This window comes from Panthera uncia, assembly GCF_023721935.1.
Source record: "Panthera uncia isolate 11264 chromosome A1 unlocalized genomic scaffold, Puncia_PCG_1.0 HiC_scaffold_17, whole genome shotgun sequence".
In the NCBI taxonomy this organism is placed as follows: Eukaryota; Metazoa; Chordata; class Mammalia; order Carnivora; family Felidae; genus Panthera; species Panthera uncia.
Window position 1 is genome coordinate 119767580 of NW_026057577.1, and position 67928 is coordinate 119835507.

Below are 67928 nucleotides of genomic sequence, written 5' to 3' on the forward strand. Positions count from 1 at the left end.
GCTCAGGTAATTTGATATGTTTTCTGTCACTTGCAACTGAAGAGTTTGGTACCTAGAGGTTGGAGTCTTGTCTACAGTGATGCTGAGGCTCTCCCATTTTCTAGATGCTCTCTTCACTCCAGATCATGTGATTTCATCCTTTCAGGTGGCCTTTTTGCCATTCTGGCTCAAGAAATTTACATTCTCAGAATCTGGCTCCCATGGCAGGGAGAAAAGAAAACAGAATCAGATCAAGATGGGGAGAACATTGATTCTCTCTAAGATTATGGTCTCTAGACATGCTTAGATTGCTCAGCTCCTCTTTAGTCCTTGGGAACATACCCAGATAGTTAAGGGGCAAATGGCCTTAGTCAAAAAGAGCAATTTTGGTTTGAGAATACCAGAAGTAATGGACTAGAACATTATGTACTGCACTTGGGTTTTAAAATATGACATAAACTAGACATATTAATCTAAGCACTTTTTTCTGTGTTGCCATGTTTCTTAAATTGTTCCTCTTGCTGCCTTTTCCCACTGGATGCACAGTTTCATCAGGTTATGAATGGTTTCTGAAATAAAGTGCTAAGTACTCCATGTCACAAGGTGAGGGATAACTTTATTTCCTAAAGTAATTTTGGAGAAATCAAGTTTTCATTGCAAGGAATATTAAGAACTATTATAATATTACCTACCTCATTGTGTTCCCTGCATCTGATTTTATCTTGAGTGTTTAGCTCCTGAAATACCAGAAGGACCTAATTAGGAGACACATTTAGTTTTAGTCTCATATTATAGATTCCACAAGTCACTTAGGAGAAAAGTAGAATTGTGCATACTAGTTCACCTATGGTCTTGCTATGCATCACATAAATAGCTTTTCATTTCCTTGGGATGTCATATTCTATCATTTTCGTGTCTGTAGAAGAAATCACTGTAACAATTTCTGTACCTGGACAGAAAAATGACCAACATTTCATAGTATAAAGTCCAACTGTCTCATAAATTGAAATGTTAGTCAGTAGATAAAATTTGAAAATGCAGTCCAAAAGAGGGCTTGATATAATTAATGTCCTTTTATTTCTTTTGAAAATAGTATAATCTTATGATTCCTGGGGAAGGTCATGTTTAACTGCTTTGCTCAAATGTCACAATAATTTCAGAATACTGCATAAATACCATTTGGGTATCAGTTTTCTTCCATGAAACAATTTTCCCCAATAACCTGAAACTCCCTCTGAGCCACAATGTCTAACTTTCTTTAATATTAGCATAAAACTCAATTTTAGGGGAAAGAAATAGCAAAGAACAAATGGCACTCAAATCTGGAGAACTTGCGCTTGGTTACGTGCTCTTTTTTCTTCTACTTTGTTATCATTTGTAGCTTAAAAAATAAAAACAAAAAACACCCAAAAATCTTGCTAACATAGAAACATGGGAACACGTTACTTCCTTACTTTCTTAGGACTAAATGTGCCCCAGGTAGGATGGTGCACCATCCACTGGTATGTGGAGACCACCTTCATTTGTCACTGTCAACGGAGTCACACAGAATTCTAGAAAATTCTGAGTAGGTCTCAGCATGATTAAACCATCCTGACTTATCCTTTGTGAGCAACAAGACACTTTCAGCTGAAAGCTCAAGGTTATTTCTTGCATTTAAAAATATGGTTCAGGGCGCCTGGGTGGCTCAGTTGGTTATGCGTCTGACTCCGGCTCAGGTCATGATCTCATGGTCCATGAGTTTGAGCCCCGCGTCGGGCTCTGTGCTGACAGCTCAGAGCCTGGAGCCTGCTTTGGATTCTGTGTCTCCCTCTCTCTCTGACCCTCCCCCATTCATACTCTGTCTCTCTTCTGTCTCAAAAATAAATAAATGTTAAAAAATAATAAAAAATAAATAAAAATATGATTCAGGGAAAGAAATAAGCTGTAATGTGCTATATGAAATGCAAAACCCAGCCAATTAAGTAATATTTTAAAATCCAATCCTTTAACATTTAATAAATATAGAAATTATTCTAATACACACACACACACCGTGTACCTACTTTAGTTGGTGAAATTCAACAGAAATATATGTACACACCTAGATGCATATCATTGGGAAAGTAAATATCTTGTGTTGTTTAAACAAATAAATTAGAAGATAATTTCTTACATACCAGAGGCCCCACCTGGAGCTTTATTAGTGTTCTCTTTGGGTCTTAAGCATGTCTGACCTCATCCAGAGTTCTGTAGGAATGGGCTTGCCAGGTGTCCACTTGCATAGATGATGCTGGGGTCCCCTAGGACAGCATACATCTCAAGGAAACTGCCAGAGACTCAAAAGATCATAAAAAGAACAGTACTCTGAATTAGAGGGGAAAGAGTGATTTGAGTACAATATTGAATCTGTCATGAAAATTGCATCCCTACCTAAAAATGGTAAAAAAAATCTTCCTTGCCAAAGATTTGGATCTCAGTCTTAGAGTAAATGTGACTTTGAGATTTTTTTAAAAAGCTATGTATTTACCCAAAGAATACAAAAATACTAATTCAATGGGAAACATGCACCTCAGTGTTTATGGCAGCATTATCTACAATAGCCAAATTATCAAAAGAGCCCAAGTGTCCATCAACTGATGAATGGATAAAGAAGTGATATGTATATAATATTCTTTTTATGGCTGCATAATATTCCATTGTACTATATAATAATGGGATATTACTCAGCCATAAAAAAGAATGAAATCTTGCCATTTGCAATGACATGGATGGAGCTAGACAGTATTATACTAAGTGAAATAAGTCAGTCAGAGAAAGACAAATACCATGTGATTTCACTTATATGTGGAATTTAAGAAACAAAACAAATGAACAAAGGGGAAAAGAGAGAGAGAGAGAGAGAGGCAAACCAAACCAAGAAACAGATTACAGAGAACACACTGATGGTTACCAGAGGGGAGGTGGATGGAGGGATGGGTTAAATAGGTAATGAGGATTAAGGAGGGCACTTGGGATGAACACTGGGTGTTGTACAAAGTGTTGAATCGCTACATTGTGCACCTGAAACAAATATTACACTGTATGTTAACTAACTGGAATTTAAATAAAAACTTCTAAAAAATGAAAAAAATTCTAGACTCCATTTTAAGAAACACTTAAAAATATGTCAGCTTATGAAAAGGCTATGAAAATTTTCAATTGTGAGTTATGACTGTAAAACTTCATTTTTTACTATGGTAACAGATATTTAAAAGTAATTTTTAAAATAAAAATTATTAACAATTTCCTGAAAATAAAAAGCTATTTTATAATGATCTCAGTTAGTTGTGAAGAGGTCATCACCTGAAGGTAGTGTTGTTTTATAGCTTAAGTTAAATTTTAGCTCAGATGGGAGAAGAGGACATCCTTTATTAGGAAATACTACTGTTGAATATTCAAATATAGAATAGACACAGTAGCTTGGACTAGTGATTGAAACAACCTCCACCTGGAGTGAAGAAGCAGGACAAGGCTCACCCTTCAGAGGACATCAGTGATGTCTCAGTAGCATTGGTGACTTCAGCGGACTGAGGCTGTGCTTCGGCAGGATTCACTTTTGAGCCTTTAGCATCCAAAGGTGGCATGGTGCCAGTTGGTGGAAAGTTCTCACGCGAACATCTGGAGTCTGGGTCAGAAGTAAGAAGAGAAAAATGGGAGGTTCAATATGTGATTGTAAGAATCCGACAATCAAAAGTACAGAAACCACACAGAATCTTCATAAATAGACAGGGTGTTACTTTGGCACAACTGTGGGGAGAAGAATTACTGTCCTGTAACTGCACTTGGGCACCTGATTTCCCTCCAATGTCGAAGCAGTCTGGGAAATATATCTACCCTTTCATTTAAAAAAAAATTCATCACTTGAATAAAAGACTCATCTCAGTGTCATTTGGATGATGAGAATGTATGTGATTGTCTTTACCAAAATACTTGAATTAGGGAGAATTTTCCCAGAACATCTCACTTGTGAAGACTGAGAACTTTTCATGCCTTTGATTGCCACGGCAACCACCCATGGGAAAGGGGATTGGAAACTAGGGACTTTTACCTGAAGATTAGAAAGTTATCTCAAAGTAATTTTGTTAGAAACAGAGATGGACACACACGTGCTCCTTCTCTCTTCATATACCTAAGAGTATATGGGTAGTGCTTTCTGGACACTAGAGCATTAATGGAACATTATTCCATAATTTATATGAGGATATCAACAGCTTATGAAAGAAAATTTTGAAGATAATTCAGTATAAACAGTGTGTGAAAATAATTGCCTAATCTTTATAATGGTAACATTACAAAATATTAGACATTCCTTTAAGTATTTCTTTTCAAAGAGGCCCCAATTTCTGTTTGATATAATTTAGTGACTTTTTCACTATAAATTGAAGAGGTCTTAGTAGTTATTAAACTACAGACTATTAAATTCATTTGATTAGAGTTGTTTAAATTATCAGTATGATATTTCCTTCTTCAAAAGAATTTTTAAGAAACAAAACAGATGAACATAGGGAAAAAAATAGAGGCAAACTAGAAAACAGACTCTTAACTATCTATAGAGAACAAACTGAGGGTTACTGGAGGGGAGGCGGGTGGGGAGATGTGTTAAATGGGTGATGGGTATTAAGGAGGGCACTTGTGATGAGCACTGGGTGTGTATGTAAGTGATGAGTCACCAAATTCTGTACCTGAAATTAATATTACACTGTATGTTAACTAACTGGAATTTAAATAAAAACCTGAAAAAAAATAAAAGGATTTTTGTAATCCTGTTTAGTACTGACCATTTAATGAGAAAAATAAATCAAGATTTCAAATGGCTTAAAAGAATGAAAAAATACTGCAATAACATGGGAGTGCAGACATCTCGTGATTTCAGTTCTTTTGTATATATAACTTTGATTTGCAACAACGGGGATGAACGGAGAGGGCATTATGCTAAGCTAAATAAGCTAAACCGAGAAAGACAAACACTGTACGGTTATCACTTATATATGAAATCTTAAAAAAAAATGCAATTTCATAGAAACGAGAATAGAAAGGTGGTTGCCAGGGATTGTGGAGGAGTGGGACATGGAGAGATGTAGGTAGGTCAAAGGGTACAAACTTACAGTTATAAGCATAAGCACTGAGGATCTAATGTCTACAGAGTACTACAGTTAAAATGCAGTATTGTTTACTTGAAAGTTTCTGAGAGTAGATCTTAAGTGTCATCACATTTTTCTTTTAAGAGGATATGTTTTTTTCCATAGGAATAAAGGTATATGATCTCACTTATATATGGAATCTAAAAAAAACTGAACTCAGGAAAACAGCGGGTAGAAAATGGTTGTCAGGGGTGGAGGGCGGGGCAAATGAGGAGGTTTTGCTCAAAACACACAAAGTTTCAGTTTTGTAGGATGAATAAGTTCCGGAGAGCTATAGTTAATAGTAGTCATTTGCTAAAAGAGTAGATCTTATATGTTCTCATCACATACATATACAAATGGTAATTATGTGAGATAATGGGTATGTTAATTATCCTGATTATAATCTTTGTAAAGAAATTTCACAATTTGTATGTATATCAAAATGTTACCTTGAATATATACAATTTTTATTTGTCAATTATACCTCAGTAAAGATAGGAACAAAGTTTCAATTACATTTAAAAATGACATTGTTCATTGTTACTTGAATTCTGTTACTTGAATAACAGAAATATTAAGAAACAAGTAATAAGCCTCCCATAGAGTAACTAAAATTTCTGATATTTTAAACAAAGTTCATCTGTCACTTATGACTGCTTCAAACATTTTACTGGCAAGCAAGTCTTTTCAGCCAATAATGATGTGGAGATTCAGATATGAAAAGAGGGGATTTAAGTGACTTGCTTTTTAAAGAAAACAATGAAACTTGGCTTGCAATAATAAAAATCTGGGGTTTGAATTATGGGACTTGCTGGTCCCTCTTTCATCTGTACAGTTCATTCCAGGGCTTTCTGTATTCCATTTACTTCTCATAAGGAAATTAAAACAGGGTACGGGATTGAGCAAACATGTCTCAATAAAGCATTAGAGAGCCCAGGAAAATTTAACGTAGAGAAGCAAATGCATTTAATAAAAACGTACTAATTGCTTATCCCTTCTCCATCTTATTATTGTTCTTTGCCCTTCTTTCTTTTCCATCTATCCTAACTCCCTTGGTCATTGCCTCTGGTCCCATGGCTTCAAATACCACCTACATGCTGACTGACGACTAATATGTACATATGGCTTTGACCTCTCCCAGAAACATTTCCACGTGGATGCCTAAGAGATGTTTCAAGCATTAACATGGTAAAAATGAAACTCCTACTCTGACTGCCCTCATTCCCCTTCCTCCTGAAACCTGCTGCTTAGGCTTTCTTCCTCACTAAGTCAGTGATAATTTCATCCTTCATTTGCCTAGATCAAAACCATTGCACTTATGCTTCTCTCTGGTCATCGCGAAGGGGACGTGATGTCTAACGTGGGGGAGGAAGATGGAAGGCATACACAGATGGAGAAGGAGCCAATCTCATCTTAGGAAATTCACAGGAAGCCTCAGAGAGTATGTGTTCCAAGGAGACTTTTGACAGTGAAAACTCAGGGCTGGGTGTGACTTTTTTTTTTTTTTTTTTTTTTTTTTTTAACCAAACAGTGCCATATTGGCTTCAGGAGTAGAATTCTAAGAAGAGTCCTGTAGTTTTAGACATCTGCTGCTTTCATCAGGTGTGCGGATGAGGGAGACAAAGCCATGATGAAAGTTATATTCTAAATGAGTAGCCTCCTCCAGGAGGGGTTGTTTCACAATGTTTTGGAGAGTCTGACTCTGAACACACTCAAGTGTTGCCAACGGTGAGGCACACAGCAATGTCTGTTTTTGGTGACACTGAGAACAAAGCTTCTGATGATGGTCTCACCCACAGTGTGCCCTGCGAAACCCAACACCTGTGACTGTTCAGTCTTCTGTTATTGTGGAAATAATTATACTATTCATGGAACACAATAATCTGCAATATTTCTCAGAGGAAAAAGAACACATTCTGCCTCTCGGTTCAATTTCCAGAGCAAAATTCAACAGCTTCACTGTTCTACAGGAAAAACACACCAAAAGCAAAACACACTGACAACTCACATAAACAAAAAATGGCTATGGATCTCACTGAATATATTTATTTTTAATTTTCCCTCCCACATGTCTTTTGTATAGATACAGTGTATTTTAAAAGCTAGAATTCAACCTTCTATAATTATTCACTGTTCCACGCAGTCGATGATCATTCATTTTCCATGTACCGACAGTGCTTTTGTATGGATACGCTATGATCAATGGAACAAAATTGGAGTTTTCATTTGCCCAGAGATTTAGTAGTTAGGTGCCACTGGAATATAGGATGTGTAAGAGTTTACTTGTGTCTAATCTGATTGGGAATCTGGATAAATATCAAGCAAAGGAATACAGGAGCCAAATTTATTTATTTATTTATTTATTTTCGTTACTTATTATATTAAGAGGGCTTAGCACTTTAGGTCTATTTTTCACTGATCCTCAAAAACAACCCTAAGTAGATAGTACTGTTACTTTAGTACTACGACTACTGTTACTTTTTAGATAGTCCTGCTTTATAGGTGAGGACAATAGGTTCCATGGAAGTTTAAATGGTTTGCTTGAAGACATACAACTAATAATTGGCAGAGTCAGAATTTGAACCCAAGTCTCTTCTTTTACTTCAAAGCCTATGTGCTTATGTGCTTGGCTACTGCACTAAGGTGCTTCCCCACCACACACACACACACACACACACACACACACACGGGAAAGAATAAAACAAAGGAGTGACACGAAGAAATATAAAGAAAGATGAACTGCCTTCCTTTCTAGGGGGCTTGGAAAACACCCAAGGTGGAGACAGAGGAGGACTAGCGTGACAAAGAGTCAAGTCGGCTTTGACTTCTACTTGAATGTTTTGATGGCTTAAAGCCAGGCCTCAATGAAAGTGGTAAAGAGAATATGGGAAGAAATATAGCTATTTAAAAGAAAGTGATTCCTAGGCTATTTCCCAGGACAAAGAGAGCTTGCCATGGTCTTCATGTCTTCTACCATTCTGGCAGAATTATCGGTGGGGCTAGAAGAAGAACAAAGGAAATGATGCTTCAGCAATTTAACTCATAAAATGGGCTGGAAACCAGAGTCCGTGGATTTACAGTCAGAAAGAAGTGGTTTGGGAGTCTGACATCCTAATGGCCTCAGTATCCTGAGTGAAATATATTTTCATCCTGGTATAATTGAGGATCTGATTACAGTTACTGGCTGTTAGTTATTTCAAGTTTGGTTTGACCGAAATGGAAGAAAATTCCCAAAGTTTTGCCATTCATTAACAATGCAAAACTACTTTGGGAACACGTTTCTCTCTTTCAAGGTCAAAATTCTTCTTGCCTTTTTGTTGCCAAAAGGGCCTGTTAGGGGAGAATAACAAAGTTAACAGGATGTCTTTGGCTAATTAATTATAATTTTCTAATAACTCATTTAAAAAGAAGTAATTGGCAAAATCAAAAATGGCTAATTTGTGTCTGCCTGCCTGTATAAGTAAAACGTTGCATTGTCCTTGTAGGTTGTGAATAAAGAAATAGTTAAGTGCATGTTTAGTACTGATGCTTAAGGAATTACATAAGAGCCTGATGCCAGGATGTATAATGTTTAGGCCAAAAAGGTCTATTTTAAGTGTTATGATTAGGAATCACTCTTTCAGAACCAGGATACAAGCAGGAATTAATATTAGTTTCATTGTCATTTTTGTGAAAGTGAAAATTGTTTCCTAAATTAAAGAGCTTATTTGCATAGATATGTTGAATCACACACATAAGAAACAAATGCTTTTTTGTAAAAAAAAAAATATATATATTAATTTTCTAGAGCTGATAACAAATTACTACAGACCTGGTAACTTAAAACAACAGAAATAGGGGCACCTGGATGCCTCAGTTGGTTGAGCATCTGGACCTTGGTTTCTGCTCAGGTCCTGATTTCAGGGTCATGGTATCGAGTCCCACATCAGGCTCCACACTGAGTGTGGAGCCTGCTTGAGATTTTCTCTCTCCTTCTGCCCCCTGCCCCACTTGCTCTCATGCATGTGCTCTCTCAAAAAACAAAGAAAAAGAAAAAAAGAGGAAAGAAAGAAAGAAAGAAGAAGAAAATAACAGAAATATATTCTGTCTCAGTTCTGGAGGCTGAAAGTCTGAAATCAAGAGGTCAGCAAGGCTATGCTGTCTCTGAAGGCTTTAAGCAAGAATTCTCCTTGCCTCTCTCAGCTTATGGTGGTTATCAGCAATCTTTGACATTCCTTGGCTTGCAAATACATCATTCCAGTCTCTGTTATGGCCATTTCTGCACATGTCTCTCTCTGTGTCCCAATTTCCTTCTTGTTACAAGGACCTGTCATTAGATTATAGCCTGTCCTAATCCAGTATGACCTTGATGACATCTGAAAAAGACCTATTTCTAAATGATATCACATTCGCAGGTGCTAGGGGTTGGGACTTAGGCATGATTCTGTGGTCAGTGTCTCAAAGCATGATTCTGTTCCTTTTTTGTGCATTTCCCTTCTCGTCAGCTTTCTTTCTCAGGCACTCTGAAGGCCAATAACCCATCTTCTCTGAGTTTTTACAAAACAAAAACAAGGAATCAGAAGAACTCATAGAACTCATGGACCAAAAAGCAAGGGATTAATATTCAGACACCAGAGTCTAGTCAGGAAAACATAAATCACACCAGTAGTTTTAATAGAGAGAATTTAATATAAGGAATCGGAAGATGGGAAAGGCAAAAAAACAGCAGTGAGGTGACACAGAGGTAGTAGCTGCGGGAAGATCAAAGGGGAATGGTTGGAACTTGTGCTTGGAAAAGGGGCTCACAGAGCTGAGACCAAAACCACTGTGGAGATGGTGTTGGGCCATCTGCTGGTATCTTAAGGGTACACTGAGGTTCGTTATGAGTGTGGAAAATATTGGAAACCAGAATCACCTGCCACTGCCTAGGTGACAAGATGTCGCTGAAATGACACTGATAGCAACAGCAAACATTCAGGAAGGAGCATGTCCCTTCTCCTTCTGCCTGTCACTAGCATCCCCTTAGTTAGTACATCTGATTATGCCAGAACCAGACTGGGAGCCATCAAGCACAGGTGAGACACGGTCCAGAGTCCTGGCTGCAGCATCGCAAAGCAGAGTGTGGAAAGATGGGTTTGGAGCTGAGAGATGTAGGTCCAAGTTTGCAGAGCCATTTTTTTTTCAGATTTGAAAGATTAGTCAACACTGGAAGCTGGTAGAAAGGGGGTAAAGAGGAAGTCTTAATGGAACTCAGAAAGAAGCAGAGGAAGTGGGGAAGAAAGACTTCTTTCAAGACCAGGAAGTAGAGTAGAATGAATGAAGTTGGTGGATTCCTTACTAACACTGGATATTTTTAGCCCTTGAACTGAAGGTTTTGAACTTAAACACTTTGGTTGGAGATAAAGGCATGTGGGGGAAAACCTTACCTTCTAATCAAGGAGGAGCTAAAAAGACCCAGGTGGGAATTTCCTCACAACCCGGGGCAGCTGTTGGGACTACATCGCTGTTTAAATTCTACTAATAGGGAACAAGTGCTATTTATTATATGCTCCTGTTGTATGCACTGAAGGGAATAGAAAAATAAATATGAACACATGTATAACTAATTATGTAGCAATCAGTGGATAGGAGTTTAGGGAACAAGTAATTTATACTCTGTACTGCAGTGTTTCTCAACATATTTATTTCTCATTGTATGTCTGCCCCTTGAAAGTGCCCCTTTCAGACACTTTCCTAATTGTTCTCTTCCCATAAAATTTTCATACCATAGATACACTTAACTATACATCTGTCTATATAGTGTGGCTGGAGAGACACAAACCATTGTAATGCCGAAGGTTTCCCCTTCCCACACCCTGCAAGAACTAATTTACCCCCTTGAGGGAACACTGCCCCACTGAGAATTTACGCCACAGCGGAAGTCGTAGATGCTCCACCCGGAAGTCGTAGATGCTCCACCCAGAACTCCGTCAATGGTGGTGAACCTCTCCACCCAGCCGCTTTGGGCGTTGCCCTAGGAGAACTCTCCAGAGGATTGCCCTAGACCCAGTGGAGGTTTTATCCGTCTCAAAATCCCATCAAATCCTCCCCACCTAAAAAAGCTGTACCTACTTACAGTGAGGTACAGAAGGCTGACCTTCTGTTCCCTGCACGGGCTCCTGTAGGCCTCTAGTTGTGCCAAACTGGAAGCTGGCCCCTCAGCCTTAGGCTCCAGAGCAAGCAAGTAAGCTTTTTTCACAATAAGACGGGGGGTGTGTTTCAGTCCATTGTCTGCGCAGTGCCCTGGGGGTCCGCCGAGAACTCTCAGATGATTATAGTCCCATAGGACCCAGAGCCAGGCAATCACTTAGTGACCCCTGGGAAGCAGCCGTTAAAAACCAGGGCACCAGGTGTGTCTAAAAGCTCCCCTCAGAGGATATTAGTGTTCTGGAGTGTGGCAGAAGGAAAGCATGAAGTTGGAGTCCACCAGCTGAAATGAGGCAGAGGGAGAGTATATAGATGTTTCCTGGGGGGAAAAGTAGGAGGGGGGGCGAAGCCCAGGGATAAAAACAAGAAATATTTTAAATGGAATGGAATGGAATAGAATAGAATAGAATAGAATAGAATAGAATAGAATAGAATAGAATAATAAAGAGGGTGCCTGCTAGCTAGAGTGAGGCCGGGGAGAGCTTGAAGATATTGCCCACCAGTCAGCAGGCCTCTAGATGAGTGCTAAATTAGATGCCTGCTCCTCAGGCCATCACTTTGAGGTTAACAAATGAGCCTCTTTCACATAACGTCTGGGCATCTAGATCTGCTGCTTCTTTGCCAAGCTGTGGGGAGAGTGAATCCCAGTGGATGACCCCTGTAAGAGCTATTTGTCAGAGAGCTATAGTCTTGTGGGCCTTGTGGATATGGGCCCCAGTGGCTTTTAAAGCTGGATGTTTTGAGGGCTTGCCTCTCAGGTACAGGTCTTAAAAGTTGGGGCTTCCCAATGTGGGGTTCAAACCCTTTCTTCTCAGGGAGAGAAGTTCCAGGTTCTGAGATCCCCCCTGACTGTGGTAGCCACCTGGGGGTAGGGCCTATGGTGAGACTGTGTCCCAGCCTCTCCTACCAGCTTTGATGTGGGCCTTCTGTCCTTTGTCCAATTAGGTATGATCACATAGTTTTTAGGTTCTTTTCAGAGGAGGTTGTTTCATATTTTGCTGCAGGTTCCATTTGTCTGTGGGGAAAGGTGAGCCTAGGGTCCTCCTACATCACCAAATGCAATGAGAATTCCAAGAAGCTCCATCCTAAAGGAAGAGTCCAAGCTAGGTGAGTAGGGATGAGTGAATGAAATATATTTGTGCACATCAAAATGGGAAAAGATGTAGACATTTTTGGAGATGGTGAAGAGGCTGTGTATTCAAATTAAAGAGTAAATCAAAATGAGTGAACATGGTCGCTATTTCAGAGAATGGTTATTCTGTTTTGCAGAGAGATTAGGAAATTTTGAAGTGTTCTGGAGAAAACAAAAGCAATTCAATTTGTTAACCTCAGGGAATGATTTACTGAGAGGTTGCTTACTTACTTACTTGGAGTGAGGGAGGGGAGACGACAGACAGAGGCAGGCACTTCCAGACCCTGATTAAGTGGGAAGGTCAGACAGACACACACATGGAGTAGTCCAAGAGTGACAGAGGGTAGTGTAACAAAATGTAACATTGTGTGGTTCCTCTGTGCTGGCTGTAGGATTGTAGAGAAGAGTGTGACTGATGTGGTTGACTGATTATGCAAATCCTGAGTGATAAAGCAGGGCAAAATAGAGATAAAACAGGATTTGGAACTTAAAGCCGTTCATAGTATAAGTCACATTACCTCCTTATAGGCTGTTGGGCTGTAGCAGAATGAGGAGTGGGTGAAAGCAGATAGCTATTTGGACAACCTTTTCAATAGTTCTCTGTCTTCAGAGATCTGACATTTCCAGAAAAAGCAAGCCCAGAGTTTGTCAGATGTTCTGCTTTTGGACGAACGAGCTTCCTGTTGAGTTTTGTTCTCCTTCTTTTTGGCAGAAAAATCAAACTCTGGCTTATAGATTGAGAGAGCCAGTGAGAAAACTTCACTGCACATCCCTATGGTTAATGGCCCTGAGCATTTGAGGAAACACATTTATTCCAAAGTAGTAGAGGACAAAACAGCCTGTTGGAAATAAGAATAACTGAAAGGTAGTGGATCAAAGCAAAGGAACCATGGACATCTAGAAAGGGTGGGGTTAAGGGAGTATAAGATTAAAGAGAGAAAATGATAGTCGATGCAGATTCACCTTGAGGCAGATTCTACAGTTCTTGCTGATTCTAACTTTTTATTCTTTCTTAAATTTGTCCCCATCTCTCCATACTCATTGCCACTGCCCCTGTTTGGATCACAGTTACTGTTCACCTGGACTGTTGCAACACTCTCCCAGCTTGGCTTTACTGCTTCATGCCTTGCCACTCTCAGCCTGACCCCAATTCATCTTTCACTCTGCTGACAATGAGCTTTCTGAAATGTTCATCCATTCATCACACAAATATTTGTGAAACACCTCCCATGAGCTAGGCACTCTACTGGGTGCTGGTCAGACATTGATCCGCTAACCATACATGGCCTCTGCCTTCAAGGGGAATGTCCTTAATGGACAGCTGCAAACAATGAATAGGGTTTTGAAGACCAAGTGTGAGAAGGGTGCCAGCACCACAGGGGTCATGGTGTGGTTGGGAGGAGGGAAGGGGCAGGATCTAAAAGAACCTTAAGAGACCGATGGCTGCAGGTCATGTTAGAGCTTTTAGTTATTAGCTGAAAGCTATAGAAAGGCTGGCCAGATGAAGTTTGTTGATAAGAGGAGATCTGAGTTTTGCGAAGACCATTCTGGCTGCAGAGCTGAGAAAAGTTTGGAGGGTGCTATCTAATTGTATCTCTGCCTTCTCTCCTCTCACACAATCCCTGAGTTTTCAGGTTTAAATCCTGGCCCCTTAGTTTAGTGTTGAAAGGCTTTTAACAGACTGACTCTGCCTCCCTGACCAGTTCCATCAATTGTTGGATCTCTTCTACAGTTTATACATCTGGCTCCCAGTCAGAATTACCTGGGGACATGTTAAAAATTCAGATTCTCAGGACCCATCCCCAGGTATTTTGTTTTATTAGTTACAAGGTTTGACTTGAAAATTAACATTTCTTTTTTTTTTAAGTTTGTTCGTTTATTTTTAATTTTTTTCAATGTTTATTCATTTTTGAGAGAGAGACACAGGGCATGAGTGGGGAAGGGGCAGAGACAGAGGAAGACAGAACCTGAAGCAGGCTCCAGGCTTTGAGCTGTCAGCACAGAGCCCGATGTGGGGTTCAAACTCACTAACTGTAAGATCATGATCTGAGCCGATGTCGGACACTTAACTGGCTGAGCCACCCAGGTGCCCTGAAAATTAACATTTCTAAACAGTATCACATGCTGACCGTCTAGACCAGGGATGTCTAAACATAACTTCCTGTGAAAATGGAATTTTCCCTTATCTGTACTGTCCAATATGGTAGCCATTAGTCACATGGAACTATTGAGCACTTGAAATATGGCTAGTGCAACTGAGAAACTAAATTTTAATTGTAATTAATTTAAATGAATTAATTTAAACAGCCACCTGTGACAAGTGGGTACCAAATCAAACAATTCAGGTCTAGACTCTAGTGTGAGACATTTCCTGAATCATGGCTGTACTCAATCTGTAGTTCCCTGCCTAAGGGTCTAGGCACGAGTTCCCCATTCCAGGAGTCTGTTCTCCCCTAATCATCCTGTCTTCCCTACATGGTCAGCTTCCATGAAGTTTATGGGTCTCTCCTCCAAGAACATTCCCTTGACCTCTTCGGGGCTGGATTAGATACCCGTCTTCCAGTATTGCAAATGTATGCCTCTTTGTATTCCCAACACCTTGAGGGCTGCCTGGATACAGAACTGTCTGTACATACTTGTTGTATAAGTAAATAAATGAAAAAATAAAGAACACTAAAGTGTAGAATCACTTAACTGAGTCAGGCACAGGTAGATACTGATAATTAGAAGGACTGCAACTTTGCTATATGGAACTCCACAAAGCTGACCTCCAGAGAATTAAACTGTTCATGATCTTTATTTGATAGTGGGGTCGATGTCATGTCTTCAATCTGTTTGTGGTTCAGTTAGCTTTGCAATGTGCAGGTGATGGCATAGTTTGGGGAGAAAAATTTTGGAGCCAGACTACCTGTATTGAAACACTGATTCTGTCACTTACTAGCCGTGTGACCCCAGGGTAGATGTTGTTACTTAACATTTCTTTTACTCAGTTTGGTCATGTACAAAATGGGTTAACCATAGTACCTACCTCTCAGTGTTGTTAATGAATTAATATTTGTAAAGGGCTTAGGACAATATTTGACACACATTAAAGAATTAAGTGTTTGTTAAGTAAATGAAAAGCAAACTTAGCTATTGACTCCATTAATATCCCTAGTTAGTGATCTTGTATCTTGATCAAAAGGGGACTTAGGAGAAATGTAGGCAGTATATATTCTTTCTTTCTTTCTTTCTTTCTTTCTTTCTTTCTTTCTTTCTTTCTCTCTCTGTCTCTTTCTTTTTTTCTTTCTTTCTTTCTTATTGGTTTTGTAGATGTTTTATTTATTATGCCACTTCTCTACTAACTTTTTTTGTTTCAGGTTTTTATTTAAATTCCAGTTAACATCTAGTGCAATGTTAGTTTCGGGAGTAGAATTTAGTGATTCATCACCTATATATAACACCCAGTGCTCATCACAAGTGCCCTCCTTATTACCCATCACCCATTTAACCTGTTCCTCCACGCACCTTCCCTCCAGCAACCCTCAGTTTGTTCTCAATAGTTAAGAGTCTGTTTTGTGGTTTGCCTTTCTCTTTTTTCCCCCCATGTTAATCTGTTTCATTTCCTAAATACCACGTGTGAGTGAAATCATCTGATATTGGTCTTTCTCTGACTTATTTCACTTGGCAAAATACATCATTAATAATTAGCAATCACCATGTCTTCTAGGACTCAATCAGGATGAGAGGGAGAGATAGCATTATGAACATTGAGACAGGTTCATGGTAAAGAGCACTGCTCTATGAGTCACTACAAAGACTGCAGAGTGTGAGGAGTAGGTGAGAAGGAGTTCTGGAAAGGTAAAAATGAAACAATCAAGTTTTAAATGAAATCTGGGGGGATTTTGATGTAAAGGTAAGCTTTCTGTAAAACACCTCCTTTCAGATATCTTATTACTTTTTCAATCTAAGCCTGAAATAGATTTTGGAAATAGAATGTAAAGTAAACTTCCATGTCTTCTTTCTCAAAGGGTTGCTAATGGGCATTGGATGTTCTCTCATCTACTAAAATTATGACTCTTTCCTACTAGCACCCTTCTTTCTCTTCTGGGGGGAATTTCCTCCTTGCCATTGTAGGTACTCTTGGTGGGGAGGAAGTCAAGGTGCACTGTCCGCCTCTGGGGGATGGACATGGATCTAACACAGGCTAATCAGACACTTTCCTCCAGGACTTTGAAGTTTGAGGGAAAGATATGTGAACTGGATTTACCAATCCAGTCATTCATTACCTTGATACCTAAACTCCATGGTTAAGTAGTTCCTTAAGACTTTGGGCTTAAGGCTTTGGGTTTGCCCTTATTCCTGAATTGGTTCTGGAATTCTGGCTTATTCAGAATATTAGCTACTAAATACACCTCCAACAAATTCCAGGTTGTGTTTACATTAGCCAAAGTTAGTTTTTGGTGTAAAGGGTCTAAAATATGACTCTATATTCACTTAAGTCGTGACCTAATGAAATGAATGTTGAACTTTGTAATTTTCCCTCAAAGCACTATGTTTGAGGATATTCTTTTTGTTGACTCTGAAGTAGAAAAGGAAGTTGCAAGGTTGCAGTGATGGGACTTTTTGAAGTGAAAAGGAGTGCTAAACATTTAGGGATATCAAATAAGAAATACAGACTAAAAAGGGAAATTATGTCCCCAAATCCATCTCTAGAACAGAAGTCTGCAAATATTTTCTGAAACGGCCAGACAGTAAATAATTTAGACTTTGAGGGCCATACAGTCTTGATCAAAACTCTTGAACTCTGCCTTGTATCACAAAAGCAGCTATTGACAATGTGTAAACAAATAAACAAGGCTCTGTGCCAATAAAACTTTATTTACAAATATAGGCAGCAGACAGGATTTGGCTCATGGACCATAGTTTGCTGACAGTTGCCTTGGAATTGTGCCTGGTATATGTCAGGCATTTAATGAATATTCATCAACTGGATGAATGAAAAAAGGGTCAGTCTCTAGGAATGGCACAGTTCCCATCTGATGACTTCTATTTTCTTTGAGTATTAGCAGCAAGAGGTCAGATATTGACAGTGGAATAGAGTTGGGCTTTGAGATCCTTAGAGAAGTTCTGAAATAACGGCTGGTTGGGGACAATGTCTGACTCCAAAATCCAATTCCTGTAGTTGGCTAGGAATAGCTTACTGGAAGGGAAAGGAAAGGAATTAACATCAAGAGTTCGTCATGAAAAGCTCTTTGGAACACTGGAAACAGAATTATCTGAGGTGTTTGTTAATAGATGGGGATTCTCAGGCTCCTCCCCAGACCTTTTGAATCAGAGCCTCTGAATGCACTGCTATTTTCATCAAGGTCCTAAAGTGATTCTTATGCAAATTAAGTTTGAGGACCAGTGGCTTGGTTGATATCAGCAACTTAAAATATATTGTATAATCTTCACAACAACCTTATGCAATAGATATTATTAGCCCCATTTTATAAATGGAAATACTGGAGCTTAGAGTCACAGAGAGGATTGTGCAGTCACATATATAGTAAGTGAAAGCACAAGGTTGCACATCTGCACTTGTCTGCATTAAAGTCCACGATTCCCCACTATGCTTTTCTGCCTCTAGCAACAACAACAAAACGAAAACATGGATTAAATTCTTCTAGGACGTTATTTGGCTCCATCTGTGAAAAGATTGAAAATACTGCTGAGGTTCAATTTGAAAATGAAATAGCTGAAGATGAAGCATTTTGGACTGAGATTTGAAGACTGTTGTATAAACTAAGGACAGACAGTCCTATAAAAGTATAGTCCCTGGGATGAGTGGCGGATTTGGAGTAAGGAGGAGTTTCTTTGAAATGTGTCATATTTTTGTTTTCAGTGTTCTAGCACAACAGAGATATGCTAGAGATATTTTTCTGAGGCTGTTCCTGGAATCAATTTGATGCAAGCTCCTTTTGATGTGTAAAGAGATAAACTAAAATTCACTCATGTTGTGAATAACATCCAGATTGGCTCCTTCTATAATCATGTTGTATCTTATTTTACCATGCATAACATATTTAGTTCCCCTGTGTTTGCCATGCCATCATTTCACAGAATTGTATATTATATAGGCTATGTTTCAGTTCAAGTGGGGTAAACTTAACTGCCAGTTGTTTCCAGCTATGTACTACCACCACATTGAACTGGGACTTCTGTGCTAATTCCTTCATGCAGGCCATCCCTTGACCAGCAAGCCAGCTGGAAGCAAATAAGCATAAGTATGATTTTCCTCCATCCAGTGAGGAGCTCTGAGATAGGGCTTGGTGAGATCCAGAAGGTACAAGAAAGGACCATGTGAATCTCCTGGAAATGAGGCATAGTTGGGTCCTCTTGCTCTTCCACTGATTGCTAACTTATGTGTATCTGAAGTTGTACAAGTTTGTTGCCTGGCTAACTTTATTCCAAGACTTAAAAGGCTTCTGTTTTTGTTCAATATTTGGAAATACAAGGCAACTATGAGAATTTGAGTATGGAGGAGGATCTGGAATACCAGAGGAGTAGCGATCTATATTAACTGTAAAGAAAATGTGCCTGTTCTGAACAGGCAATATCTATTCCATTTACTTATATAAAAGTAAACCCTAATCAGAAAGACAGAATTTACTGTACAAATTTAATAAAATTTAAAAATAACTCTGATTATATGCAAATTTGGGTTTATGGGATACCCTTTTGAAGGTCACCTTCCAGTATGATGTGACTCCGCTCTTTTGAAATAGTTGATACGTGCCGAATTGCACCTTAATTAAATTCCCTTATGTGTTGTTGGATTAAAAGCACCATCAGCACTTCATAAACTGTATGTAAATTTTTTAACAGAAATTTGAAACATTGTACACTGGCTTTTATTCAATACCCTCCCCTCTTTCCACAAACTGCTGTCAGTGGCTGTGTGCCCATTTAATACCAGTCTAGGCAAAGCATAGATGGAAAAAATCACATCTATTACCAAAAAAAAATCATCCAGTATAATATGTTCCCCAATTATTATCCAAGTAGTATATTGTGTGTTATCTATGCCAAGGCTCAGCTTCTTTTAGCATGGAAAATCGAGAAAGGACTAGACAGCCAAAATTATAGTGTTTACAAAGGACAACTTTATGAGCCAGAAAGAAACTGCCCTACATTCCTGCCAATGGCAGGAAAGAATGCCTTCCTCCTAAGCCCAGCCATAAGGTTCCATCTGCCAGGTGATATTGCAGTAACAAGGAACAGATGATTCCATGGTCTGCCCTGATTTTCTTACCCCACAAAGAGTCTAATATATAACATATAACAGGAGGAATGGCTGAGAACTCTTGTACTGAATGAAACCTGCCTGACCAAAGATACTGCAGGGTCAATACCCTGCTGATAAATGTCCTCTGGAAGAAGTAAGAAATTTCACAGTACCTTACTTAAAGGGACATCCAAAAGAGCTGCCAGAATTAGAGCAAGGAGAAAACTCTTGGCTGAAAACAAGCTTGAGACTCCTCTTGAACTTTTATCCTTAAGAATACAGGTTCTCCATTTTATGAACATCTCATTTGGAATTATTCTGTATATAAGAACAAGTGGCTCACGTCAGGTAGGGGCAGTGGAAGGAATAGTTAGTCTTTGCACTCAATTAGAAACAAAACTTACCAGATCCTAACAGATGTCTGGAAACAACAGACCCCAATCAAGTAGAAGGAATGTAGACAATTTTTAGCAGTGAGAAGTCAAGCACCACAGCAATGATGTTTTGTAAGAAGCAGTAAGAGTTCGCATGATGGGTACCATGCCATAAAGACTGGAATCTGGGCCAGGACTCCAGATTGCAGGAGAATTCTGGGGAGAAAGATAAAAATCTCTGCACCAAAGGAGTGAAGTTAGGGAGCAGACACAGGAAATAGCACAATCGTTTTCCCAGAGCAGGAAGAATGTCTTAGTAATTTTGGGGCCCCATTTTCTAGCTCAGTGCCTCGGGAATAGGGAGTGCATTTGAAACTGCTGATCACTGTATTCACTCTTGAACAACAATTCCCTTTGGTTTCTGTGGCATTAACTTTTTCTGTTATTCTTTAACTCCCTTGGCCATGCCTTTTAAAAACCTCCTTTGAAGGGTTTCTTCTCACTACTTACAGGACATCTCAATGGATATCTCATTGGTACCTCAAATTCAGTGCATCCAAAATACAGACTCTCATCTCTAAACCCGAGGCTTCTCCTGTGTTCCCTGCCTCAGTGAATAGCACCATCATCTTCCCAAAAACTTAAAACACAAGCTTGGTGGCAGCCTTTCCTTTTTCATCTCCCTCAGTGTCTGCGTCCAGTCACCAAATCCAATTGATGTGTCCTTCTAAATAGCTTTCAAAACTACTACCCACTTTTTTTCCTACACTGACTGCACTACCCTATTCAGGCCACCATGATCTTTCACCTACATTATTGCACAACCAGCCACTCTTCTTGCTTTTACCTTTGCCACCATCCAAAGCATTCCCGCTAGTGCAGCCAGGCAGAGCTTCTAAAAACACAAATCTAACCATGCCTTTTTCTCTGATTAAATCCTTCAGTTCTCCATTATTCTTGGATTTCCACATTAAGAATAAAGTCCTGGTTTCTTAAAATGATTATAAAGCTCTTTTTGATCTGGCTTCTGATTACTTCTCCAGCCTCCTCTTTCAACTCCTTTGTCCTTTATGTACCCCTCAGGCCTTTTCCACTTTATTCTAGAAGCATATTGACATGAGCTGTCTATAAAAACTTCAGACCTTTGCACACTGCTGTCTCTGCCTCAGATGCTCTTGCCCTCTTTGTCTGGCTAGCTGCTATTCATTTGTAGGTCACCCTTTATATTTCACCTCTTCTGGAGCATGGTCCATGCTCCAAACACCCCATCATGGAACTTATTAGAGAGTATAGTGATTGCTTTTCCTTTCTTATACTCTCTATTAGAATGTGATCTGCATAAAGGCAGACATGATCCATCTGCCTTGCTTATCATTATATTCCCAGAGCCTAGCCCTGTTTCTGGAACATTATTCTCTTCTAGTGAGTAGTGAATAAATGAGGGTTTATTGAACTCACCTGAAGAAATTTATAGACATGAGATTTGAAGGGAGAGGTTGAACATAAAAACAAGGCAACACCCCAAAGTTGTAGCCATGACAAGTGTGTGGCCTTTTTAAGAGTCCTGGAGGAACTCTGCGGTAGATTAAAAATGGCTAAAAATTCTTTGACTCTTTTCACATGGAAAGGCAAAAGTTTATTTCCCCTCCCTTTGAATCTGGGCTGGCCACTGTCAATTTGACCAATAGAATATGATAGAAATGATGCTCTGCCAGTTGGAACCTGGCATTTGAGAAGACAGGTATCTTTTACGGTACTCTCATGGAATTCTAAGATGCCACGTAAGAAGTTCAACTACTCTAGTGAAGGGACCACAGGGAGAGGCTCTGAGACTGCATGAAGAGAGAGAGGGACCCAGCTGAGCCCAGGCTTGCAGTTATTCTTGTTAAGGTTTTGGGCATGGGAGTGAAGCTGTTGGAGTCTTCTAGGACTTAAGAAACAGGCTACCAGGCACAAGTGATCCCAATAAACTCCAAGTGAGAAGAAGAATTGCTCAGCAGAGACTTGCCCATATTCTTGACCCCCAAGATTATGAGATATAGGAAAATGATTTAGGGGTGGTTTGTTATACAGCAGTAGATAACCAGAACATCCAGTGCTTCCTTTTCACTGGCTGTTAGAGATGCAAGGTAGGGAAGGGATTTTCTCAGTTCTGCCATATTCTCCCTGCAGTAGCTGGGGCTTCAAAGACCTGTCCTTGCAACTTATTTCATTCCATCCCAGATTATGGGGTCAATCAAACCCCTAGGTGGAGTGCATATAATGGCTAAAGGAATTTATATAAGCTGGTCTTTTGTTTTGGCCTAGTAGGATTCTGGTGTACCAACTCCTAATTACTCATGGCTCATTTTCCTGTACCAAGTCATTGCCTGGTATCTCAGTCCTTTAAACAGGTATTTTTTATGATAAAAAATCTCAGTCTCCCAAAGACCAAATCTGTGATATCTGCTGCCACATATCTCTTATTTATCTCAGACCTTGTGGTTTCTCTGAGATATAGAACTCTGGAGGTTACTTGACCCACCTCTACTTAAAATAATGTGCTTAGTTTGGGGATCCATTTGGAGTTCTCTCTCATTCTTGTGCTCTATTTCCCTCTCCAGTTATTACCACCACCTTCACCTCCCCTTAAAAGGTTAAATCTCCAGTTGGTCCCAGTTGACAGTGTGCTTAAGGCTTATTCTCAACTTTGTTTCCAGATTCCTACCCTTTTTATAACAGGGTTATTTCAGTTGTAAGAGACACACATCCAACTAAGTCTCATTTAATCTAAAAGAGAGAATGTATTGTTTTTTGTATCCAACTAGAGAATGAGAGCATCCTCTAGGGCAACTGGATCATGGGAGTGATCCATGGCATTATCTCCTGATCTCTAGCATCTGCTTCTCTCATTCCCTTTTGCTATAAATGTGTCAGGAAACAAAGCCACAGAATTCAGGACTTCTATCCTTTTAGTAGGAAACAGAGAAGGAAAAAGAGTTTTCATTTTTACCTGATGCTCTGATCATTTTTAGCTGATCATTTCATGTGCCCAAACTAGAGCAGTCATCATAGGGCAAAGCACTATGGCTGTCTGGGTCTGAGCACTGTGCCCAGCACTGTGACTAGAGAGGGGCCTGTTACCAGGTAGGTGCTTGGCCTAAGGGAGGCCTCAGAAACAATGGTGTGACTTAAGGAGACCCTCAACTTGTATTTGCAACTCTTGCAGCTGGGATTGTCCAGGAGTGAGCTGGGATGGCATGGATGAGAGGGACTGTGGAGTCATGAGGAATCAACATGGGAGAGCAGGAACAGAGCAAGGCAGGAGTGTGTCCATCTGAATATGTGCCTGAGTTCAGAGCAAGGGAGTATAGGGGAAGAGTAATGTGGATTTTTCCCAGAGAGGCCAGATCCTAACCATATATCCATTTATAGAGATTTGTTAAGAATGAAACATCAAATATAAGCATTGGAGGACTGGACAAACTTGAGATTGAGCTGTTTATTGCTGGCATTAGAATGGTTATTTCCTCCGGCGCCTGGGTGGCTCAGTCGGTTAAGTGTCCGACTTTGGCTCAGGTTATGATCTTACGGTTCATGGGTTCAAGCCCCGCATCGGGCTCTGTGCTGACAGCTCAGAGCCTGGAGCCTGCTTCAGATTCTGTATCCTCCCCCTCTCTCTGCCCCACCCCTGCTTGTGATCTGTCTCTCTGTGTCTTTCAAAAATGAATAAACATTAAAAAAAAAAAAGAAAGGTTATTTCCTGCAGGTAATTCTGTTTTATTTGAATTGTGTGTATTTACTTATACTGTGCCCAAAAGATAATGGCTGGACTTCATTTGAGCTGTTAGCAGACTCAGGAAGGAGGACCCTGACCTGAAATAGAGTATGAATAAAGATAAATATGTTTTTCTTTTTTCAGCCAAAAGCAGCTAAAGAGATGAAAAGCTATTTTCAGATAACTGTAAAATGATGAAGGGAAGGCAAACAGATTTTTAAAAAAATTCTTTTTATAAGAAGGAAATTAAATATTTTGAATAGATAGCCTAATTACCTTATTTAATAATATCTTGTTAACTAAGAAAATAAAGTGAACATGTTTAAATAAATTATGAGTTGAAAAGTTATAAAAATGCCTTTAAAAAACAAAAGCAAAGATATTGCATTTTGCAATGAGTCAGAAACCTTCTGTCTACTTTGTTCGTTAATGTGCATATATTGCATTACTAAATTGATTGTCTAGAATATCCTTGCCACTTTATGGATTAAAGCTTAAGCATCTGTATAAGCCTTCATTGGTAAGACAATTGATTTTAGAGTCACCTATATTAAATCTTGGGATAATGCTATGTTTACACACATTAAAACAAATATTAAGTATGTACATATTAAGGTAAATCATGCTTTACTAACAAATTATTCTGGAACTGCAGTGCCTTTTCTATTTCCTGTCTTAGTTTTGATTCTAAATCTGGTGGACAATTTTGAGATCTGAGATGAGAGAATATTCTTTTCATGGAAGTATTTTTGTCTTTGCAGAAGGCAAGGGCACTATAGTTGGCTGTTTTTCACAAAATGTGGCTTCGTGTTTCTTGATGGCTCCTGTGACAAGTTGACTGTCCAGAGAAATTTGGATTTCACATATGTAGTTCCAGTGACTGCATTCATCCAGGTTAGACCATATGTCTTGGCTTCATGTTCAGAAAACATGGACTTTATACTCAGGCAGCAAGAGTGGTATAGATTTTACCAATTTTCCAATGCTCACCTGGAAAGCTTAGTTCAAATTGGCTGAAGTGGGAAAACTGTCATAAAGTGAAAAGTGGCTCAAAGAATACAAGAATGTGTTTAAAATGAACACAACAGGTAGTACCTGAGCCACATCTAGAATCCAGTTTATTAAAATGCAGATTGGACTAGAGGAAAATCATTGTAGAGAGAAATTCTCAATATGTGAGAAACTCACAAATCAGTCATCCTGCGGAAGGCACAGGTTGAAAAGTAATTTTAAATATCCATGAGTATACTGGGTTGTATGGACATTTCAAAATTGACTCATGGAAACAGATGCTGAAAGGCAATAAGGAGACAAAATGTTTGAGCTGCATATTAGGAGGCAGCTTCTTTGCAGACCATCAGGGGGTAACAAATGGGCAAGATGCAACTGCCTTGATGCAAAGCCATCTCATGAGATAGGTAGATAGAAAAACATGGAGCCATGTCTTGAGAGGTTTCAGGGGCATGTTTGTTTTCTCCCCTTGGTTTGATGATGTTAAAGTGTTGAATAGGGTCCCCTGCAAATTGACGTCTAACTAGAACCTCAGAATATGACCTTATTTAGAAACATGGTCTTGGCAGACATAATTAGTTAAGGATTTCAAGATGAAATGATCCTGAATTTAAGGTGAGTCCTAAATCCAATGGCTGGTGTCCTTTACCAGACATGTGAAAACACGGACAGAAATTAGAGTTATGATCCACATACCAAGGAATGCCAGGAGCCATCAGAAGCTGGAAGAGGCAAGGATCCTTCCCTAGAGACTTCAGAGCAAGTGTGGCCCTGCTCACACTTCTTTTTTTTTAATTAAAAAAAATTTTTAATGTTTACTTATTTCAGAGAGAGAGAGAGAGAGAGAGAGTCAGAAAGAGAGAGGGAGACACAGAATCCAAAGCAGACTCCAGGTTCGAGCTGTCAGCACAGAGCCTGATGTGGGGCTTGAACCCACGAACCATGAGATCATGACCTGAGCCGAGGTTGGATACTTAACTGACTGAGTCACCCAGGCGCCCCCCCCCCCCTTTTTTTCTAATTTTGGAAAAATGTTTATTTATTTATTTAGAGAGAATCCCAAGCAGGTTCCACGCTATCAGCACAGAGCCCATTGTGGGACTTGATCTCATGAACCATGAGATCATGACCTGAGCTGAAATCAAGAGTCAGACACTCAACAAACTAAGCCACCCAGGCTGCCCTCACACTTCTGACTTCAGATTTCTGGCCTCTAGAACAAGGAGGAAGTAAACTCTGGGTTTTATTTTAAACCACCGAGTTTGTAGTAATCTGTTACAGGAGCTCTTGGAAGCCAATACAAAGGGGGAGCACTCTGTAAAGCTGTCTGAGACAGTGGCAAGTCCCCATGAAGCCACTGCATCTGGCTACATAGAGGTGGACTTTCTCAGTCTTTGAAAACATCTCATTTGTTAGTAGGGAGGGACAAGCGCAAATAACCACTGCACGGGTAGGGTGAATCTAACGTACAATCACATTTACAAATATTACATCTGCGTGGGGAGTGGTTTGTGGGAAAACAGTATGTAAATTGTACATCAGTTCTCCAACTGAGAACTGACACGTAGGTACATTTTTATAGAGATTTTAAAAAATATCGGATATGTCTTGTAGCCCAAAATTGTTGAGTGGAGGGGAAGTCTGGCCCTGGGAGTCTCAGTATACAAACCTGGTGCAGCAGGAACAGCTACTAGCAGCTAGAGGCTCCCACTAGTGGGAAGCTCTGAAAGTAAGGTGAAGGAACCCAATATGAGTAGAACATGTAGACATATGTAAGATGTTTAACAAAATGCTTAAAATATGGTAAATATGACAGGTGTTTAATAAATGTAAATTCCCATCCTGGTCTCCTTCCCATATTGCTAAGCATAACGAACTCTAAAGAATTATGTATCTTATATATGAAATACTTTTGGAGCTATTCCCCATGTAGGTCAACGTCAGAGCATGGTCATATCGACACAAGGCAAACCCCAACAGAAATTCTAATGTTTACTTGTCCTTTTCTCTCAATGAGAAGGGTACAAATATATATTTCATGGCAAGTATTTTATTTTATTATTTTTTAAATGTTTATTTTTGAGAGAGAGAGGGAGAAAGCAGGGTCAGGGGAGGGGCAGAGAGAGGGAGAGACACAGAACTCGAAGTGGGCTCCAGGCTCTATGTTGTCAGCACAGAGCCCAACGTGGGGCTTGAACTCACGAACTGTGAGATCATGACCTGAGCTGAAGTCGGACACTTAACCAACTGAGCCACCCAGGTGCCCCTCATGGCAACTATTTTAAATTCTCCTATTTGCTTCTGTTCTCCTTTACCCCCAAACTGGAGGTCTCTTATTGTTCTACCTCAAAGAACTTTGTCATCCACGCTATCCAGGCCCTGCTTGGATCTTTGTTCTAAGACCAAATCTTATCTATGCCTCTATGGCCCCATGACATATTCCTGACACTTGGGTGCAGTCAGGTCTCAGGGACTATAGTGCTTCCTTCTGTGTGATCTTCCCAAGAAGCTACACATAGCAGAAATTTCATCTTTTTTCTCCTTGAGGAAAAGGGAAAGAAGAAATAAATCATCAGGCAAAAGGTATCAGGGAAAGATGGCAAACCTTTGCACATCAAATGATTTTATTCAATTATATGCAATCTAATAAAGCTATCTATATTTGACTTTCCTGTGCAGCACATTTTTCTTCCCATCTCATGTCATTTAACTGAATATGGAACCTTCATTTTAAACCTATTAACAAAATTACCTGATGGTGTGTGGTAGGTGCCATGTGCTATGGATGGGGAAATGAAACTAAGATGAAAAACGTGCCCAGAAAAGTATTGTCGAGCAAAAAATGATATGTTGCTACATTTCTGTCCTCAAATGCCATTGGTTTTGCTAAACCTAACCAACTCCTACTGATTCTTTAAGCCCCCTTCCATATTGTACTTCTGCTGTGAACTCTCTTCTGTCTCTCCCAGGGATAATCTATCATTGTGACCCCACATAAATTATTACACAGTTATTTATGTGTGGATGCTTTGTAAACTGTTGGTGTATCTGTCCCCCTGGAAGACCACTGGTCCCGTAGGGATGGGGACCTTTATCCTTAGAGTCAAGCACATATGTAGTAAGCATTCTCTAAATATTTAATATAGTTAGTTATTTTTATACTCAGTTTCTCTATACTTTTCCATGCACTTTCAATAATTTATGATGAAGACTATTGGACCTACCTGATTCATTACAAGAGTACTATCTAAACTCATTGATTATAGATTTTGTCTTCAGTGGGCTTTGACATGTGACCTTTGATCAAATAGTATGATGGAGGAAGGATCCCTTGTGTGGCTGTTTAATTCCATGTTTCAAATAATGACCTTCATTCATTATTTTAAAAGGGATACCCAAGTATCTGCTAGCCATAAGTGAGTGGCCTCTCAGGAGACAAGAGGAGCTCAGAGATGAGGAGGCTTCGAGGAGCATGGATTCAGTAAAAGCTTATGAGAACGAACTTGAAATATGGCTGTTGGAAAAGGTCAATAGCCTCTGGTTCCTTTACACTTAGGCCTCACCTCCCATCTTTTTCTTGTCAAGGACTGCCCTCATCTAGACTTGGACCAGTCATTTTGGACCAAGAGCTCATTTTGCTTGGTCCTCCAAAACTTTTTTTTCTTTTCTTTTCCTTCTTTTTTTAAATCCAGCGGCTGACTCTGTGAAGTACATTACTAAAATTGGCCAAGATTTTTGCCCTAGAAGACCACGAGGCACAGGAGGGGTGTAGTGAAGAGGAATAACAGGAATTGAGAAACTTCTCTTTGTGAACCTGATGGAATGGAAAGAAGTAGACTCTGGGTCTAGAAAACCATCCTCAGGATGGGCACGGGAAACTGGAAAAAAGTGAGAAATGTGTAGAAGAGCGTCCTGCTTATTGCTGGCCAAAGTGTTGGTTTGCGGTGAATATACGCAGTATGGACATGACTTAATCTCTTATTGAAAAAGTTGTAAATTTGCTTCAAGCTGTATTTCCTTCTTTAGTAGCTTCTTTTTCTCTTTCTTTCTTTCTGTCACTTATTTTTGAGAGAGAGAGAGAGAGAGTGTGTGTGCGAACAGGGGAGGGGCAGAGAGAGGGAGACACAGAATCCAAAGCAGGCTTCAGGCTCTGAGCTGTCCAGCACAGAGCCCGAGGTGGGGCTTGAACTCACAAACCACGAGATCGTCACCTGAGCCCAAGTTTGATGCTTAACTGACTGAGCTACCCAGGTGCCCCAGTAGCTTCTAAGTTGCCTGCCACTGTATTATTAATGTGGTTGAGGGCTACCCATTGGCATGCAGGATTGAGTGGTTGAAAGTACTGGCCTCAGAGGTACACACCCTGACTGTTACCAGAGGAGTTAGTCTACAGATGTGTTCTCTTACCTAAAATGATAATAATGCATGAAGTTTTGATGTTCTCCAGGTGGAAGTATAAAAGTGCAGCTGCTATGTTACCATCATCATCATAATGGCAATTATTGTTTCTGTTAACAGTAAGAATCTCAGAAAGCTAAAAGAACTTGAAAAGTGAAATTTAATGGAAGCTGAAATTGCCAGAAGAAAAATTAAGCACATTATCATTTATCTCCCCTTTAATCCTCCTCTGGAGGGAGCAGAGGGACAGAAATTTCAGGTCAAACCTTTTTATCAACAGTAGTTACACAGAAAGTGTATCAGACAACTTCTCTTCTTTTCCCTAGAGCTAAAAATCAGGGTGAAACTGTTTTTGGATATTTTATCCCTTCAAAGAACCAGAACTTCTATTGCCTACTCAGAGCATTCAGAATCCACAGCTTTGCAAAAGAGATTAGCTTAAAAGAAAACATTATTATCTGGTTTTACAGAGACTTCCAGCTTTACTTCAAGTCATGTGTTTTTCTTCCCCTCTAAAAAAAAACAAAACAAAAAAACAAAACATAAAGAATAGAAAAGCGGATATTTAGAAGGTCAAATGCATTGTTAAAGGGAGGATATATGGACTTTCAGTCTAATTTTCCTATTTCCCCAAGGATCCTCTGTTAGCTTGTGGGATAACCAGTGCAGCCACTATCGAATGGGAGTTCTGAAGCTGATGAGGATCACATATGGGGTACAATGAGGCGTATTGTGGAGGAAGCTATTCTTGTCCAGGAGGCAAGAAAGAGCTTCTCCTATGAAATAATAGGTAAGAAGAAACCTGAATGATGAGTAGGAGTTACTGTTCAAAGTGAGGGAACATGATGTGTGACGTTCCCAGGCAGAGGAACTGAGAGAAAACCAATTTGGGTAGACTGTGTGGAATGAGGGATGGGGGGAGAGAGGAGAAGACAGTTTGGGAGGTAAGCAGACTTTGAAGGGGCTCAGAGGGCATTCTAAGGGTTTTGAGCTTCATTCTGTAGTAATGGAAAATGAAGAAAAATAAGGATCAGATTTACATTTTGAAAAGATTCACCCAGCTTCATAACTGATGCAGCCAGTGATCATGGACGGATGCTCAACCATTGGATGGAAGGTCGAGGGGACAGGATAGTAGCATGGTGCTAGGGATCACCTGACAAATCACTTTCAAATTGGAAAGGGAAACATGTACAGTTACAATGAAGAGAGCCTAGAGCTGTCAGTCAACACCTTAACCAAGTGCTAAAATTTAGCATCTCAAAGTGAGGAAATAAGCCAACACATTCAGAATGTGGGACATTCTACAGTGTAACTATCTTGAACTTAACAAAAATTCAGTGTCATAGAAAAATGGAGACAATTCTAAAATAAGAATTAAAAGAGATATAACAATATAATGCAATGAGTTAATCCAGGTAGAGGAAGCAACCACAAAAGACATTCGTTGGGCAACTGGGGAATTGGAAATATGGACTGGCTATTATAGGATATCATGGAATTATTTTTAATTTTATTAGACATGGTATTGTGGTTATACAAGACATTCTCCATATTCTTAAGGTGTGTACCCTGAAGTCATAGGGGTAAATTCTCATTTATAACTTACTTTCGAATAGTACAGATAAAATTTGAATAGTTTTATATTCATAAAAGTATTATATCAAAAGACTGAAATAAAGAAATACAGTACAATGTTAACAACTGGGGAATGTACGTTGTTCATCGTAAAATTTCTTTGAAGGTTTCTATGATTAAGACTTGGTAATAGAGAGGATTCAATACAAAATAAAAAGGAATAAAGAAAGCAAGAGTGAATGTGGCACAGTCAGTTAGGTTATTGTAGTAGTTCAGGTAAGACCTGGAGCATACATGATAGGAGTGGTGGAAGAGATAACTTAGCAAGTTAGATCACTATTTAAGTAACAGAATGGACTAAACAGAATAAATTAGAAGTGATTGTTTGGAATAGTGCCTGGTGCCTACTGCCTAGTAGGCACTTAATTGTCTCAGTGCATAAAAGGATGAATGTATAACATGGGATTCAAGAAGAGGGAGATGTATGCTTTACAGATTTTTTACTTAACCAATTGGGTGCATAATACCATTAATTAAAATAAAAAACAAGAGAAGGAGCATGTTTTGGGAGGAAAATGATATGACTAGGTTGAATTTGAGATTTCTTACAGATCTTCAAAGTGGAGGCCTCGGGTTGGCATTTATATATAAAGCTCAGGAGCAAGTGATTTCAGAATTATTAGCCAATTAAAAATTGAAGCAGAAAAAAATATCCCAGGAAGAGTTTACAGAATAAAAGCTAAAGCAAAAATGGTCCAGGATAAAGCCCTGAGGCACTCTAACCTTTAATGTATGGACAGAGAGGGGTGGCTAGCCAAAAATGTTGAAACTGAGTTGGAGAAAAACCAAGAGAGAGTAGCAACAAGGAAGTCAATGGAAGATTATTTTAAGAGGGAAGTATTTGAACAGTATCATATATTATCATATATTATTGAAAAATCAAGCAAGATGCGATTGAAAAGTGAATATAAAGACTTAGCAGACTTAAGTTGTTGGTCTGAAAGAACAATTTTGGAAGAGTGATAAGGGGAGACATTAACCCACATTGGCTTGTGAAGTTGAGTGAGGGGAGATGATATGAAAAGAGTGTTAACTCCTTTGGGAAATTGGACTGTGAATGGAAAAACAGAAACCAGGAGTGGGAAGAAAGTTTTTTTTAAAGGTGGGAGCATTGAACATATATAAATAGAAATTGGAAAGGAAAGCTGTGAAGCAAAATTATAGTTACGGAAGAGGGAGGGAGTACCTAATAGTACAAAGTCTCTGAGAAGATTGGATATGGTGGGATCCAAAGCAGATATAGGAAAGGTAGGTCTCATTGTCTAACCATGCTAGGTTCCAGTTTTTATTGATGAAATGAAGAGCATCAACTGAAAGATTTCCAAAGTGCTTTTAGCTCTAGCAATTTATCGTTTTGGGTGTCTGGAAGAAGAGGAGGGACTTGGAATGTGGATCCTATTAGGGTATCAAGAGTGTATAAAGGCAACTGGACACCATCAAACTTCAGGGTCGGGAGTGACTGTTCATGGGGTTGTCATCTGTAGGGTAGATGAAGTGAGTGAACAGACACCTGTGAAAATCACTCTAAACTGTGAAATACTGGTGGTTGGTATCACTCCCATCGAAGCCAAAACAGGAGGAAACAGAAATCACATTTATTTTGCAGTTTTACCCATGGCTAGTCTCACAGCTGCCAAAACTTTAGAGTTACTCTGAAGATATTTTTTCAACTGGCAGCTGAATTTAAAATAGTTTTCTTTAAGGTTGTTTTTATATGCAACTCTAATAAAAGAGCTTGACCTTCCCAAATGTTTTTTTTTTTGTTTTTTGTTTTTTGTTTTTTTTGACTCTGTGGTAACTGTGCCTAATGTAAGGATATTGGAGAAGGCAGACTTGAAATAGGAAAATAGTGAAAAGAGGGACTGTGGGCCAAGACGTGAAAGTGGGTCAGTGCAATGGAGAGGAGACAGGCAATGAGATAGGGACTGATAAGCACTGATGCTGGTTGTGACTCCTATAGGGGTTCAAGAGTCCATTTTTATTCATGTTAACATGAATCACAACAATAATATGACCATTTATTGAGCACTTACTTTGTGGCAGGCACTATACAAAGCTATTCATGATCTCATGTAATTCTCAAAACAATCCCGGGGGGGGGTACTATTATTATTCCTATTTTAATTTTGGTAAGATATATACCACATGAAATTTACCATTTTAAACATTTTAAGTGATATTAAGTACATTGACATTATTGTGCAACTATCACCAGCATCCATCTCCAGGACGTTTTCAACATCCTGAACTAAAACTTTGTACCCATTGAACAGTAACTCCCCCATCCCCCTCTCCCCGGTTATTCCTGTTTTGAAGATGAGGCAGCTAAGTCTTCAAGAAAATAACAAGTATTTCCCAAGGACACAGAACTGATTTGTGTCCTTAGTTTTAGAGTCTAGAATTTATGTGTCTTGAAGAGTTTAGTTTCAAGTGCATATGGAATTCCAGGCAGAATTGCCAGTCTGTGCCTTCAGTTATCCGTTGACAAGAAGGATTATGCTAAGAATACAAGTCTGAGTTCTGGAATACCAAAGGCCCTTTAGAACAGTTAGCATTCTACTCTGGCTGAAGAGTTTGCTACTCTATAGTCTCTCTTACTCATGGCCAAGACCTTGGGCCTCTATGAAATCTCTCCATCCTGCCAAGGAATAAGGACTTTTGAGGATAACCAGGAAGCTTTCTTGAGTTACCTTTCAGGCTAGAATGGCCAGCTACAGAAGAATCTAGTAAAGTATATTGTTTAACCCCAAACTGTGAACTCCCCCGGAAATTAGTAATTTATTGAAAAATAGCTTGACCAACCCCTTTTTTGGGGCACACTTAACTGAGAAATTTTTTTAAACACTGAGAAACAGTACTACTTTTCCTTGTGGTTTTATCTGCTTCTTTTGCTTTTTATGCCTTTCTTTTTCCTGCCTCTTAACCTCTTCTGTAAAGTCAAGCTTACCCACAAACTATACATACATCCGTTGGCAGTGCACTTTAATATGTTGCTTGGATACAGATGTTTGGAACTATAGGAGCAAAATTTATACCTGATTCTGTTACTAAGGAAACCAGGGCAACTTAGGAATTTTCCTTTGGGAATCATGGCCATAAACTGGAAAGAAATCTATTAAGACTTTTGGAAGAAGAAAGATAGGTAATACATGGTTTAATTGTATTTCTACACTGGCAAGTTAATATTTATGAGCTTCTGTAGCCTTTTTCTGCCTGTGGTATAAATATTGCTACATGAATCTTTTTCAGTAAGTTTGATCACATTATATGTGGGGGTGGCCAGGGTATTTAAATATAAACACAAATCACACTTGTAAAACATTTCCTAAACCAGACTATAAATAAAAGCATTCGTGCTTTAAGGGACAACAGTTACAGGATTTTAATTCTATAAGCCTTTCCTTCACAATCAGAGCATGGGATTTGCAGGAGAAATTATTTGCTTATGTCAGCCCTACTGGCAAATCATCTCCAGGAGAAACAAACAAGAAGTTTATTTGCAGAATCTATTTTGCTTCTCCAACTACAAGGAAACATTACACCTGTCTGAGATTTCCTTCCATCCAAACCCTGACTGGGTTTCTTAATGTTAGTGAGGCTGGCACTGCGAGAGGTAAGTTTAGTACAGCAAGAGAAACTCTGCCTGCCCAGGCTAGCTGATAGAACCTTTTAACATGTATATGTAATCTTGTGCTGAAACAGAGCTCTTCATGAAAGCGAGAATGTTCTCTTCCAGACGGTGTCTTTGACAAAGCTCGGTGTTCTTGTTAGAGCTCTAGTCATCTTCTAAAAACTGCTGCAGCCCAACTGTAGGAAGTACCTTGTCTCTGAACACAGAGCCCAAACAGTGCTAAAAAGGGAAATGGAACATATGGTAATAAACTCTCTGAAGCTTGGATGCCGGGTTGTAATCAGCAACCAGGGTGAGAGAGGCATTGGCAAACATGAACTCTGCCCCTAGGGCCTCATTAACAAGGCCAACTGTGCCGCAGTGGAGGAAAACAGTATCACATACTTGAGGGAGATCACAGCCTGTCAGGGCAAATCCTAGATTTCCCTTTGGCTGGAGGGAACATTAACTGGAAGCAGAGGAAGCTTCCGCAAGAAGCTGGAAGAAAACCATGGCCCCCTTTGCCATAACTGTCTCTGCTTATTCAGAAATAATGATGATGAGCTTTTCAAAGTTTATTTCTGTCAAATGATGTATGCAGAGCACTGGAGGTAAAGGATCAGATTTGCTCTTTGGCTACCCCTAGCATCATGGAGGTGGGAAGTCATTCTTTGCCTCACCTTTCCCACAAGTGTAATGAGGAGGGCTGTCTGGCCTGAGTATTCTCTAGGATCCTCCTATATTCTGCTAAGATCCTCCATGCAAGAGACATTTTTCCTCAAGGATGAGAGCAGTAGTGGGTGATTTTATGGGCACTGCCAACCAAGACCATGTGTCTATATTTCCTTTTGACTTCAAAAGGTATCTTTATGGGCAAGTATTTCTGAGGCACACATGTATCTCTGTATACTGTGTACATTGCACCAACTTCTATTCTCTTCCTTTCTCTTCCTCTTCATCTTCTAACTTATTCTTGCTAATGATAGATTTCCAAAATTCTTGGTACTATGCGCTAAAGATACACATCAAAATGAGAAAAAAGTTTCAAGCTGGGTAATATCCCTGATCCTACCAACTGATTTAGTCCCAGTGGCCTCTGGTTACCCATTCACAATCATATTATCTATTTGTATGCACGTTTTTTTTTTCTTTTGCATTTTACTGTGCAGTTCATAACTGCTTCTTACCTCTTTCTACTCAAACGCACTTTATTTAGCAGCTTTCCTTTGAAAATAATAATATTATTCAGTCATCCCTTTTTTGTGCTTGTTATATTCTTTAAATACAACATCACAATTAATCATTTAAACAAGTCTTTGGTATGAGTGTTATTATCTTCATTTTATAGATGAGGAGGCAGAAGCTCCTAAAAGCTCTAAGTCACAGAGAGAGTGAGTAACAGTCTTGATTCGTAGGCAGCTCCCTGACTTCAAGATATGCAGCCATTTAATTATATAAGGCTACCTTTCGGAGTAACCATTCTCTAGGGCGTCCATAGCACTGGTGATCACATGCCTCATTCTGCCAGGAAATGGGGCTAGAAGTATATGTGTGTGGGTATGTGAGGGGGAGCTGAAATTCAGGCACTTACCCCAGATTTCCCTCCATCCTTTCACGGTTTCTCTTCTAGGTTGATGATCTAAGATATTTAGAAATATTTGTAAATATTAAATATTTAGAAATGTTTTTAAGATATCAAGAAGACTTGATTGTAATTTACCTGGAGCAAGAGGACACCTGAAGCTCTTTCCAGAGCTATATGTTGATGCTCTAAGTGTGGCACATAGTGTAGATATTTGCAGCCATATGGTTACAGTGAAGTATGGAGTAGGATATGAGAAAGTGGTTGAGAAGTCAAGAGAGACTTGTATTCTACCCTTATTTCCAAGGGTAACAAAATGTAAGACTTTGAACAAGTCACTAACCAATTTGCCTTCCTATTCCTCCTCTGTAAAATGATTAGTGAACTTTTTATATGGCTGCGTTAAAGGAAAATTAAAAACCTTCTATTAATCTGTGGCATAGAGAAGCTAACTAGATCTGTATAACATTTATATTTCTTAAAGTCACTTAAACCTTTGTAGCATCTCTTAACAGCCCAGATGTGTTCTAGAAGATGGGTGTATCCACACCGAATGACTTTTCTGTGGGACTGGTAGTTGAATGGAGAGAAAGGGGACAGAGCCCATGGTTGAAAATACCTCCAGACCCCAACTTTGGAGCTCAAGGTCATGATGCCTTTCTATCAAATATCTTAGATCATGAACCTAGAGGAGAAACAGTGAAAGGATGGAGGGAAATCTGGGGTAAGTGCTTGAATTTCAGCTCCACTTCACACACCCACACACATATACTTCTAGCTCCATTTCTTGGCACAGTGAAGCATGTGATTACCAGTGCTATTGATGCCCTGGAGAATGGTTGCTCTTGTTGGAGAGCATGTGTTGGGAAGTGCATCTCCTCTTGTTGAGAGAGATGCTCCCCAGGCAGAGCTGGAGAGACTACCCTACACTCTTCTAAACTGGGACATGTCCCACATAGGGCCTATTGTTGGTGCTTTGTGGATCCTTCCCTCCCAGAGCCCATGATAGTCCTCTTCTTTGGAAGGGATAAAGAGGAACCTCCTGCCACTACCTATTAAAGAGCCACGCTCCCTTCCTCCTCCATGAATAGCGCTAATCTGCTTCTCTCTCCTGTCTGGATCATCTCTCTCATCTGTGGGGTCCTATACTAATAACAAAGCAAGATATTTTATGTTAGGTCTCCCACCTTTTGGAAATGCTTGCAATGTATAGTTCTAAAAACTGCCAAACTTTATAATAAATGCTTACATATCGAAAAAATGTATGCACTCTGAAGTTGCATCTTGAGAAAACACAAATTCCTCCATTTTTCCTCTGGATATTTTTCCAAACAAACTACTTAGTCTTTTGTTCAGTCTTCTGCTCATGCTACAACAGCAGCACCTGCCCAAGTGAGATGTGGAGCAGGCAAGGTTTATTCTCACATGTACAGACTCATATAGTCAACTATCTATTGGACATCTCCATACATTTCAGATGTACCTAAAAAAGCACTGGAACTTAGCATGTTTGTTGAGCTCTTGATTTTCCCTCCAGCACCAGCTATTTTCATATTCTACATATCTACATTATTGACAACTGTCTTCTTTTAGTTACTGTAGCAAAAAGTCTTGTGTCATCCTTGACTCCTCTCTCTCTTTCACACCCCATGACCAATCTGTCAGCAAATTTTGTTAGCTCTACCTTCAAAAAATATCCAGAAACTAACGACTTCTTACCATCTCCACTGCCAATCCATCATCATCTCTCACCAGGATTATTTCAAAAGCCTTATAAGCTGAATCCCTGCTTCCATTCTCTTCCACTATATATTTTTAACAGTGGCTGGAAAGGTCCTGTTAAGATAGAAGCCAGATCATGTTATCTTCTGATCAAAATCTTCCAAGGGTATCCGACATTACTTGGAATAAAACCCAAAGTCTGCATATGATCTGGCTCCTTTATAACTTCTCAGAACTCATCTCCTACCACTTTACCCCTTGTTCATCTGCACCAGCCATGCTGGCCTCCTTGCTTTTCTTTGAACACGTCTGGCATATTCCACAGAGTCTTTGCATATGCTCTTGTGCGACCATCCACAGGCTGGCTCCCTTGTCTTCAGATCTTTATGCAAATACTTCCTTTCATTGAGACTTATTTTGGCTACTCTATTTAAATGCATCTGACCCCTATTCCCCACCTACACACATGTCATAATGAATTTTCCTCCTTCATTTTTCTGATAGCATCTAGTTTGGGTTGAATTGTGTCCCCAAACACATCTATTGAAAATCCTAACCCCCGTGCCTGTGAATATGACCTTATTTGGAACTAGTGTCTTTGTCCATTTAATCAAGTTAAGATGAGGTCATGAGGGTAGGCTGTAAGCCAGTATGACTTATGCCTTTATGACTGGAGGAAAACATAGAAAGACAGAGACATACAGGGAGAATGAGAAGTGACAACAGAGGCAGGGAATGGAGTAATGCAGTTGCAAGCTAAGGAAAGCCAAGTATTGATGTTCACCACCAGAAACTAGGAAGAGGCAGGAAAGGAGTCTACTCAGAGTTCTAGAGGGAGCACGGTCTCACTAACACCTTGATTTCAGACTGCTAGCCTCCAGATTATGAGAGAATGAACTTTTGTTGTTTTAAGCCAGCTAGCTGTAGTACATTATTATGGAAGCTTCAGCAAACTAATACAGTATGTATCACACCTTCTGATATACTACATATTTTACATGTTTGTTGTATTTATCATCTGTCTCCCCAACATGGTAGAGTAAACTCCAAGGAGGACACACCATTTCTGGCTCCCTAGTCCATACTGCTCTGATCTCTGCTGGGTTCCACTCGATTCGACTTCTGCCTAGGATTAATTGATCCTAATGCTTCTGGATGAACCTGCAGAGAAATTTCATGAAGATATGAACTGAACTCAAAGCAAGAAGTGGAAATTCTACCTTCTAAGGATAGTGGAAGAATAATTTGGAATTGTATAAAATTTGGAGATGACAGACTACAGTGCTGTAAAGGAAGTCTTCCATTTGGACTCCCAGATAATACTGCCCATGTGCCCAGACCACATAGTGTGAAGGGTTAGGTAAGTGCCTGTGTATTAGATGAAGAAAATCATGATGGATTGGTTGGACACAGAAGGATACATACCCCAGAGAATTCCTGATAGCTCTGAAGATATCTTGTCAAAAATTTACGTGTTTTTAATTTTTCCTCGGTGTTGGTTTTAATAGCTTTTAATTTTTTTTCACAGCACTGAAAGTGTCTCAATAACACTATGCCTCAAAGGAAATGTATTGTCTTTGTAACACAATATTATACGCATTATTGAATTCTGAAGCTAAACATGCTAGAAGAGCAATGCAAAATGAACAAAGCATTCTCTAGAATGCTTCAAATAACACCAAAAAGATATGTTGTCCATCTATCACCCAGAAGATGCACTATACCTTATTTCTGGTCTGTAAATACAAATAGAAAATTATTAAGGAGAGAGAAAAATTTTTAAAAATCTGAAAAATAAAATGAGGATTCTTAGGGCAATATAATGCAAAGTTTGGGGGAACAAGACTATGGAATTAGAGCTGGGTTTGAATTCTGGTTCCAAGACTCAGTAGCTGTGGAGTTACATGATAATAATATTATGTTAGTGACGACTAGTACATGCTTAAAGTGTTGTTGTAAGTTAAAGTGGGTTGTAAATGAAATACACATGAAAAATACTTAGCTTCATCCTTAGAAAGTGGCACCTGTTATTGCTATGTCTTCCAATGCAATTGCTATCTATAGGTGAGATTTATTTTAATCTCTTGTGAAAGAACATTGAGAGAGAGACTCAGTTCGCTACTGTAGAGCCGCTCAGAATCTCCTTTCAGGCTATGATCTGAATGTGCTTGTTGACAATGACTATTATTGGGATAAAGAATCATGTACAGTCTTCCTGATTAACTACTGTATCACTTCCCATCATTGTCCTTTTCATCTTATTTGATATAAATATGTAACCTCATGATCCTTTCACTTAAATCTCTCCTTTGATGGGGAGATTTTCAAAGTGCTTTTTCAGAAATTCATTAATTAGGCAAGTCTGCCCATTTTTCTAGAGCCTATTACTGAGATACTTGAAGAACTTTGGGGACTAGGAAATTCCCCCTAATTTTCTAGAGGAGATGGAAAGACAGTCTCACAAATTTCAGAGTATATCATGTATAGGAGGAAAAGGGTTATTCTTGGAGTTAACCTTATCATTGTTTTCATATTAATGTTTATTTGCAAGTTCCCTTGAAAAGCTTTCACCATATGCATGAATTGACCACAGTCTATCATGACAATTAGACCCTCCTGGAAACTGTGCCTCCCTATTTTGATTATCTTCCTTTTTTTAAAAAACATTTATTTATTTTTGAGAGAGAAAGAGAGAGAGGAAGACACAGAATTCAAAGCAGGTTCCAGGCTCCAAACTGTCAGTGCAGAGCCCGACACGGGGTTCAAGCTCACAAACAGTTAGATTGTGACCTGAGCTGAAGTCTGATGCTCAACCAACTGAGCCACCCAGGCTTCCCTGATTATCTCCTCTTTAAGGCCTGGCATCATGGACTCTGATTTCCCAGCAACACCTTCACCTCTCTGATTTCATATCATGGCAAATGTCTAATTGGGGGTTCAATTTTCCCCTTAACTAGGTGTAGCTGGTTGTTAGATAACTGTGAACTTAAAAATACTCAGCTAGGGCCACCTGGGTTGCTTAGTCAGTTAAGCATCTGACTTTGGCTCAGGGCATGATCTCGGGGTTCATGAGTTTGAGTTCTACACTGACGGTGCAGAGCCTGCTTGGAATTCTCTCTCTCTCTCTCTCTCTCTCTCTCTCTCTGCTCCTCCCCCACTTGTATTTTCTCTCTCTTTCTCTCTCAAAATAAATAAACTTAAAAAAAAAACAGCAAAAAACTGCTAGGCTAAAGGAAACCACCAGGTTGCAGATGATCCAGGAACTTCATTGAACCTGAGTTTTGGCTGGCAATCTGAGCAGAGAGCTTGGCTGTCAACGAATGAAGCATGTTTTAATTAGGAAGCTTTATTACATCATTACAGGGAGTAAAGAGAGTGTGGTTTGAGAGATTGCAGTCTAGATGCTTAAGGAGGCTCTCCTGCCATGAGACCCTTGTCAGAATTTGACCTTTGTCATTCTGTAAGATAATAAGAAAGAAAAAGTGCTATCTTCCTTGGTTTGTACGGTGGTTAAGAAAATAACCAGATTTTTTGAAATTGCAGTAAAAGTGCCCTTCTTCAGAATTATTTTGGAAAAAGAGTGTGAGATCATTGCTGTGCCCTCTTCAGGAAATCTACACCCTAAGATTGCATGCTTCTTGCTTTGCTTGGATATCTCTACTCAAATGCCTCCTCCTCTATCTTTCTTTGTGGAACACATTACAACCTTCTCATTATAATTTATATTTGTAGGGTTATTATTTATTGTCGCCTCTACTGGAACATGAAGTTTATGATGGCACAGACTTGAGATGGTCATCACTCCGTTGCCAGTAAATAATCATTAAATGAAAATTGAAAGATTTGAAGGAGGGCCTGGGTGGCTCAGTCAGGCATCCAACTTCGGCTCAGGTCATGATCTCAGGGTTCGTGAACTCTAGCCCCGTATCGGGCTCTGCACTGTCAGTGCAGGGCCTGTTTGGAATTCTCTTTCTGCCCCTCCCCCCACTCGTGCTTTCTCTCTCTCAAAATAAATAAACAAAAAAAAAAAAAAAGGAAAAGACTTGAAGGAGGTGGTGGAGAGATGTTAGACGCATGATGTACGATAATCAAATGGACACAACTAGCTGGTCTGGGAGCTATCAGGCCTAGTTTGAAAAAGAAGTTTTATGAAAACCTGACTAGTCTTGTAAGAGTATAGTTTCTGTCACTGTGGTAATGAGAAGCAGGAAGAATTATAATATACAAATAATCCTAAGAAACTCTTAAATTTTAGCCAATAGCTTAACCTCTCTGCCAAAATAACCTGCTTCCTATTTTCTGCATTATTTTTCATTACCCCAGTCAGAAGAGGGAAGAGTTGAGCTAAGGAAAACATCAGAGAGTAAGGGAAGGTTGGCTACTGGATGTGTTGGGGCTGGTAGGGACTTGGTGTGAAAGGTAAGTGTTGAGGCTTTCTGTCTCAGGTGGCTGATGACAATAGCCTGATACATCGGATTTACTCTCCTGTTCTCCATGGCTCCTTCCTTCCTTCCTCACTGCTAAACCTTATTTGAACTTTCCTCCTTTGCTTTCCTTTCTTATTAGTATCTTTCTTTCCATCCTGCCTTCATGACTGGGCAGCAGATGACTCAGGCTCCCTCTGGGAGAAGTCAGAGTATGAGGTTTGGAGCTAAAGGACAGGGACACCAAAATAGTATCTGTTCTTTTAGTTATTGGCTGAGCTGGCCAGACTCTGTGGTTGGGGGGGTTGGGTATAAATCATTCGTTTTTCCAGTTTGACTTTTGCCCAGGGAGTGGTAAGAATGGAATAAATCTTAAATGCATTTTTAAAAAGTATACTTATGCTCTTCTCTGTGTGTCTTTGAATAAGTTTATTGTCTACTGTTAACTTTAGTGAAAAATATGAGACAATGATGGCAATTATGAGGGCTATCATTTCTGAACATGAATGTTTCAGTCCTTGTACTAAGTGCTATATTTGCATAATTTATTTTTTAATAGTTTTAACAATAAAGGTGGGTATTAGTATCAGCTCCATTTTATAGCGAAGGAAATTCAAATTTAGGTTTAGGAACTTGCTCAAACTCGAGCTAATAAAAAACAAAGTTTGCGGTTCAACATAGGCAATACACCACATTAGTAGAATGAAGTATAAAACACACATGATTATTTCAGTTGATGCAGAAAAAGCTTTTGAAAACTTCAACAACCTTTCGTGATAGAAACAATCATTAAACTAGGGATAGAGGGAAACGATTCGAAAATGTTGGCAAGGATGTGGAGAAATTGGAACTCTTGTAAATGATTGGTAGGGATGGAAAACGATGGAAAAGGGTGGAAAACGGTATGGAAACTATGGAAAACGTATGTCAGTTCCTCCAAAAATTATAAATAGAATTAACATATGATCCAGCATTCTCAATTCTGGGTATATATCCCAAAGAATTGAAAACAGTGTCCTGAGGACATGTTTGCATACCCAAGGTTATAGTGACACTATTCACAATAGACAAGAGGTAAGAAGCAACCCAAATGCCCATTGATGGATGAATGGATTCACAAAATGTGGTGCATATATACAGTGTAATATTATTCTACCTTAAAAAGGAAGGAAGTTCTGACACATGGTACATCATGAATGAAACGCAGGGACCTTATGCTAAAGTGAACATAAGCTAGTCACAAAAGGACAAACGCTATAGGATTCCACTTATGTGAGTTACCCATATGAGCCAAATTAAAAAAGATGAAGTAAAGTGGTGGACAGGGGCTGGGAAAAGAGAGAATGGTGAGTTAATGAAGGAACAAACAGTTTAGGAAGATGAAAAAAGTTCTACAGATGGATTGATCACGATTGTTGTACAATGTGAATGCATTTAATGCCACAGAACATGCACTTAAAATGGTTCAAATATTAAGGTTTAAGTTATGTATATCTTTTGACAATTAAAAAAATAAAGTTAGGACTTATACTTGAAATTTGTTAAAAAATGCTTTGAGAACCCAGCGTGCTCAGAGCACTTGGCAGAATTACAAAGTAACAACTCTTCTATTGAGCCCACAGATTCTGAGTGTCTTCTGTGTTTTGGTCCAAGATGCCTGACCAATGTGATACAGAAACCAGTATTAAAAAATGGGTAAGACTTCTATTTCACAGTCAAAATGCCTAACTTCAAGTCCCACAGTTCATGCATGAGATTGCATTGTCTGTTAATTGGGTACCATCCTTCTGATGCCCTGATATGAGTGGTAATTTCAGAAACTTCTGAGGCACATATCAGTTGCACTGCTTGTTTGGACATAGTTCAGGTGTGGCCTGTACCACAACTTTATGAATGAGGTTTTGAGGCAAGAGCTATTCTTTCACACCTCATGTCCTTACTTTTAGAAAATATTTTGTGAACAAATTCAGTAGACAATGGAGTGGACGTAGATTTGGTATGGTCTAGCCTTTTGAAGTCTAGACTTAGCAACATGTGAGACTTTTCAGTGGGCTATTGTAAAAGAGGTTGTTTTTTTTTCTTTTCCGATGTGCTTAACAGAAACTAAATATCTAAAACCAGCTTCAGCCTCTGCTTTAATGACTTCCAACCACCAACATGGAAAAGGGTATCCAGAAGAATTTTAGGAAAATTAAAACTTATTCAGTGCATGGAGGGGCCATACATGCAACTTCTAATTATGGCCTTCTATACTATTTGTTGGCTGTGTGACATCGAGCAAGTTAAGTAACCTTCCTGAGCCTCAGTTTCTTTATCTTAAAGTGGGTTTTGTAATAGTGTCTACTGCACAGGGTGGTGGTGAGGATTAAATGAGATGATCCCAAATGGTCTTTCTATTTCTACCCTTGCTGTCTTAACACTATTTTAACACAGCACTAATAGTTACAGGCATACTTTTAAGTCAGACCATGTTGCATCTTTGCTCAGTACTAGAATGGCTTGCCATTTTGCTTAGAGGGAAAGCCAAAGTCTGCATAGTGGTCTGCAAGGTCAGATGTGATCTGGCCCCTCTAACCTCTCTGCTATTCACTTTTACTATTTTCTGGTCTCTTCCCGTTAGCAATTGTGACCTTCAGCGTCTAGAGATATTCCTGCCTAGAAGCTTTTCTGGAGGCTTATCCTTCTCTATGGAACATTCTTTACCCCCATTATGAACCTAGCTCATTCTTTACCTGCTTTAAAATTTTATTTCAGGTTCCTGGGTGGCTTCCTCAGTTGAGCATCTGACCCTTGGTTTTTGGCTCAGGTCATGATTCCAGGGTCGTGGGATCAAGCCCTGCATCAGGCTCCATGAGCCTGCTTAAGATTCGCTCTCCCTCTACCCCTTTCCCCCATGTGTGCTCTAAATCTCTCTCTCACTCTGTCTCTCGCTCGCTCTCTCTCTCTCATATAAAAAAACCAAACCAAAAACTTTATTTCACGTCACCTTTCAGTGAGACCCACCCTAACGACCCTGGTCAAAATAGAATACTCCCTCTCCAGCATTATCTACCCCCCTTAGGCTTTTATGATCTTTATTGGCACTTATCTTCTAATACACTAAGCAATAAACTTACAGATTGCGTATTTGACTATAGGCACTACTAGAAGTTAAGACCATGAGGACAGGGATGTTGATCTGTTTTTTTCATTACTGAATCCCCAGTGCCCAGAACAGTGCCTGGCATATGGTAAGCATTTAACAGTTTTGAATGAATGAATGATTCCATATAAAGCACTTAGCACCGCTACTGGTACATAGTAAGTGCTTAATATATAGTAGCTATTTTAGGGACTGCAGGCTGCTTCAAATCTGAGACCAGATGTGGTGTTTCAGACTTCTGCTGTAATGAACATGAGGAAAGCAAATTTATCAAACACGTATATGGGAAAAGTCCTGTGATGCCAAGGTCCTGAGCATATTATTTCCCATTCCCTAATTGTAAAAAGTGGTTAACAAGGGCATGTTTTTCATGTCATATAATTTAAAACAATCAAGGGTCTCAACGAAGTATATCATTACTATCAGGCAATCCAATTCTTGGAAAGAAACTTAGATATTTTTGCATTAACCTCTTAAACAGCAACTTTGGTTAACTATATGATTTGGGGCAAGTCATTAACCTCAGTGTCTTATCTGTTAGTGTCAGGTGACTGGGGATTGGAATACAGTTCTGGGTGTGGTCTCTCCAGGACCGTCAATTGTACCATTCAGTATTTTCATGGGATGAGAGGTTGAAGGTCTTTATTCAGACCCATATCCAACAGACTAAGGCTTAAGAAAATAAATGAATATTAGGCCCTGGAAAAGTTGTGTCTACCAAGTCAACTTCTGTTTGAGTTAAACTTAGCCTAAGAAATTGGCTCTCTGTAAACTTGTTGCTATGGTTTTGAGCTTTGCTTTTTGTTAGTTCTCTCTATTTTTCCCCTTCTCTTCTGTCCTCTTCCTCTCTTTCTGCATTCTTCCTTCCTAAGGTGTAATCCCTGCTCTGTGTGGCTGCTCTGGTCTTTGGGGACTTTGAAGTCTATTCCCAAGATGAGGAAGTCCACATCTATATCTAGCTCTAAAGATTTTCCCTACACTCAATAAATTAATAAGAACATTATGAATAATTTTATGTAAAGAACTCTGGAAGCTTACATAAAATAGGAAAATTATCTAAAATCACAACTTACCAAAACTGACACAAAATGGAATATCTGAATAAGGCCTATATCTGCCAAAGAAATTGGAACCATAATCAAAATCCTTCCCATGAGGAAAACTCCAGGCCTAAACAGCCTCACTGGTTCATTCCTCCAAAAGTTCAGGAAATAATACTGTATTTACACAGATTCTTTCAGAAAATAAAGAAAGAGAATGCTTACAATTCACTTTGTGAGGTCAGTATAACCTTGAAACTGAAACATGATAAGGATATTATAGGGAAACAATTACATCTTTTTATCTACCATGAACATAGATGCAAAATTTCTAAACACAATATTAGCAAATAGAGTGCAATAAGATAGAAATAACATAATAGTTCACGGCCAGGTAAAGTTTATTTCAGGAATACAGTAATAGTTTAATATATAAAAACCAATTAATATCATTTTAAAAATAACTTTAAAATAGAGAAAATCATATTATCATCTCAATAGATACAAAAAAGGCACGACCCCACTCATGACTTAAACAAAACAACTGTGAGAAAATTAAGATGAGAACTCTTTTAATGTGATAAAAAGGAATCTAAAAAATCTACAGCTGACATCATTTCTAATGGTGTAATACTGAACTTTTTTCCCTTAAAGTTGGAAATGTCCACTGTTACCATGTTTATTCAACATACTTTTGAAGGTTCCAGTCAGAAGAAAAAGGAATAAGAATTACAAAAATATTATATAATGAGAAGAATAAAGTTACCTCTATTACAAATGACATAATTATATAAGAAATTCAAAAGAAGTTATAAACTATTAGAATTAAGGTATTACCAAATTTGCTGGATGGAAAACCCATATGGAAAAAGTACTTATTTCTATATTTCAGCCAAAAATAAAACCATAAAATTAGAAAAGCAGTACCATTTAAAATAGGAGCTAAAAACTATGTACCTCTGAGTTAAACTTAAGATTTATAAGATGTCTATAATTAAACTACTAGTGTTGGTGCTCCTGGGTGTCTCAGTCGATAAGCATCTGACTTCAGCTCAGGTCATGATCTCAGGTTCGTGAGCTCAAGCCCTTCTTCAGGTAAAACAACAACAACAACAACAACAACAACAACAACAAACAAAAAACAAAAAACCCCCACAAAAACCATGAGCCCTGCTTTGGGTGAGCCCCACTTGTTTCTCTCTCCCTCTCCCTCTCCCTTTGCCCCTCCTGGGATTCTCTCTCTCTCTCTTCTCTCTCTCTTCCCCTTGCTCACTTGCACCCTCTCTTTCTGTCTCAAAACAAAACAAACAAAAAAACCCCAAAAACCTTGTTGCTAAAAGAAAGAATACTTAAATGGGGGAGATGAATAAAGTTTGTGGATTGAGAGATTCAATATTTGTAAGATGTCATTTTCTCCAAATTGATCTATAAATTTGATCTGACCCCAATCAAAACCTAGCAGGATTTGTGTAGAAATTGACAAGCTGATTCTAAAATTTATATAGAAATGAAAGTACCAATAAACCTTAGATAATATTGAACAAGAACAAAGCTGGAGGGCTTACAACACCAGACTTCCAGACTTAGTGTAAAGCTCCAGTAATTAAGACAGTGTGGTATTATGCAAGGAGAGACAAACAGACCAACTGGACAGAATTATGAGTCTAGAAATAGACTCACACATACAGAATTTCTTGATTTATTAAAAAGGTGCCACTGCAGTTCAGTGGGAGAAAGTTGGCTTTTCATTAAATGGTGCTATAACATTATTCTTATGAAAAAAGTGAACCTTGCCTCCTATATTACAGCATACAGTAAAATTAATTTGAGAGGGAATATAGATCTCTATTTGCAAGATAGAAAAAAACAGAGCTTTGGGAAGAATACAGAAGATATCTTTATGACCTTAGGTAGGCATGACTTTCTTAAACAAGATACATAAAGCATTAACCATAAAAAAAAACCCTGATAAACTGGGTTTCAACAAAATTATGACTATTAATTCATCAAAAGATATCAATCATTATGATAATGAAAAGACAAGCCATATACTGGAAGAAAATATTTGTCATTTATATGTCTGACAAAGGCCTGGTATCCTGAATATACAAAGAGTTCATGTAAATTAATATGATATAAACAAACCATACATTTTTTTTAAATTTCAGGCATTTCATAAATAAGATCCAAATAACCAGTAAACATATCAGAATCTAATCTATATTATTATTCATCAAGCAAACAGCAGAATCAGACCTATAAATACAGAGAACAAACTGATGGTTGCCAGAGGGGAAAGGGTGGGAGGATGGGCAATATAGGTTGATTTTGATCTCTGCCTTGATTCAGTGGTGGTTACACAGGAATATACATATATGAAGACATATCCAGCTGTATAGTCAAGATTTGTGTACTCTATGCACTTTACTAGATATGCATTATACTTCAAAGGCAAGCAAAATTAAAAATTAGATTTTAGTAAAAGTAAAAAGCATTAGTTAAAAGAACATACACAAGAAAGAATATCTAATGGGAAAAAGACAGTGTCTTCAACAAATGGTGTTGGGAAAATTGGACAGGTATATGCAAAAGAATGAAACTGGACTAATTTTTTATGCCATACACAAAGATAAATTCAAATGGATTAAAGACCTAAGTGTGAGACATGAAATAATAAATCCTAGAGGTGAACATAAACAGTAACCTTTTTGACATCAACCATAGTCACTTCTTTCTAGATAAGTCTTCAGAGGCAAGGGAAACAAAAACAAAAGTAAACTATTGTGATTTCATAAAAATAAAAACTTTTGCACAGCAAAGGAAACAATCAATGAAACTAAAAAGGCAACCTATTGAATGGGAGAAGATATTTGCAAATGACATATCTGATAAAGGGTTAGTATCTAAAATATGTAGAGAACTTATAAAATTCAATATCCAAAACCCAAACAATCTAACTTAAAAATGGGCAGAAGACATGAAAAGACATTTTCCCAAAGAGGACATGCAGATGACCAACAGACACATGAAAAGATGCTCAACATCACTCATCATCAGGGAAATACAAACCAAAACTATAATGAGATATTACCTCACACTTGTCAGAACGGCGAAACTCAACAACACAAGAAACAACAGATGTTGGCGAGGATGTGGAGAAAGATAAACGCTTTTGCACTGTTGGTGGGAATGCAAACCGGTGCAGCCACTCTGGAAAGCAGTATGGAGGTTCCTCAAAAAATTAGAACTACTCTACAATCCAGCAATTGCAACACTAGAATACAAAAATACTAATTCGAAAGGATGCATATACCCCAATGTTTATAGCAATATTGTCTACAGTAGTCAAATTATGGAAACAGCCCAAGGGTCTATCGACTGATGATTGGATAAAGAAGATGTGGTATCCTTGGAATATTAGTCATAAATATTGAAATATGAGTCATAAATGAGAATGAAATATTGCCATTTGCAATGACATGGATGGAACTAGAGAGTATAATGCTAAGTGAAATAAGTCAGTCAGAGAAAGACAAATACCATATGATTTCACTCATATGTGGAATATAAAAACAAAGGGAAGAGAGAGAGAGAGAGAGGGAGAGAGAGGCAAACCAAGAAACAGATTCTTAACTATAGAGAAAACACTGATGGTTACCAGAGGGGAGGTGGGTGGGGAGATGGGTGAAATAGGTGATGGGGATTAAGGAGGGCACTTGCGATGAGAACTGGGTGTGGTATGGAAGTATTGAATCACTATTGAATCACACTTGAAATTAATATTACACTGTACGTTAACTGGAGTTTAAATAAAAACTTAAAAAAAACAGAATAAAATAAAAAAAGATAAGCCAACAGGTGGATGAACACAAATCCCAAATTCTCACACCAATGAATGGGCAGAGCACCAGGTCACAGTTCCTTGGGGCGAAACAACAGGCCGTGTACATCGAGGTCTGTGCAGGATTTAGGCTTGGTAGACGTCCCCTAAGCCCCTGAGCAGCAGACTGTAAAGCTAACAGCCCTTCAGCTCCTGTGGGTAGCTCAGCTGATACCAAATAGGCATGAATATCTCAAAAAGAGAACTGAGCAGCTTCACCAGCTGGACTCTGCAGTCTAGGAGCCTCTAGCAACCAGAAGGGAGCCTTTAGCAGTTAGCCTTTCCTTATCTCACCAGCAGATCCTGGAGGATGCCTCTGGCATGGACTGACTTAGGACCTTTGCCTTTGGTTCATTTTCCACAAAAAAAGAAGTCCCATTCTGTGCAAACCTTTCTGAGGATGAGTTTGTAGACATCGTCAATAAGACGACCACTTGGTAATCCATTTTAGGATATTGGAAAACTAGTTTAACTCCATTCTGATGGAAGATTTTATGCAAGAATTAAAGCATTCTAAGTCTGGTTTTTCGATTTCATATCACATCAACAAACTTTGCTGTGGATGGATTTAGCAGCCAAAGAGCTCTGTCTAAATCATTGCTTTGTGTTGTCCTAAGCTTTCTCAGTGTTGGATGTTGGCTTAGATGCCAAGCTGGACCAAGAACATCGTAAACTTCTTGTCTATTTAATGACTAAAATAATAGCCCTGTTTGATAATAGCCATCCCAGACTTATCCATCTCAAGCTATAAAGGGAGGCTCATTAGTATTTGTGGTCACATATTGACCAGTTGAAACCTCATACGTGGCTTTCAAAAGCAAGTGAACAAATGGTTTTTTGGGGTGAGGCACTGCAAAGAGCTACAGAGCATTGTAATTGGAAGCTCTTTATACAGCATACATTCATACTCACTGATATTATCTTACATTTATACAAGACTTCACAATTTCAACATGCTTCTCTATACATTCTCCCACTTGATTTCCATAAATTTCCATAAAATAGGTATCATATCCATTGGAGGTGCATTCAAAGTCACCAGTAAGTGAAGGAGGTATTCACATGACTTACTACATCCATATCTATGGTTGGTGAGGCTGGACTTTCACAAGTGAAATCCTTTGCTTTTCAGCTTTCGAATTAGAGAGTTTGAACTAGCAAGTGGCCTTTCCCTCTTCTATCTCGTATTGGCCCCAAACCTTGCAATTCTTGACATTTATACAAGAGGTGCTCATCACACCATTCTATGAGTTAAGTCATACAAGGATCATGAACCTCATAGAGATCTTATGTTTCTCCAATATGATGGGCACCCATGATAAAAGTAGGAGCCTTGTAAAAAGTCATAAGCAAAGCTCCACATTTTACTTTAGGTTTAGAGAGTGTCAGAAAAACTTTTATTGAATCAATAGAGAAAGAAAACAAAAGCATAGTTGCCCTCTGAAACACCTAAATGACATTATTTTTTTAAATTGTAAAATATAGGACTTAACTCTAGGAAGACAGTTTAAAAATTAAGTTCTCTGTGAGGTCATTCAGCAGCTGAAATGATTAATAGTAGATAAAACTCATGAACTATCATAATTTCCTATGCTGTGGGTATATTATTTTTCTCTCTGGTTTTATTAAGATATATATGAAGAAAATATAATTTATACCAGCAAAATTCCTCCTTGTTAGCTGTTCAGTTCTGCAAATTTTGGCTAACGCATACAGTTGTCATACCACTACCCAAATCAAGAAGCTAGGTTTAAAAACATGTCAGTCAGACCCACCAGCTCTTTTCACTATTCCAGGGTACACTATTCTTGGGATCTGGAGGTATAAAGCTAAGAAATACCCAATTTATGCAGACAGACCTAAGCAAGAACGTCTGCTAAGAAAGCAGTACCTGCTGAGGTGGTCTCCAGCTCCCTGGTTATAAAGAAATAGGTTGTTCTTTTTCTTTGACAACAAACCCACCTTCATCAATAATTTTTGACTTAGCCTAATGTAAGACTCTTATCTCTGTATGAATACTGCTCTGATTTTCTAGTAGAAATTTGATAGAGAATATATTTATAGACTGTGATGTACTTATCCAAATGGTTAATTCCACAATTCTATGATTACAACTACAACTTGACCTTAAAGTATGTGATGCCTAATTTTATCAATGGGCAAGCTATCCTGGACTGAAACCCCATAGAGGAAGAATGGATGAGTAATCAGACAAGTAAAAATTTGCTGCTTATAGCATCATCCAACTGTGTGTAGAGCAAGAATCATTATATTTTAACATGCTGGGAACATTTGTCTTGATTGAATGTTAGTCAATAAAAATTCCTGTTTAAAGGATTGCTGCTGTGGGGTCTGCTCTTGTTCCTGAAACTGCAGGGACACACTGAAAATTCGAAGAAAAGCATACTACACAATACCTAATAAAGTGTTATAAAGTACTAAAATAGCACAGTCCCTTGTCCATTAAAAATGTAGTAAAATTTTCTGGAAATGAAATTTAATATTATGTGTTATTTTTTCTTTCTTGGAACCATAGATTACTTAAATATTTCCATTAGCGCCAAAATAGAGTGATATGATAAAAATGATGAAATGAAAGATTATGGTTTTCCACTGGGTATCAGAAGAAAAAAGATTGGGAGAATTATAATAAAAATAAAACTCAAAGGAATTCAAATGCATTCCATTTGCAATTAAAGCACACATTTAAGTCATAGGGTGATGTAGCCTTGGAAGAGGAGCTATGCTAATTTATAGGTATTTAATTAACTCCACAGGGTAGAGTCCCCTGTTGTTACTTTGTGTATATAATATTTATATTGATAATTACAAAACTAATTTAAAATACTAAAAAAAGACCTAAGTGAATACAGTAAAGCCCATTCTTTCTCAATTTCCAAATGGTCCATATCAGATTGTGAAAACTGACCCAATATATTTTTTTAAATTTTTTAATGTTTATTTATTTTTGAGAGAGAGAGCATGAACAGGGGAGGAGTAGAGAGAGAGGGAGACACAGGATCTGAAGCAGGCTCCAAGCTCTGAGCTGTCAGCACAGAGCCTGATGCGGGGTGTGAACCCACAAACTGCAAGATCGTGACCTGAGCCAAAGTTGGATGCTTAATCAACTGAGCTGCCCAGGTGCCCCAAAACTGACCCAATATTTAGCAAGGTCTTTACTCGAAACTTTAGTTGTAGTGGAACAAGGATGAAGAGGGAAGAAAGGAAATGTAGAAGATTCCTTCCTTTTGTTTTCTTTGGATGGACGAATCTAAAGAGTGTCCTGTGTAAACCTAAACGTGAGACCTGAGACCATAAAAATCCTAGAAGAGGGCACAGGTAGTAATTTTCTCTGATATCAGCCATAGCAATCTTTTTCTACATATGTCTCCTGAAGCAGGGGAAACAAACGAAAAAATGATCTATTGGGACTACATCAAAATAAAAAGCTTCTGTATAGCAAAGGAAACAATCAAAACTAAAAGACAACCTATTGAATGGGAGAAGATATTTGCAGATGACATATCTGATAAGGGGTTAGTATCCAAAATATATAAAGAACTTCTACAACTCAACACCCCAAAAACAGATAATCCCATTTAAAAATGGGCAGAAGACGTCAACAGACATTCTCCAAGGAAGACATACAGATGGTTGATAGACACATGAAAAGATGTTCATAATCACTTACCATCAGCAAAATGCAAATCAAAACTACAATGAGACATCACTTCACACCCATCAGAATAAAATCAACACAAGAAACAACAGGTGTTGGCAAGGATGTAGAGAAAAAGGAACCCTCATGCACTGTTGATGGGAATGCAAACTAGTGCAGCTACTATGGAAAACAGTATGGAGGTTCCTTAAAAAATTAAAAATGTAATTACCATATGATCCAATAAATCCGCTACTAGGTATTTATACCCAAAGAATACAAAAAAACTAATTTGAAAAGATGAAAGCAGGGGCGCCTGGGTGGCTCAGTCGGTTGAGCATCCAATTTTGGCTCAGGTCGTGATCTCATGGCTTGTGAGTTCCAGCCCCGCGTCGGGCTCTGGGCTGATAGCTCGGAGCCTGGAGCCTGTTTCGGATTCTGTGTCTCCCTCTCTGTGCCCCTCCCCTGTTCACACTCTGTCTCTGTCTCTCTCAAAAATAAATAAATATTAAAAAAAAATTGAAAAGATGAAAGCAATCCTATGTTTATTGCAGCATTTTTTACAATAGTCACTATGGAAGCAACCCAAGTATCCATTGATAGATGAATGGTTAAAGAAAAAGTGGTATATATACACAATGGAATATTATTCAGCCATAAGAAAGAATAAAATCTTGCCATTTGCAACAACATGGATGGAGCTAGAGCTTACAATGCTAAGTGAAAGAAGTCAATCAGAGAAAGACAAATACCATATGATTTCACTCATATGTGGAATTTAAGAAACAAATGATCAAAGAAAAAAAGATGCAAATCAGAAAACAGACTCTTAGCTATAGAGAACAAACTGATGGTTACCAGAAGGGTGGTGAGTGGGGAGATGGGTTAAATAGGTGATGGGGATTAAGAATTCCACTTATCACTATGAGCACTAAGCAATGTAAAGAATTGTTGAACCCTGATATTGTCACCTGAAACTAATGTAACACTGTATGTTAACTATAGTGGAATAAAGACAATAAGCAAACAAACTATGTCCTTTTGCTTTGTACCATCTTGGCTGAAAGTAACATAGGGCCAACAGAAAATGAAGTTTTGTTTAAAAGACAATTAGTATTTATTCAATATAATTTTTTCACTTTGCTTGTATTTCTACCATTCCCTTTAAGGTACTTTTTTTTTCCTCCAAAGTCATCACATGACTGTTTTCTCCTTTCTGTTTAAAAAATGGTTCAATTCTTGAGTTTGCTGGAGGATCAGCCTACAGGGCTATAGACCTCAGGCAATTGTGGGCACGTCCATGCTCTCCCAACAGTGGGGGCAACATCACTGAGTTGAGTAGGCAGAAAAGTCCTGAACAAAAATCCATTAAACTCAAAATTCTTAGAGGAAGTAATGGAAATCTAAAAAGAGGCATTAGTTGACAATATTTACTGAGCATGTAATGGACAGTGTTTACACAATTATCTCTAAGCTTCATCTTGCCTGCCCTCGGAGAGGAGTGTACAGTGTTATTTTCTAAATTGTCTAGAGTCAAAGCTCTGATTGATTCCAAACATATTAGAGAAATTGTTACTAGAGTAAATATATTTTTAAAAGAATAAGATATTATTCGTTACTCAGAATGGTATACTTAGAATATAACATTAGATCTATTACAGTATAGCGTTTTTAGATCTCCCTCTCCTCTGCTTCTGTCTTCCCATCTCCTTCCTGGACTCTGACCCTTCGGCCCTCATGCCTCCCTCTTCCAAGGACACTTAAAACTCCACTGAGCTCACCCCAATAACAGGATAATCTACCCATCTCAAGATCCCTGACATATGTACATCTGCAAATTTCCTTTTGCCATGCAAGGTAATATATACACATGTTTCAAGGATTAGGATGTGGATAACTTTGGGGGAGTCATTATTCTGTCTATCACACATGCCAGTTGCTAGGATGTTTTTCCTTGATGACCATCCCAGGTTTCTACATCTCTGGTTTGAGATAAAACTATATTCTCTGCAAACTATATATCTACTTTAGTAGCTTGTTTTCTCTTAGGTTTTGCCAATAGGGGGCATTAAAGGATACTGCAAGGCAGGACGAGGAAGTGAATTAATTCTTTTTTTTTTTTTTAGCTCGATGCTCTTGATTGGCACTTCCCCAGAAAAGACCCTCCCTGGCAGGTGCAGATGGTGTAGATCCCAGCTTTTCCTCAAATTCTCAGCATGGCCACACTTCCAGAATCAGTCTCATTACCCTCAGACTATGCACACAAGCTGGGCAATGGACATCTTCCGAAGTTTGAGTCTTCACTCATCAGAGCCACTGTTCCAAGCATCTGGCTTCTGAAAACCTCAAATTATTTTCTTTCTTTCTCCAGTCCTAGAGATGACAGCAGCTTCTTGCAATAATTAGCATAGTGTTCATTTTTAGGCGTTTCAGTTCTCCAGCATCTGTTTAACTATTTCCCTACATTAAAATCTCTTGGTTGAAGTACCTGGTATACTTTTGTTTTCCTGATAAATTTGCACTATGGTCAGTTTTTTTTTTTTTTTTGGTCAGTTTTTAAAATACCCCAACAAGTGGTTACAGAACTAAAGAGTGGTAACAGTCTTAGAAGAAATGGGTAGAAAGACCTCTGAGGGAAGAGATCTCAGACCTGTCTGATGCAGTTGTTTTGCAAGAAACATTATGGTATAGAAATAAGAGCCTATCTTCCCACCAAAATCACTTCACAGGATCATAACATCAGATTTTTTTCTTAATGTGAAGCAACAAAAATCCCAAAGACAATTACTTTGTTTTTGGGGTTTGTTAAATAGCAAAATCCTTTAAAAGAATACAAGACAGAATTACTAGAATATCTCAATCCAGTTTAAAGTATGTAAGAAACTGATTTAATGTGGCCAGATTTAATTCAATACTTAGATAATCTTTAATACCAGTAGTTCAATAGTCTTCTCAGTGAAGATCTTAATAACATTTCACACACATGTGTATGTGTGCCCATGTGTGTGTTATAAGAGAGATTTACCTTACATACTCTTACAGTCTTTTAGCTGCCAAAAGAAACTATGCATTTGAATTTCTACATGTGTGCTATAGTGAAACTACCCTCACAATTTATGACCTCGTTACATGTTTGAACATCCTTTAGATTACACTCTTGCCAGAGATAAATGCACTCAACATAAAATAATAATGTTTCAATCATGGAAATGTGATCTTAATCATGTTTAAACCTGCTTTTTAAACTCTGACATTAATTAGCAACTCAGAACTCCTTCTAAACCTCCATACCAGTCTTTGAAGAGGTTATTCATCAGATAAGAATGATGTTTGTCTAGGAGTGTACTTCTCTTAATGGACTTAATATCATTATTTCTAAAATGTCTGGGTCCCCTTCTCCCTCATCTCCTGCTCAAGTTCAGTGGCCTACATAGCTCTTTAAAGTCATTAAGACACTGGGAGGAGGTGATGTACTAGAAGTATACAAGAAGTGAAAACAACCAAGTACATGTATAATAAAAAGATGACACCTTAGGGGCTAGGTAAGAGGGGTTGGGGACATAGAGCAAGTCACACTGAAGGTTATCAGGTATCTGAAGTTGGGTTACATGAACGATGGAGTTTAAAAGGGAAAAGTAATTTCTGAAAAGAAAAACTGAAGTGGCGTGTATGTGTGTGCACACATGTGTTTAGGGTAGAATGTGAATAATATTTTCATGTTCCAATATGAGGTCTAGTGCTAGTGCTAAGAAACCCAGGGAATGTAATGGAGGTTCAGGTGCATGGATTTTCCCCCACTGATTACTAGTTGCTTCCTTGAGTTGTTGTCCATCCTTCTGCTGTACCCTCCTCCCCCAAGCACAGAGCTCAGGGTTATCACAGAGGTTTCCCAAATCCTAAGATAGTCTTGTATACTGAGAACTTAATGAGCTCTTAAATGGGATTAGTTATGTCATTGTCTAATATGTGACCTATCATAGAAATGACCTTAGCAGTCTTAATTATTGTGCAATATAAGAGATCCAGAATGCGTGCTAGGTAGAAAAGAGAGAAGAAGTTCTATGGGAAAATATTAATTTTGATTTGAAAATATAGATGTAAGGACAAGGACTGCCCTTGAAGTTTAGACTCTAGAGGAATAATACCAAACTTCAGGAAATCTTGACTGAAGGGAAGACCAAAAAGAAAATCAAGTGAAGGAAGAGCAAAACCCACCTATAAATTAATTTCGAGTTTATAAACCAAATTCATGATTCAAAACTATAGACAAAGGCTTAATTGGCCCCCTTGGTGTATACGTAGCTTCCCATACACGCTTTTCCTGAATATCACAGGATAGTGAGCATGGGAAAAGCAGAATCATTAGCAAAACACACAGTGAAGGGTATAAGAAAGTGGTAGAAGGTTTGAGGATATTTAGCACCTTTGCATTTTTCTGATGACTCCATGAAAATTCAAGTCTAGAGAGAGGACTTTGGGCACTAATGGGTTAATGCCTCTTCATCCCCATGTGAGTTAATAACAGAATCATATACATACTGTGTTGTTTATCCTAGTGCCTACAGTATGTACTAACGACTCAGTAACTATACCTACTATTTTATGTGTGCCTGCCTTCTTCCCTGGTAGTGATTTTCAGATAATATATGGTAGGGAGTCTGGATCGCTGAGTGAAATATGGCTGATTAATTTTTCTTTTAATTATTATGTTAGATGAGGGTATATTTTCCGACATTGTTTAACAAATATTTTAAATTATTTTAAAAATGTTATTTTCTATCCTCTTGTGGCCTGGCATATGTCTCTAGGGAATTACACAAAAATTTACCACTTGGGTCTAATTTCTGTTGAAATGATGTATACTGCCAAAATATCTAAATGAAACAAGAACAAAATTCAAGCCTTACTGATATAGGCAAAACATCTGAATAATTGAATGAATCACCCCATTTTCATCTGGGTGTTTTGTTAGAGGGTAGCTTTAGGCGTAAGTACACAATAGAAAGTGAAACGAAGAGGAACAAGCTAATTAGTGTTGTCAAATAAACAAGAGTGCAGAGGTGCCAAACTTGGTGTCTTGATCCAAATTAGCCAAATTTTCTACGGTAATTGTATTAACTGAATAATTTCCAAATTTCAGTTTTTCTTTCTGTTGTAAAGAATGGTCAGATAAGTTCATGTGTTATCTCATTGTCATTCCATTTCACCCTTTGCCATGTCTTACACCCAACTTTTGTTTTGTTTCTCTTCTTGGCTTCTTCTGTTTTCATTCCATGATGGCTTCTGCTTTTCTTCTCCTCTGTCGATTGCTTGCAGTATAGGTTATACAGATCATGTATAGTTTAATCTTAAAATGGTTAAGACTTCTCAGTGATAGATACTTAAAAGTATCTTTTGTTAGTCTGAAGCCATTATGTCATATTACTAATCAGCTGACCTGCCAATATTTGCCTCACATGAAATCTGGTCACATAATTTCTAATTTTTTTTTTTTTCGAGAGAATATGCAAGTCAGGAAGAGGGGCAGAGGGAGAGAGAGAGAGAGAGAGAGAGAGATTCCAAAGCAGGCTCCATTGATCCCACAATCCTGGGATCAGGACTTGAGAGGAAATCAAGAGTCAGATGCTCAACTGACTGACCCACCCAGACACCTCTAAATTTTTTGTAATATATTTTAATTGTTCCTATAACTATTAGTTCAACAAATCCTACCATCAAATCACATCATTAAATACATTGCATGTGGAAATGTGCTTATTCACATAGTTTTATTATTGTTTCCAACAGCTATTTTGTATAGTTTATTTAAAAGTAATTTTTAACAAGGTGAAGGCCTCCCGATCCCGTTTAGAGCCATTGTCATGAACTGCAGTCAGTTCAAATGTTGGATTTTCCAAGTCCTGTGTCTTTTAGGTATAAGGCAAGAGCCATAACTCAGTTTTTCAGTGCTTGTGAAAGAAAATATGAGTGGCATGAATAATCATAGTAGATCTATTCTCTTTCAATCTCACTAATCAAAGTTAACAATGAGGTTTAATGAGTAATATCTTCGTGGAAAATTATAACAACAACTGTCATGTTGAAAAATTCAGGTTTTATAATTATACAAAGTACGTGATAATGCTGGGTTATAATTTTCTTACTAGAAAATATTTTAAATGAAAAATAATTTCCCTGTTATTAGCCAGTGCATACTGGGACATTCTTCTGTGGCTTAACAGTCTGCAGGTGGCCACATTACTTAACCATAACTTTAAGTATTGCATTTGGGATTTCTATGCAAAATCAAGATTAGTCTTGTGACTTTTTGGAGTCAAACCAGCATGATTCACTTTGAGAAGTGTGCCACTTTTCAGTTTCCTGACCACATGAGTTTTCTGCCAATCTCATTAAAATTTAGAGGCTGTATGCTTACTGATTTTTCTGTTTCCGGAAGGTAGCTCCATAACTTCCTTATCCCACAGTGATGTGGGAAGATTGTGGGGAGGTCTCCTCTTGAATTGTGTTTTCTTAGCTCTTATTCTCTTCCAGGTGCCTTACAAATTAGAATCTCTCAGCCAGGGAAGTCTAGGCATTTGCAGTCTCCTTTTGGACCTTTTTAGTCAGTTGCTATGTGATTTATTATGGACTTGGCATTCATTTCTTCAGGGTCCACAGTTGTCTTTGCTGGGGCCAGGAAGGCTTCTCCTGAGGGACTTTATATTAATGATACTTTGTTCCTTATTTGATGTGGTATAAATTTCGTAACCATCTTCTGCAATGTGTGTAAAGGCAAGTTTGTTTACAAGCTCCTTATACAAGCTTTTAAAGATACTTTGATTCTAAATATAGCCATTTAGCACTCTGTACAAATATTTACATCATTATTAGATAGAATGCATTCCTATATTTTAGCAATGTTATTTCTCTATAACGTGAAAGTGTCCCTATATGTATCTTCAGAGCATCTTTTTTTAAAATTTCTTTTTTATGTTTTATTTACTTTTGAGAGCGAGAGAGACAGAGCATGAGTGGGGGAGGGGCCGAGAGAGAGAGGGAGACACAGAATCTGAAACAGGCTCTAGGCTCTGAGCTGTCAGTATAGAACCTGACGTGGGGCTCGAACTCACATACCACAAGATCATGATCTGAGCCAAAGTCAGACGCTTAACCAAATGAGCCAGTAAGGCGCCCCCTCAAATGTATTCTTAATATGCTTTCAAATAAGGGGCGCCTGGGTGGCTCAGTCAGTTAAGCGTCTGACTTCAGCTCAGGTCATGATATCATGGTTTGTGGGTTCAAGCCCCGTGTCAGGCTCTGTGCTGACAGCTCAGAGCCTGGAGCCTGCTTTGGATTCTGTGTCTCCTCCTCTCTCTGCCCCTACCCTGCTCATGCTCTGTCTCTCAATAATAAATAAACATTAAAAAATGTGCTTCCAAGTATTATTTTCAAGCTATATGCAGTAATTAAGTAAAATTATATTAATGCCTATATGAGAAAGTAAACAAATATTACATCTTATATACATATGATACATAATAAAATAATTTAGTAGTCATGTGGGTGACTTGGTGTGTAGTGAACAAAATGAGGCCTAAGTCTTGTTTTTTTTTTATTATTATTAAAAATTCAACACCCTAAAGCCAAATAATCCAATTAAAAATGGGCAGAAAACATGAATAGATGTTTTCCCAAAGAAGACATACAGATGGTCAATAGACACATTAAAAGATGCTCAACATCATTCATTATCAGGGAAATACAATGAGATGTCACCTCATATCAGTCAGAATGGCTCAAATTAACAACACAAGAAACAACAGGTGTTGGCAAGGATGCCCAGAAAGGAGAACACTCTTGCACTGTTGGTAGGAATGCAAACTGGTGCAGCCACTCTGGAAAACAGTATGTACGTTCCTCAAAAAGTTAGAAATAGAAGTGTCTTCCTATCCAGCAATTGCACCACTAGGTACTTATCCAAAGAATATGAAAATACTAATTCAAAGGGATACATGCCCCCCAATGTTTACAGCAACATTGTCTACAATAGCCAAATATGGAAATGGTCCAAGAAGATATGATATATATATCACGTCTTGAATGAAATCCATAAAAAAGAATGAAATCTTGCCATTTGCAACAATGTGGATGGAGCTAGAGAGTATAATGCTAAGTGAAATAAGTCAATCAGAGAAAGATAAATACCATATGATTTCACTCATATTTGATGTCTGACATACTGTTCCCCAGCTGATCTGCAGTCCCAGGACTAGGGCTACACTGAGAGCTCCTTATCTGGCTTTTCTTCTCAGAATCTTCCCCAAGGTGTTCGTGGTGTCCCACAGCATTACTGTGCCCACCACACAGCCCAAGATATAGATGGTTGAGTTTGGGGTTTGCAAGTTGAGTGAGTTACCCTGCAGCAGGGATTATCTTTGCTTCTATATACCCAAGGAGCTATTCGATGGTGGCAAGAGGATACAAAAGGTTTCATGGGGCATACTTGTGCAAGAACACTCATGAAATATGAGCTTACACATGCAGACATATAATTTGCTTTGTTGCATCAATCTGTTCATGCCATAAAGTATAAATGAAAATGTTATGGATGGGGAGTGCCTATCAAAGTTGCTAATGATCTCTATGGTTGACAAAGATCTACTAGACTAGGATTCTTAGAACTCCAGATAAATTACATTGGGCCATGTCCTTCTACTTCATGAGTGAGAAAGAGAAAATTAGTCCCTGGCATCTAGCTGTTCTCCAGGTCCTATCACCTTGGCTTTGGTGTTCACCTGTTGGACATAAACACATTCACAGAAGATCAACATTAGACAAGGCCACTCTGTGACCTTGATGAAAAAAGACATGATCCCTCTGTAATCATCTGTGAAAACAGACAATACCAAAACATTGGTATTGTCCGTGCCACAGAAATAATCTGATATACTGTGCTCTCATGAGTGACTCTTGATTCTTTACTTACTATATAGCTCTAGCCTTAGTCTAGTCTATCCTCCTTCTAGATAAGACTTTTAAAGATCCTCATTGAATTACCCCGTACACCACTTCCTGGCAGCATCCAAGTCAAAACAAACACACTTCCTTAAATCATCCCCCTGAAATAAAGAGTAAATTTTACAGTTCAAACACCCCCTTAGGGAGATGTCCTAAAGTTCTCATGATATGTGTTTTCCCCCATAGCAAAAAATAATAAACCCAATTTGTATATTTTCAGGTGTGTTCCTGGTAGTCAACAGCTAAAAGATAAACTATTACTCAATGATTATGGTAGGAACTTTATAGTTGATCAAACAGCTATGGTCCTTCTGATGGCCAACAGTTGCTGGTCCTTAGGTGTTGTTTTTTTGTTGTTGTTATGATAAAATACATATAACATAAAATGTACCATCTGAACTATTTTTAAGTGTACAGTTCAATGGCATTCAGTACATTTACATCGTTGTGTAGCTATCACACTAACTATCCATCTCCAGAACTTCTTCATGATCCTAAATTGAATGTCTGTGTCCATTAAACCATAATTCTCATTTTCCACTTCCCCAGCCTCTGATACCTAAATGTTGTACTTTCCGTCTCTGTGTATTTTACTATGTTAGGTAGCTGGTATAAGTGGAATCAGATAGTATTTGTCCTTTAGTGTCTGGCTTATTTCATTTAGCATAATGTCTTCAAAGCTCATCCATGTTGTAGCAGGTGTTGGAATTTCCTTCCTTTTTAAGGCTGAATAATATTCCATTATACAATTATACCACATTTTGTTTATGCACTCATCTGTCAACGGACATTTGGGTTGTTTCCACCTTTTGGCAATTGAGATTAATACTGCCATGAGCACTGGTATAATTACGGGGTAATTATTTTATTCTTAGCAAAGATGAGTAAAAAAAGTTTCAGGATTTTTGAAAATTCTGCACATGAACCTAAAAGCAGTCTCTTCCTTCCTTCCCAGGCCATCCTTCCCCTCTAGCAACTGCCATTCTCTGGCAACTCAAACATTTTGCAAGTAATAACCCCTCAAAATCAACATCATGTTTTTTTTAAGTGTCATCACTGACTTTACTAAGGTAGCACTAGGGCTGGGACAAATTAGAGGAAACAGTAGAGATGCAAAACAATTTGAACCAACTTTTCTTTCAAAACATACTCTCAAAAATAAGTTATGTCTTTTAGTACTTAGTAAAGTGCTAAAAGACAGGCAGACTAAAGGAGGCTTATTGACATTGAGATGTCATTTATTTATTCAGCCATTAAGTTATCATTTGCCACTTTCTGCTAGAAACAAATTCAAGGGACTTGCTGCTCTATCTTCTCTAAGAGCACATAAGAGACATTCAAGAAATATTTACGAAATGAGTAAGTGAGAGATTATTATGAGCCCTTATTATGCCTGAGGCACTGTGAAAGCCATTATAGGGTATCAAATAACACCATCCCTGTCCATATAATGCTTTAAGGCTAAATGCAGAATTAGAAATACACAAGATAGCTATAAACAAACTGCAGTGGGTGTGCAGAAAGAGAAGATTACTTCTACCTTGGATAGTAAGGGGAGTTGCAAAGATGAGTTAGAATTTTGACAGGTAAAAGCATGAGAGTGCATTCCGTGGTGGTCGCAAGAAGCAGAACTATAAAGTTTACGGAGTTCCTATTCTGCTCAGTAAATTTTAAGTTCTCCATTTAAGCCTCGGAGTGCCTTCCATTTTCCCACCCACAGGAGGAAATAATTTCTCTTCACACATTAGTTAAGGAAACCAAGAAACACACAATAAGTGGGAAAACATGGATTTGAACCCAGGCCTTCCGATTCAAGAGCACGTGATTCCAACCACTAGATTATATTCAGTGGGTGCTAATAGCTTCTTCTGGGCTGGCACATAAGGTGCAGACATAGGGGAAGAGGGGAGAGCGAGAACCGAAAACTGCAGGGTCAAAATGGTGGAGGGAAATGGGGATTGTAACTTTTTTTCTACTTTGAACTTAAGTGCAGAAAGCATTTTTATACTCGAAATACAGTAAAGCTTTTTGAATGGACTATTGTAAAGAATAGTGAGAAAAAATCCACATTGATTTTAATAGTTAATTTTACAAAGATTCTTTGTTGCCCATTTTATATGCCCTTTTCTTTAAGTTTGACTCTATAAATGTATATTTCCAAACACTGTGTTTTTTAATGATCTGGCTAAGATCATTAAGCAGACATCCTCTTTTAAAATATTTATTGTTCAGCTGAAATGTGTTCTAATGTTTTCTGACCTATAAGAATCTTTGTTTTTCAAAACATAATTCAGGAACAACTTAATTATAAAAATAAAACACATATTCTCTCCAACAACTGAGAAATATTGTGAACTACTGAAAGAAAATGCATAGCAAAGAGGCATGTATATTTTTTCCTCTAATATATTTTACTTTTTAAATCAAAGTATAATTAACATATAATGCTATATTCGTTTCAGGTATACAACATTGTGATTCAATAATTCTGTATATTACTGAGGACTCACCATGATAAGTGTAGTCATCATCTGTCACCAAACAACATATTAAAATATTATTTATTATATTCCCTATGCTGTACTTTTAATCGCCATAACTTATTTATAACTGAAAGTTTGTATCTCTTAATTTCCTTCAGCTATTTTGCCCATCCTCTTACCCACCTCCCTTCTGGAAACCATCAGTTTGTTCTCTGTATTTAAGAGTCTGCTTTTTGTTTGTTTGTTCATTTGTTTTGTTTTTTAGATTCCACATGTAAGTTATATCACTTTGTATTTTTGCTTTGTCTGACTTATTTCACTTAGAATAATACCCTCTAGTTCCATTCATGTTATTGCAAAATCCCATTCTTTACCATGGCTGAGTAATATTCCATTACATTATATATCATATAATATATATGTGGTATAATATCCCATTATACCTATCTCTATCCATTCATCTATCAGTAGACCTTCGGGCTGCTTCCTTATATTGGCTATTGAAAAAAAATGCTGCAGTAAACATAGAGGTGCATGAATCTTGTTGAATTAGTGTTTTCATTTTCTTTGGATAAATATCCTGTAGTGGAATTACTGGATCATATGGTATTTCTATTTTTAATTTTTGAAGGAATCTCCATACTGGTTTTCACAGTGGTTGTACTGGTTTACGTTTCCACCAACAGCTGCATGAAGGTTCCTTTTTCTTCACCTCCTTGCCGACACTTGTTATTTCTTGTCTTTTTTATTTTAGCCATTTTGACAGGTGTAAGGTGATATCTCATTGTGGTTTTGATTTGCATTTTCCTGATGATTAGTGATGCTGAGCATCTTTTCATGTGTACATGTTGGCCATCTCTGTCTTCTTTGGAAAAATGTCTATTCAGGTCTTCTGCCCAGGTTTTGATTTTTGTTTTGTGTGTGTGTGTGTGTGTGTGTGTGTGTGTGTGTGTGTGTGTGTGTTGAATTGTATAAATTCTCTATGTATTTTGGATATTAAACCCTTACCATACATATCACTTGCAAATATCTTCTCCCATTTAGTAGGTTACCTTTCTGTTTTGTTGATGGTTTCCTTCACTATGCAAAGTTTTTTATTTTGTTGTGGTTCCAATCAGTTTATTTTTGATTTTGTTTCCCTTGCCTGAGGAGACATATCTAGAACAATATTGCTAAGTCCAATGTCAAATTATTGTCTATGTTTTCTTCTAGGATTTTTATGGTTTAAGGTCTTATATTTAGGTTTTTAATCCATTAATTTTTTTTAACATTTATTTATATTTTGAGAGACAGGAAGAGACAGAGTGTGAGTGGGAGAGGGGCAGAGAGAAGGGAGTCACAGACTTTCAAGCAGGCTCCAGGCTCTGAGCTGTCAGCACAGAGTCAGACACAAGGCTCAAACTTATGAACCGTGAGATCATGACCTGAGCTGAAGTCAGATGCTTAACCGACTGAGCCACCCAGGCTCCCCTTTAATGCATTTTGAGTTTATTTTTGTGTATGGTGTAAAAATGTGATCCAGTTTCATTCTTTTGCATGTAGCTGCCCAGTTTCCCCAGCACTATTTGTTGAAGAGACTGTCTTTTCCCCAGTGTATATTCTTGCCTCCTTTGTTATAGATGGACTGACCATATAAGCATGGGTTTATTCCTAGGAAGAAAGAACCATGTATTCTTAATAGTGGAAGAGGATATGAAGAAAATGTTCCAAATAAGTAGCAATGTTTACAAACTGGGCATGTGTGATTTTGATGGACAACTAGAGTACATGAATAAGTTTTAATGGTAGCATGAAGTCACTGCAATAAGTTATTTTGTTCTTTCCACTTATGCTTAGAACAATTTTTTAAGGTTAGCTATTATTGATACCACGATTAAAAATCATTACTATTTTCTCATCTCTGTTGTGGCGAGAAAATTTTATTCTATACCTTGAGTTTTCTTAGGGTAAAAGGATAGAGTTAAAAAAAAAAAGACAAAGGAAATATTTTCATTCTTTCTCTTGCTATTTCCAGCAGCCATATGCATAAGAAAGTATCAGTTGTAGAATACTAGAGTCACAGTGGTCATTAGAAATCAGTAACAACTTCTAGTTTAGTCCAGTTTGCCAGTGGTAGTGATGGTTAATTTTATGTGTCACCTTGGTTAGGCTATGATGCCCAATAGTTTAGTCAAATACTAACCTAGATGTTGCTGTGAAGGTCTTTGTGGATATGATTAGCCTATACTTATTTGACTTTGGGTAAAGCAGATTATTTTCTATAATGTTGTTGGGCCTCACCCAATCAGTTAAACGTCTTAAGAACTGAGACAGGTTTCCTAAAGAATTCCTCTTCAAGTCTGCAGCATAGAAGTCCTACTTGAGTTCCCAGCCTACTGGCCTGCCTTTTGGGTTTTCCAGCTCTTATGATCACATGAGCCAGCTCCTTAAAATAAATCCTTCTCTCTCCTTCCTTCCCTCCCACCTTTCCTCTCCCTACTTCTCTCTCTCTCTCTGTGTGTGTGTGTGTGTGTGTGTGTGTGTGTGTGTGTGTGTGTGTGTGT

General features: G+C 38.4%; 3 long non-coding RNA genes across 3 annotated transcripts; 2 read left to right on the forward strand and 1 right to left on the reverse strand.

Moving 5' to 3' along the window:
- Positions 1-10955: 10955 nt before the first annotated feature.
- LOC125934627 (uncharacterized) lies at positions 10956-24744 on the forward strand. Its single transcript, XR_007461476.1, has 3 exons — positions 10956-11223; positions 12293-12395; positions 24562-24744. It is a non-coding gene; the product is annotated as an uncharacterized LOC125934627 (long non-coding RNA).
- Positions 24745-34005: 9261 nt separating this feature from the next.
- LOC125934625 (uncharacterized) lies at positions 34006-38355 on the reverse strand. Its single transcript, XR_007461474.1, has 3 exons — positions 37759-38355; positions 36049-36096; positions 34006-34697 (listed from the first exon to the last, which is right to left on the reverse strand). It is a non-coding gene; the product is annotated as an uncharacterized LOC125934625 (long non-coding RNA).
- Positions 38356-38448: 93 nt separating this feature from the next.
- On the forward strand, positions 38449-56389 carry LOC125934626 (uncharacterized). Its single transcript, XR_007461475.1, has 2 exons — positions 38449-39121; positions 56032-56389. It is a non-coding gene; the product is annotated as an uncharacterized LOC125934626 (long non-coding RNA).
- Positions 56390-67928: the final 11539 nt, after the last annotated feature.